This window comes from Cervus elaphus, chromosome X, assembly GCF_910594005.1.
Source record: "Cervus elaphus chromosome X, mCerEla1.1, whole genome shotgun sequence".
Taxonomy (NCBI): Eukaryota; Metazoa; Chordata; class Mammalia; order Artiodactyla; family Cervidae; genus Cervus; species Cervus elaphus.
This window is the reverse complement of record NC_057848.1, coordinates 166,738,276-166,803,705: the sequence shown is the minus strand read 5'-3', so window position 1 is coordinate 166,803,705 and position 65,430 is coordinate 166,738,276. Positions and strand designations below refer to the sequence as shown.

General features: G+C 43.8%; 3 pseudogenes; 1 reads left to right on the top strand and 2 right to left on the bottom strand.

Moving 5' to 3' along the window:
* Positions 1–829: 829 nt before the first annotated feature.
* Positions 830–3,738, bottom strand: LOC122690578 (annotated as a pseudogene).
* A 33,940-nt stretch (positions 3,739–37,678) lies between these two features.
* On the bottom strand, positions 37,679–42,884 carry LOC122690577 (annotated as a pseudogene).
* A 76-nt stretch (positions 42,885–42,960) lies between these two features.
* LOC122690576 lies at positions 42,961–47,237 on the top strand (annotated as a pseudogene).
* The last annotated feature ends 18,193 nt before the right edge of the window (positions 47,238–65,430 follow it).

Genomic DNA, 65,430 nt, shown 5'->3' with positions numbered 1-65,430 from the left:
GTGGATGCCTCGTGCCTCCTCTTCTGGTTACTCCACATCTCACGTTCTGTCGCCTTCACCTCTGTGTCTTCAGTGGGCCAGACACACGCACAAACACAGGCAACACAAGCATGCCTGTGTACACACACTCGTGAAAGATACAGGGACATAAACACAAAATAGGGAACACAGGTGTTTCAGTAGTTGAAGACGCCTGTCTCCAGCAATGTGGGAGATGATGTTAGTAGGCTCCATGTCCTGCCCTTTTGGGGTCCCTGTCCATTGCCTCCCCCAGCCCTTCAGTATTATCACCAGCCAGGCTAAAGCCATTTCCAGCTTTGACTGTGTGTTGGTGGTGAGAGGCCAAGCGGCGGATGTGGAAATACAGAGAAGACTCCAAAGTCAGCACACAAGTGCAATGTGACACCAGAGAGAAGCCCGTTGCAATTGGTGGGGCTTCCCAGGAGAAGGGGTGGGGGTAAAGGGCCCAGGGAATCTCAAACTCAATGAGCAGCAGGAGGCCTGTGGATGGCAGGACCCAGGGAAGGAAGATTCTGATGAAGGAGCTTGATTAACCCTGCCTCTATCAGAATCACATAGGACTCTCATGCTGTAAGCACAGCTGCTTCATTTGTGACTTGGACACGAAATGACTGGAGGATGACTTGAGGATGAGGTCCTCAATCATCCAGTCTATGTGCATGACACGAACCAAGGCTCCACATCCAGCCTGCATGAGCCTGAGATTCCCCATGTGGGAAAGGAGTGTCCTGGCCTCTACATGGCTGTGCCTTCAGGGCCCAGCTTCTGATCCCCTCACAACCCATGTTTCTCTCAGTTACCTCTCGTTTCAGAACCTTCTACCTGGGTAGTGCTGCAAGGGACTGATCAACAAGTCTTTGTCGATGATCTGCTGGCAACACGAACAAGGCCAGCACTGGGCTGGCCAGGCCCCAGACCATCCCAGGAGCAGCCAAGAACTCTAATAGCAATCACCAATTCTGCAGAGGCCCAGAGAGACTCCACCTCAGCAATCCTGTTTGATCCTGGGCAGTTGTGATCTGACAGCAAGTTGAGGAAGTTAAGGCTGCTGCTGTTCAGCCCATTGGCTGGGAGCTCCCCTTTCATAATCCCAGAGTTAGTGGCCTAGAGGCGAATGATGCACCCTGGAGGAATCCTGTATCCTGGGGAATACAGGGGAGACAGGGTCGGATCATGCAGGAGGAGCATGCACTCCCTCCCCCACCCACTCACACTGCACTGGGAGCTAAGTTGTGCCAGTGATGTCAAGGTAGTATTCCTTAATGATCACTGTCTTGCACAAGTAGGGGTTGTTCCAAAAGGAAAATATCAGCTTGCAGCGAGACTGGGGATGGCTCAGCTCCTGCACATTTCAGGACCAGGAAGAGGGAAAAGGTGCAAGCTTCTAGGGTCCTCAGCTTGCCTGCCAGGCGGGCATCAACAGCTTCTGCTACTCCTCTCCGAATGCTCACACCACATGCACAGGGATAACATGATTCCCCCTCATCCTTCCCCATTCAGCTCCCCTACACACCGGTCCTCTGAGTCTCCCTCTGCTGCTGCTGCTGCTGCTGCTAAGTCACTTCAGTCGTGTCCGACTCTTCCTGACCCCACGGACTGCAGCCTACCAGACTCCTCCATCCATGGGATTTTCCAGGCAAGAGTGCTGGAATGGGAGTCTCCCTCACTGAGCTTCCAATCCATCATGTCGTTCACCAAGTATTTGTCTTGGTTACTGATAATGATGGACACCTGGGGGTGGTTCATAATCTGCTTTACGTCAAGGAGCCAGTCATGTTACATGCCAGGCAAGGGAGTGCCATGAGCAACAGGGCTTGTCCAGGGCAGACAAGGACGCTGACACAGGCATCTGCAACGGCTCTGGGCACTCCTTCGTGCCCAGCCACCCCACCGCTGTCCCCAGCCCCTGCCATACCATCAGACATGCTCATGAGTCTCGGTCCCCCGTGGTCTTCTGCATCTGAGGCTATCTGCATCCGCCTAGGGAGAGTGTTTCTGACTGCTCCTGATTTCTGCCTGGCCTGTGTTTGTTGGGTAGTGCCATGTCACCGTTTAGAATGTCAGGAACGGAAGTCTCTGTGGCACATCGTGTCTGCAGGCAAGTATGTACATTGTGTGTGGGTACACTTGTGTGTGTGTGTGTGCGTTTAGCAAGAAAACCCTGGTCTCTGGTCTGCTACCTGTCTTCAAAAGGGATGGCAATGATGTGTCTGCAGTCATCTTTCATTCGTAGCATACAAGGACAGCAGTACCTTCCAGCTCCACAAGGGTGGACAGCCTCGTGCTTCTGCACTGCATTCGTGGGGAAACCTTCAGGGGCTCTGATGGACCAGGACAGGTTGTGAGCCGTCTGCTATCTCTACCACTTTCCAGGATTATCCACAATTGCGATGAAAGCTCTCTGGGAATGTTCCTCTGGGCTACTGTCACTGGTAACTCCTGACATAGCGTCCCCGCCAGGAGACTCCTGTGCATCTGTTCTTCAGATGCAGGGGTAAAAGAGGCACAAAAAGTCATGCCTCTGACACCCACAGCTGTGGTGGCCCTGCCCAGGCTCTCTCTCGAGGTGCCTTTGGAGACCGCCACTCCACCAGACCCTCTTCCCTCAGCCCCCTCACCTTGCCTGTGCCCTCTTCCCCAACCTTCCTCCTGTCCCCCCTCCATGTCTTCCTCCTGAGAAGCTGAACCCATGGAGTGGAGGTCAGGATACAGCTTTGGCCCAGAAGCCAGGGATGCCCTGGATGATGGCACCCCTTCCAGCCAAGTGAGCCTTCTTCCTGTGTTGGTTCTGCCACCTGATAGGAGTGCAGGTCCTGTGGTCTTTCTCATGCCGAGAGCTCATCTCCACAGGCAGGGCTGCCAGCACCTCTAGTCCCTCCAGTGCAGGCCATTCACTCGGCGCTCCTGGCCTTGAATGTTCCTGGCTCTACTCCTTTGGCTTCTCCTCACACACCTATGAGGACATCTGCTCCTTCTCCTTGTCAGTCACCACCTCCATCTCCTACATAATGTCTACCACCAGCAGCTGGAACCAGCAGCAGCACAATCCCCGCCAATTCTGCCCCATCCAGGTCCGTGACTTCCACACTGCCTCCACCCTGAAGAGAGCAACCTCCTCGCCTGGAACGTCCCCTGGTGCCTGCAATGTCCCTGATGACCCCATGGTGCTGGCAGGTCACAGAGGCCCTGCCCCCTGAACCTAGGATCAAAACTACAAAGTTCCACAGTCCTCCACAGCTCCAGCCTTCTTCTGGCTGTGTCTCACTCTCCACGTGGCCCTGGCCTTGACCCCGAGCTGGGGCAGCAGTTAAGGGGCTGGACATGACAGCTCAGCAGGTGGCATGCCCAGCCTGTCCACAGGCTGCAGTCACCCTCTGGAGATAGCTTCATCTTTCTGGGGGTGCTCTGAGACTGAAGAAAAGGGCGGGGAATGGCCTGGGGCATGGTGCACATTCCAGCCCCAATCACCCAGGCACTCGGGCCCCCTAGGCTGCTGGAGCTGTGAGTCACGCCCAGGTTGCTGGGCCAAAATCTCGACCAATCACAGAGAAGGTAGTGGGAGGCACCTTCCAGGGACACGCCCCTAGCCCAGAGGGAATTGCTCCAGGGGGTCCTGGGCTCCAGCGCCCACACGTGGCTGCCTTTGCTCCAGTCAACGTGCCTGTCCACATACTTTCCCTGCCTTGTATCTGGCACCTCCCGGGTGCCAACGGCCATTGACTTGGCCTCCGGAAATCTGAACCACGAGTTCCTTGCTTCCATATTGAAAAAGCACATTCCCCACAGGACCTTTAACCACTGAGAGCTCTCCCAATGTGTCCAATGAAAGGCAGGGGGTCAACGTGGCTGGATAGTTGCCCTCCATTGGACAGAGAGTCAGATGCTGTCTGGATGATAGTGGATCAGCTACAAACCCACCTGTTTGCTACATTTGAGCTCCACTGCTCAGGGCACCAGAGCCATAGGGCACAGAGCTCTCTCTGTGTCTGTCTCTGCTTCTGTTTTCCTGCCCATCTTTCCGTGTGTGTGGTAGGGGCTTTTGTCTGTTTGACTCTGTCTCTCTGACTGGTGTTGTTGCCCTCTGTCAATCTCTGGACAACAGAGCTTGGAAAAGACCCTTAACCTTGGCATGAAGCCAAAGCCCTCTCCTGTATGAGTTGCATCCAGGGAGAGGCGACTTTGTCAGTCCACACAGTTGAAGAATGCTTTCTCAAACTTGAGAGGCGAACACAGGCAATGTCTGCTGAACCACACCAAGGGACAGGCGTCCTTCCCTCCCTTGCATGATAGACATGAACACTGCACAGGACTAAGGCGACTTGGCCACACATTGGAGACAGGCAGAAACAGGGCATGCTCTTCCTGGCATGAAGGAACTCCCAGAACCCTGTTGCAATGCCAGTCAGTGAGATATTAAGGACAGCACTGCATTAAGGGCCATGATTCTTTGGTATTAGACGAACTGAAGTCTGCCCATTTACCACATAGAGGCCCTTTCCAAGTTGTTCTGTTCTCATCTAGCCTCCAGATAAGAACACTTCACAGCCTATCCTGTCTCCCCAGCCCCGTGGGGCTGGGAGCAGTGAGAGGATCAACCTAATCCATCCTTTGCATAGTCCTGATACCCAATGGTTCTGCGAAGAATACAAAGAATGACGTTTCAAACTGGCAAACTCTGCAGGTAGCAGCTGCTTATGCTGCAGCGCCTGTCTGTCTCCCAAAGCTTACAAAAAAGGCAAGGTGCGCTCATGTGCCTGGTCATGCTGGGGAATGTTCCTGCACTTGAGAAGGACAGAAAGGTCTCTGTAGCTGGGCATCCAAGGGCTGTATGCACTGCCTCGTCTGTGCCTGGGAATCCACCCGGTTCTGTTTTTCATACTCTATGCATCCTCACTGACCACCCCCAGTTGCTTTCTTCCAGCCTTTCCTTTCTGGCAGGGATCCAGGGTGCAGCAGCTTGATTCCACTTACAGCTTGCTTGCTTGGTGAGATCCTTGGGCTCATTTCCCTGGCTTCCATGATTCTCTGCCCCAAGGTCTAAGATCTTTACGCAAGTTCTTTCACGGTTTTGGTGTCCATTCTTCCATCTCCCAGCCCAGCCCGTTCTGATAGCTCACACACACACACACACACACACACACAACCTTAAAGGAGACTTGCACATATACAGAACTATAGGTCTACTTATCCAGAATAATGGAATTTGTAAGCACCACTCCTTTTTTGTCCTGGTCACTTTCTTTCATTCGCTCTTCAATCAAGTCAAAGTCCTCTTCGACCTCTATGACTTTCCCTGGAAGGTTATACAGTCCTTGGATTTGCTCGTGAGGGGAACCGACCTGTAAAGAGGTGGGCGGGTTTGGAAGTTCTCCGCATGGAGAGCTGAGTGATGTGCACCTGTGTTCTGTGTCCTCCCATCATGTTGGACAGGTTCACAGTGCCCATCACATTGGCATGCTTCCTTTCCCTGGGCTTTCCTTCCAGGAACCACACAGAGATGGCCAGGGATTTGCACTTGGCTGACTTCAGTTCACTTCAGTTCAGTCTCTCAGTCGTGTCCCACTCGTTGCGACCCCAAGGACTTGTAGCACTTCAGGCTTCCCTGAACATCACCAACTCCTGGAGCTTCCTGAAACTCATGTCCAATAGTCAGTGATGCCATCTAACCACCTCATCCTCTGTCATCTTTCCCCTTGTACCTTTGATCTTTCCCAGCATCAGGGTCTTTCCCAATGAGTCAGTTCTTCACGTCAGGTGGTCAGATACTGGGGTTTCAGCTTCAGCTTCAGTCCTACCATGGAATATTCAGGACTGATATCCTTTAGATTTGACTGATTTGATCTCCTTATAGTCCGAGGGACTCTCAAGAGTCTTCTCCAGCAACACAGTTGAAAAGCATCAATTCTTCAGCGCTCACCTTTGTTTATAGTCCAACTCTCATGTCTATACATGACTAATGGAAAAACCATAGCTTTGACTAGATGGACCTTTGTCAGCAAAGTAATATTTCTGCTTTTAAATATGCTGTCAAGGTTGCTCATAGCTTTTCTTCCAAGGATCAAGAGTCTTTTGATTTCATGGCTGCAGTCACCATCTGTAGTGATTTTGGAGCCCCCCAAAATAAAGTCTGTCATTGTTTCCATCGTTTCCCCATCTATTTGCCATGAAGTGATGGGACCAGATGCAGTGATCTTAGTTTTTGGAATGCTGATTTTTAAGCCAACTTTTTCACTTGCCTCTTTGACTTTTATCAAGAGACATTTCAGTTCTTCGCTTTCGGCCATAAGGTTGTGTCATCTGCATATCTGAGGTTGTTGATATTTCTACTATCTTGATTGTAGCTTGTGCTTCATCCAGCCTGGAATTTCGCATGATGTACCCTGCACATAATTTAAATAAGCAGGATGACAATATACAGCGTTGACACACTCCATTCCCAATTCAGAACCAAACAGTATGAAAAGGCAAAAAAGATGACACTGAAAAATGAACTCCCCGGGTCAGTAGGTGCCCAATATGCTACTGGAGAAGAGTGGAGAAATAGCTCCAGAAAGAATAAAGAGACAGAGCCAAAGCAAAATGTAACTGATGATAGAAGGGAAATCTGATGCTGTGAAGAACAATACTGCATAGGAACTTGGAATCTTAGGTCCCTGAATCAAGGTAATTTGGAAGTGGTCAAACAGGTGATGGCAAGAGTGATCAGTGACATTATAGGAATCAGTAAACTAAAATGGACTTGATTTGGTGGATTTAATTCAGATGACCACTATATCTACTACTATGAGCAAGAATCCCTTAGAAGAAATGGCATAGCCCTCATAATCAACAAAAGAGTCTGAAATGCAGCACTTGGGTGCAATCTCAAAAATGACAGAAAGAGCTCTGCACGTTTCCAAGGCAAACCATTCAATATCACAGTAATCCAAGTCTATGCCCCAACCAGTAATGCTGAAGAAGCTGAAGTTAAATGCTTCTATGAAGACCTACAAGACCTTTTAGAACTAACACCAAAAAAAAAAAGAAAAAAAAAAGATGTCTTTTACATCATAGGGGCTAGAATGCTAAAGTAGGACATCAAGAGATACCTGGAATAAAAGGCAAAATTTGGCCTGGGAGTACAAAATGAAGCAGGGCAAAGCCTAACAAAGTATTGCCAAGAGAACACACTGGTCATAGCATACACCCTCTTCCAACAACACAAGAGAAGACTCTACACATGGACATCACCAGTTGGTCAACATCAAAATCAGATTGACTATATTGTTTGCAGCCAAAGATAGAGAAGCTCTACAGAGTCAGCAAAAAGAAGACCAAGAGCTGACTGTGGCTCAGATAATGAACTCCTTACTGCAAAATTCAAATTTAAATTGAAGAAAGTAGGGAAAACCACCAGGCCATTCAGGTCTGACCTAAATGAAATCCCTTACGATTATACAGTGGAAGTGACAAATAGATTCAAGGGATTAGATCTGATAGACAAAGTGCCTGAAGAACTATGGATGGAGGTTCATGACATTATTCAGGAGGCAGTGATCAAGACCATCCCCAGAAAAATAAATGCAAAAAGGTAAAATGGTTGTCTGAGGAGGCCTTTCAAATAGCTGAGAATCTAAGAAAAGCTAAAGGCAAAGGAGAAAAGAAAAGCTATACACATTTGAATACAAATTTCCAAAGAATTAGCACAGAGATATAAGAAATCCTTCCTCAGTGATCAATGCAAAGAAATAGAGGAAAGCAATAGAATGGAAAAGACTAGAGATATCTTCAAGAAAGTTAGAGAAATGAAGGGAATATTTCATGCAAAGATGGGCACAATAAAGGGCAGAAATGGTATGGACCTAACAGAAGCAGAAGATATTAAGAAGAAGTGGCAAGAATACACAGAAGGACTATAAAAAAAAGATCATCATGACCTAGATAACCACAATAGTGTGATCACTCTCCTAGAGCCAGACATCCTGGAATGCGAAGTCAAGTGGGCCTTGGGAAGCATCGCTACTAACAAAGCTAGTGGAGCTGATGGAATTCCAACTGAGCTATTTCAAATCCTTAAAGATGATGTTGTGAAAGTGCTGCACTCAATATGCCAGCAAATTTGGAAACCTCAGCAGTGGCCACAGGACTGGAAAAGGTCAGTTTTCATTCCAATCCCAAAGAAAGGCCATGCCAAAGAATGTACAAACGACCACACAGTTACACTCATCTCACACACTAGGAAAGTAATGCTCAAAATTCTCGAAATCAGGCTTCAACAGTTTGTGAACCATGAAGTTCCAGATGTTCAGGCTAGATTAAGAAAATGTAGAGGAACCAGAGAAATAAAATTGCCAACATCAGTTGGATCATCAAAAAAGCAAGAGAGTACCCAGAAAACATCTAGATCTGCTTTATTGACTACTCCAAAGCCTTTGACTGTGTGGTTCACAGCAAAATGTGGAAACTTCTTAAAGAGGTGGGAATAGCAGACCACCTTACCTGTCTCCTGAGAAATCTGAGTGCAGGTGAAAAAGCACCAGTTTGAACCGGACTTGGAACAACAGACATGGAGCTGACTTAGAGCAACCTTTTCTCAGCATGCACATCCTAAGAATATTCCTTACCAATGCCGCGCTTGTTGCAGGCCCAGCACCCCCTGTCCAGGGCCAGCACCTTCTGACCGAGGTTCCCCTGCTCTTCCTAACTCTGTACTTTTCCGTTTGCAACTGTTTTCCTTTATACTCAGTTGCTATCTTCCTGTAGCAGGAAAAGGCCAAATAGATGCCCGGTCCCCCCAAAGGTCAAAGAGAATGTGACAGGCCTCTGACTCTGATACAGTGCCGTGAAGAAGGTGCACATGGATCCAGAGGGGCTCTGACAAAACGAGGCACTGAACCCACAGCTGAAATGGTAAGCTGGCCTCCCTTCCTGTCGGCTCTACAGTTGACTACTACCAGCAAACAGAGAGCCCCACACGAAAGCCACCCTGGCATGTCTGCCTGCCCTACGCCCACAGCTCTCCTCTCCCTTGTACAGGAAGCAGCATTCCTCTCCTAAATGCACGAAGAGGGGTTGCTTCTACCAGGCCTCACTGACTTGCTGAATGGCAAGGCTCTCTTTCTGCTGCCCTCGCTAGCCTGTGGTAGGTCTGCCTACAGCTCAGGCATTCCCTAACTCTTCTACACAGTGTGGGCCACCGAACCCAGCTAATGGTTGGGCCTGGGGGACATCCAAGACACTCACTTAGAATCCAGGGTCCCTGTGAGAGTCACGTGGTGCAGGTCTCCTTCAGGAACTCCATGAAGAAAGCAGAGGTTGTGTTCCCATGAGGCTTTCAGGACTCTCCTTCAGGTGCAGACTGACACCTTTAACCCTTTGCCCTCCATGGCCAAGGAGGAAACTGCCAAGAAAGGAGGAAATTAATGTCAAAACTTCTGGAGCAAGCAATGGGGCCTCTTTTGCAGGACTGCTATGCACGAACCCCTGGAGCCTGAAAACCAGCAGGCTCTGAACTGCCAACTGTCTCTCACTGCCCCAGGGTCCCTGCATACAAACGGCCCACAAACCATGCTTCATCGTTGTTCTCTCTCTCACAGACACACACCAGCACAGGGGCACACACATGCACCCCACACCATTGCTTTTCTTACCTTTCTGCACGGCCATTAACCAGGAAGTGCCCGGATGGAGGCCATACCCATGCCGTGCCTCTCCTGAGATGCCTGGGCTTGCGAACCGAGCGCTTACCTTAGCACGTCATTTGTCTCGCATGGTGCCAATGTGTGCCACCCTGGGGGTGGGAGGGTGCTGGCTGACAGGTTGATGCTAGGCAGCACTAGCCCAGGACCTCCAGCTATCTCTTTCTCACACGTGTGGGAGAAGTAGGTCTCCAGTGAAGCAGGCTCTCTTTCCTTGCCTCCTCCTCCCAGTCTCTACCCTTTTCTCAAGGACCTTGGTCTCTTCACAATCCTGGGTCCTGCAGCAGCCATACCTACCGTTCCCAAGGCAGCCAATGCCCCACAGATGGAGGGGTCCACAGGCAGTGGTTTTAAAGCCCCACACCACTTGACCTACTCTGGGTGACTCCTCAAACCCTCTACCCCTGCTTAACAACACAAACAGACAAAACAACACAGCAGAAATTGTGAGCTTGTTTATGTCTCTTTCTCTAATTGCAGATTTGTGGACCCACTGTCAGTAGCTGTCCCTGGCCATACTTCCTTCATTGCTGTCCTGGGCATGGGCACCACAGTGATTCGTGGACCAGTCTCCCCTAGGCTGTGGATGCCTTGGGCCTTGTCGTCTGATTGTTCAATGTCTCATATTCTGTCACCCTCATCTCTGCGTCTGCAGTGGGCCAGAACCATGCACCACCCACAAACACAGGTGACATGAACACCCGCCTGTACACGCACACGTGCTAGGCACAGGGACAGAACCATAACAGAGAACGCATGTTTCAGTACCTGAGAACCAGTAGTTCACACGAAATACAGAAATTTCCACAGTTCTTATGGGAAATTCCCCATTCTGATCTTCAAATGTGAGATACAGAGAAGCCCAACTTTATGAAAGAGTATTAGCACCCAGATTTTTATATAAGAGATACAGAGAATTCCATATCTCATGGCGGAAAATTGTCTTGCTGTATGTGTCAGAAATACAAAGAATTCCATATTTCATGAAGAAACAGTGATGCCCATGGTGGTAATGGCGACCTCATTCAAAAGGACTTATGCCAGAGTCCAAAAGTCTGTTCTGTACTTCTATGTCTCTTTTTCTGTTTTGCATATAGGGTTATCATTACCATCTTTCTAAATTCCATATATATGTGTTAGTATGCTGTAATGTTCTTTATCTTTCTGGCTTACTTCACTCGTATAATGGGCTCCAGTTTCATCCATCTCATTAGGACTGATTCAAATGAATTCTTTTTAACGGCTGAGCCCACTGAAATGTTGTGAAGTAATTAGCCTGCAACTAATAAAATAAAATAAAATAAAATAAAAATTATAAAAAAAAGGACTTATGCCAGGACTGTTACAGTCAGTGCTCCTGAAGCCATGGCAGGCCACTGTCAACACAGGCCTCCACTAGAGACTCCTGAACACTCACTGGCCTCTCTCATGGCCTCCCTGCTCCATGCTCCTGGGTCCTGGTGCACACAAAGTTGTCTGTGCCTTCCAAGCGTCTGTATCCCTTGTCCTGTGGAAGTTCTGTAACCAAACCCACTGGCCTCCAGAATCAAATACGCTGGGAGTTCTCAGTCCCTCTGCTGGATCCACAGGGTGGGAAATCTGTTTTGGGTCCTAGAACTTTCATAACAGTGGGAGGACTTCTTTGGGATAATTGTTCTCTAGTTTATGGGCTGTCTGCTTCCAAAACCTACGGGAATCAGTAAAAGCAGTGCTAAGAGGGAAGTTGATAGCAATACAAGCCTACCTCAACATACAAGAAAAACGTCAAATAGACAGCCTAACTCTACACCTAAAGCAGCTGGACAAATAAGTTAAAAAAATCCAAATCCTAAGTTAGTAGAAGGAAAGAAATAATAAAAATCAGAGCCAAAATAAATGAAAAAGAAAGGAATGTGGCAACAGTAAAGATTTACAAAGCTAAAAGTTGGTTCTTTGAGAAGGTAAACAAAATTGACAAATAATTAGCCAGACTTATCAAGAAAACAAAGGAGAAAAACCAAATCAAGGAAATTAGGAATGAAAAAGGAGAGTTTACCACAGACAACACAGACATACAAAGGATCATAAGAGACTATTATGAGCAACTGTATGCTAATAAAATGGAGAACCAGAGGATATGGACAGATTCTGAGAAAAGTTCAACCTTCCACGACTGAACCTGGAAGAAATAGAAATTATGAACAGGACTATTACAAAAACTGAAATCAAAACGTTTATCAAAAACACCCAAAAAACCACAGCTCAGGGACAGATAGCTTCACAGGTAAATTCTATCAAACATTTAGAGAAAAGCTAATACCTATCCTTCTGAAACTCTTCCCAAAATATGCAGAGGAAGGAACACTTCCAAACTCCTTCTATGACACCACAACCACCCTGATACCAAAGCCAGACAAAGATATAACAAAAAAAGAAAATAACAGGCCAATGGCACGGATGAACATAGATGCAAAAATCATCAACAAAATTCTAGGAAACAGAATGCAACATCACATTAAAAAGATCACAAGTATGATTAAGTCAGATGTATTCCAGGGATGCAAGGATTCTTCAATATATGCAAACTGATCAATGTGATAAACTATATTAACAAAGTGAAAGACAAAATCCAAGGGATAATCTCAATAGATACAGAAAAAGCTTTTGACAAATTTCAGCACCGTTTTATGATAAAAACTCTTCAAAAATAAGTATAGACATAACCTGACTCAACATAGTAAAGGTCATATATGATAAACCCACAGCAAACATTATTCTAAACAGTGAGAAACTGATTGCATTCCCTCTAAGATGAGGAACAAGAGAAGGGTGCCCACGCTAGCCACTATTATTCAAATACTTTTGGAAGTTCTAGCTACAGCAATCAGAGAAAAGAAAGAAATAAAAGCAATCCAGATTAGAAAGGAAGAGGTGAAACTCACACTATTTGCCGATGACATGATACTGTACATAGAAAACCCTAAAGATACCATCAGAAAATAACTAGAACTAATCAGTGAATTTAGTAGTTGCAGGATACAAAATCAATACACACAAATCACATGCATTCCTATATATTAACAATGAAAAAACAGAAGGCGAAATTAAGGAATCAATCCTATTTACCATTGCAACTAAAAGAATAAAATACCTAGGGATAAACCTACCAAAAGAGGCAATAAAACTGTATACAGAAAAGTATAAGACACTGATGAAAGATATCAAAGATGATATAAACAGACAGAAGGATATTCCATGCTCCTGGGTTGCAAGAATCAATATTGTGAAAATGACTGAACTACCAACTGCAATCCACAGATTCAATGCAATCCCTATCAAATTACCAATGGCATTTTTCATGGAGCTAGAATAAAAAAATTTCACAGTTCGTATGGAAACACAAAAGACCCTGAATAGGTAAAGTAACCTTGAGAAAGAAGAATGGAACTGGAGGAACAGACTCACCTGATCTCAGAGTATACTAAAAAGCTACAGTCATCAATACAGTATGTCACTGACACAAAAACAGAAGTATAGGACAGTGGAACAAGAGAGAAAGCCCAGAGAAAAACCCACACACATATGGGCACCTTATCTTTGACAGAGGAGGCAAGAATATGCAATGGAAACAACATGGCATCTTCAATAAGTCATGCTGGAAGAACTAGACAAGTAAGTGCACAAGAATGAAATTAGAAAACTTCCTAAAACCATACACAAAGGTAAACTCAAAATGGACTAGAGACCTAAATGTAAGACCAGAAACTATAAAACTTGGAAGAAAACATAGGCAGAACACTGAAAGACATAAATTATAGCAACATCCTCTATGGCAAACCTCCTAGAATAAAGGAAATAGAAACAAAAATAAATAAGTGGGAGCTAATTAAATCTAAAAGATTTGCATAGTGAAGGATACTATAAACAAGGTGAAAAAACCACCCATGGAATGGGAGAAAATAACAGCAAAGACAACAACTGACAAAGTATTAATTTCCAAAACATACAAGCAGCTCATACACATCACTACCAGAGAAACAAACAACCCAGTCAAAAAGTGGGCAAAAGTCCTAAACATATATTTCTCCAAAGAAGACATATGTATGGCTAATAAATACATGAAGATATGCTTGACATCACTCATTATTAATGAGTGTTAGTCACTCAGTCGTGTCCGACTCCTTGCAACCCCATGGACTGTAGCCTGTCAGGTTCTTCTGTCCAAGGAATTTTCCAGGCAAGAATACTGGAGTGGGTTGCCATTTCCTTCTCCAGGGGATATTTCCGACCAAGGGACTGAACCTGGGTCCCCCACACTGCAGGTAGACTCTCCACCCACTAAGGCATCAGGGAAGCTCATTATTAGAGAAATGCAAAGCAATACTACAATGTGATGTCATCTCACACCAGACAGAATGGGCATAATCAAAAAATCCAAACAACAAGTGCTGGAGAGGGTGTGGAGAAAAGGGAAGCCCCATGCACTGCTGGTCAGAATGTAAATTGATAGAGCCACTATGGAAGACAGTATGGCAATTCCTCAAAAAACTAGGAATAAAACCACCATATGATCCATCAACCCCACTATTAGGCATACATCCTTCAAAATCCAAAGCTAAAAAGACACACGCACCCCAGTGTTCACTGCAGCACTATTGACAACAGCCAAGACATGGAAGTAAGCTAGATGTCCATTGACAGAAAAATGGAGAAAGAAGCTTTGGTGTATATATACAATGAAATACTACTCAGCCATAGAAAAACAGGAATGCATTTGAGTCAGTTCTAAGAAAGTGGATGAACCCAGAGCCTATTATACAGAGTGAAGTAAGTTAGAACGAGACAAACAGATATATATTAATGGACATATGTGGAATCTATGGAAGGATGGTACTGATAAACCTGTTTGCAGAGCAACAATGGAGATGCAGATATAGAGAACAGACTTAGGCACAAAGGTGGGGTAGAAGAGGGAGAGGGTGAGATCAATGGAAAGAGAGTAGCATGGATGCATATACACTAACATATGTAAATAGAGAGCCAATGGGAATTTGCTGGATGGCTCAGGGAACTCAAATGGGGGCTCTGTAATAACCTAGAGGGGTGGGAATGATCAGGAAGTGGGAGGGATTCAAGAGGGAGGGGACATATGGACAACTACACCTATGGTTAATTCAGGTTGATGTATGACAGAAATCAAACCAATACTGTAAATAAGAATCAATCAATGAAAAAATATTTTTTCAAAAGCTAAAAAAATCATTATTTGGAAATTATTTAGAATGTCACAGTTGAGAGAAAGAAATAAAACTTAGTAAGTGGTCTATTGCCTTCCAGGTTCTGTTCTCTTCATTTTAAAAAAGTATGAGATAGGGGAGTTAATGTCTTCATGATACTGTCTCTGCTGTTCTGTTTATCATTATACAATGGTTATGCTACTTTCCATAATGATGAGGGTGCTCCACTAATGTTGGTCACAGGAAACACATGTTGAGGCCTTCATTTGGACCAGGAACTCTTCTCTGTGATGTGTGCATGTTGACATGAAACCCAAGGTCTTTCATGCACTTAGGGGACACTGTGTTCAATCCATACACAGATTCATACACAGTAAAGTTTCCTACAGATGGACATGTTGATCTGTCTTTTGATCCAGAGGACACTAGACACTGTACCGTATTCCAGATTGGGGGTCAGATACAACACGTCTCTGTTTCTCTCTGCCCTGGGCTCCGATCTGATTCAGCTCTTGCCAGGAAGGTGACTTTGGGCAAATTCATTCACCCGTTAACCGCTATGTGTTTCTGCTTCCCCAGCTGCTGAAAAGGATGGTAGCAGTAAAAGTGCTTAACCTCATCATGTTGCTCTGAGTACTCAAAGATTTTATTATACGTGTACACATGGAGAGCTAACCACGGTTCAGAAGGGTGAGCTTATCTCCTTGCCTCTCTTCACTTCCGTTTCTGCTTGTACTCACATTCCCTTGTCCCTGCCCCACCCTTTCCCCCTCCCAGCCAAACTCCACTCTCTCTCACCTGTGCCCCATCCTCAGACTCTACATCCAAAAACATGGCTGTAAATCTCATGATATACCTCAGAAAATATCCATACCATCACCCTTGGATTAAAAAAGTCATGAATATTAGCGGAAGAAATCAGAAACACACTAAAACTGCTTGTGTGAAAACTACACAAGAAATAAAAGCATTATTGGTGAAAGTTTGACTATGAACATTTTCATATCTTCATCAGATTCAGATTTTCAGAATTCGATACAGGAGGATTATACTTGATAGAAATAATGGCAAAAAATAAAAATAAAAAAACCATGCTATGAGGTTTCTTGGCCTTTAAATATCCCTCTACAAGGTTTTAAAAACTTTATATACTCATGTTCTATTACTGTCCCATGCCCACTTATTTCCTGTCATTATACAGATCACGTGAAGTGGTCATTAGACCTGTAACTTCATAGAGAATATGCACTAAACGTTTCCATACGAGCACACAATGAAACCTCAGTGTTGCATTTAGGCTTCACAATATCCCCATAAGAAGAGGTGAATACTCATTATGCTGAAAAAAAAAAAATCCTTCCCCTGTTCCCCCATGCCTAATACACTCTGTTCTTGAGGCCCTGAAGGGCTGAATTGACAGTGCTAGATGCATGCGGTGAGTCAAAGGTGCTGCTGACACTGCGTCCATGGAACAGGGAAATGTGGAACAGCAATAATATTAACAATAGTAATGACAGCAGCTAGAATTGACTGGAACATACCATATGTCAAATATTGTTCTGATGATTTCCCATGTCTTAACATGGTCAGTGTTCTATACTGCCCCATGAAGTAGTTAACTTTACTCCAAGCTAATGGGGCTAATGGAGGAATGAGGCACAGAGACGCTAAGTAACTTGCTCAGTGTCGCCCAGCAGTAAGGGAGCCACTGTTCTGGACGCATTGTGGAACATTGTGTGCTTGTATTTATTCAGTCAAGGGCAAGATCCAACGGCTATGGCAAAATATGTAGAATAACAGCTACCACATAACACACATATATTTCACATTATGGAAAGGCAGTAAATAGAAATCTGATTTCTTCAGAAGTCTTTCAGATATAGGCTTGGCAAGACTTGAATCAGGATGTTTTGTAGAAATGATGGTCTGAGAGCCTCCTGAAAACAGTAGACAGAAGGTCAGTGAATCTGCTAGACTGGAGGTCATGGGTTTGTGCACCAGAGAAGGCAGCAAACCCCTGTCACCTACACAAGCTCCCAGTGGAGACAGAACATGGAAGTAGGCAACATAAGACCATTCCTCTGCTCTGGTAGTGCCCAGACAAGTTGTCCTTGTCAATCAGAACTGAGGGATTCTAAAAAAGAAGAAAGAAAAAACTGCAGATTTCGTGATCTGCCTCAGTGAATCTCACTTAGTGCAGCTACAAGAGTGCCCTAGAATCTGTGAGTTTTCACTCGGCTTGTGAAACTCTCAGGGACTTTATTAAACCCCTTTAGTACTGAGACTGTCAGTAAAATAAGGGAAATAGTGATCAGAACCGATATTAGAAAAAAAAAAAAAAATAGAGACTATCGACAATACCCAAAGCTGGTTCTGTCAAAAGTTCAATACAAATCCATAAACTTCTACTCATATAGACCAAAAAAAGTAAGATAACTAAAGACAACACTTACAAATATTGGGAGTAAAATAGGTTTCAGATCCCACAGAGATTAAAAGGATTCTATGACTGATTCTACATAACTACATCTGGCAATTTTGGTGAAAGGAACTAGCTAACTACGTTGAGAAAAAAAGAAATTGATAATCTGTTTAAAAACCAAGCTTGTAGTTGAAAAATTTGCAGAAATCTCCAGGCCCATGTGGTACCCCTGGCACAAAAGAGAAAGGGAGGGAAAAAGTGGGTAGGGACAGAGAAAAGGTGAATATATTCGAATACAATCAGTCATTCAAGGTATTTGAGCCAAATCCAAGCAATGTGATGAAGCCATTGGCTTTTATTTGCTCATTGTCCTCCAGCTTCCCCGTCCTGCCTCCCTCCTTTGCCCCAGGTGCTTTCGCCTTCTTAAGTCCTGCCCTCCATCAAGACTAGCATGATTATGAGGCACGATTCCCACATTAAAATTGATATCCACTGGCTGACTGACATTCAGCATGGAGGCTGTCATCCCTGCAGCTGGTATACTCAAGCTCTCTGTCTCTCATCATACCAGAAGGTTTCACTCCTAATTTCAGGTATAGCTAGGAGAGACTGGGCAGAGCACATGTTGGAGCCTTGAGTCCTTCATCTGTGAAATCTGGATGACCACAAGTTGTCAGAGAAACATAGGCAGCATCACCAGACCCCTTTCAATGAGTGCTAAACCCATTGAAACATGCCAAAACCAGAGAATCACAGGACTCCTTAACATTCAGAAGCATGTCAGGTGGATTTCCCTGCCAGGACTGTGGCATTCATTGTTCCTTCTGCTTGGAATGCTCTTCCCTGAGGTAACACTATGGCCTGCTCCCTCACTTCCTCCAGATCTCTGCTTAATTGCCATCTTTCAGGGAGACTTTCCCTCATTATCTTGAGTAAAACAATGACATCATACCTACACACACCCTTTCCGTGATGTAGCAACTCATGTCCATTGAGTCTGTGATGCCATCCAACCATCTCATCCTCTGTCATCCCCTTCCACTCCGTCTTTGATGTGCATTTCTCTAATAATTAGTGATGTTGAGCAGTTTTTCATGTGTTTTTTTGGCCACTTGTATGTCTTCTTTGGAGAAATGTGTGCTTAGATCTGCCCATTTTTTATTGAGGTTTTTTTTTTTTTTTTTTTTTTTTGGATACTGGCCTACATAAGCCCTTTGTATAATTTGGAGAATAATGCCTTGACAACTAATGAGGTTTGTGACATTACACAGGAGGCAGTGATCAAGACCAAACCCAAGAAAAACAAATGCGAAAAGGCAAAATGGTTCTCTAGGGAGGCCTTACAAATAGCTGAGAAAAGAAAAGAAGTTAAAGTCAAAGGAGAAAAGGAAAGGTATACCCATTTGAATGCAGAATTCCAAAGAATAGCTGGGAGAGATAAGAAACCCTTCCTCAGCGATCAATGCAAAGAAATAGAGGAAAACAATAGAATGGGAAAGACTAGAGATCTTTTCAAGAAAATTCGAGATACCACGGGAGCATTTCATGCAAAGATGAGCACAATAAAAGACAGAAAAGGGATGGACTAACAGAAGCAGAAGATATTAAGAAGAGGCGGCAAGAATACACAGAAGAACGGCACAAGAAAGATCTTCATGACCCAGATAAACACAATGGTGTGATGACTCTCCTAGAGCCAGATATCCTGGACTGTGAAGTTCAAGTGGGCCTTAGGATGCATCACTACGAACAAAGTCAGTGGAGGTGATGGAATTCCAGTTGAGCTCTTTCAAATTCTAAAAGATGATGCTGTGGAAATGTTGCCCTCAATATGCCCGCATATCTGGGAAACTCAGCAGTGCCCACAGGAGGGGAAAAGGTCAGCTTTCATTCCAATCCCAAAGAAAGGCAATGCCAAAGACTGTTCAAGCTACCACACAATTGCACTCATCTCACACGCTAGCAAAATAATGCTCAAAATTCTCCAAGACACACTTCAACAGTACGAGAACTATGAACTTCCAGATGTTCAAGCATGATAATAAAAAAGCAGAGGAACCAGAGATCAAATTCCCAACAGCTGCTGTACCATGGAAAAAGTAAGAGTTCCAGGAAAACACCTACTTTTGTTTATTGACAACACCAAAGCCTTTGACTGTGTGCATCACAACAATCTGTATGTAGGTCAAAAAGCAACAGTTAGAGCGGGACATGGAACAACAGACTGGTTGCAAATTGGGAAAGGAGTACATCAAGGCTGTATATTGTCACCCTGCTTATTTAACTTATAATATATTCTTGAAAATAACCTCAGATGAATACCTCTATATATGGTTAAAAGGATACATGAATGTGTACAATTACAATAAGACCATTTGAGGCACTATGAATGGGGCAAAAGATGATTATATGAAGTGAACTGAGGCACACAGAGAAAGACAAATACCAAATGATATCACTTAAATGTGGAATCTAAGATGCGATATAAATGAACATATGTATGAAACAGAAACACACTCATGGACATAGAGAACAGACTTGTGGCTTCCAAGGCAGAGAGAATTGGTGGAGGGATGTAGTAAGAGACTGGGGACTATACATATAAACTAGAGTATATGGAATGGACAGATTAGTTCCTACTGTAGAGAATAGAGAACTATATTCAGTATCTGATGATAAATCATAAAGGAAAAGAATATATATAGGACGTCCCTGGTAGTCCAGTGGCTAAGACCCCACACTTCCACTGCAGGGGATGCAGGTTCAATTCCTGGTCAGGGAACTAATCCCATATGCTGCACATTGTAGCCATAAAAAAAAGAATAAATAAATGAATACATCCATGTATATATACACACAATCTAAATAAGACATATATGTGTATAAATGAATCACTTTGTTGTAAAGCAATAATTCACACAACACTGTAAATCAACTGTACTTCAAATAAAAACTAACAAGACTGGAAAAAAGATGGGGGTATTTCACTGTACATAAAGTTTGTATTTCAAAGAAAACTACTGTAAACAAACATAGCTCATTACTGAATGGCAGGCTTGCTAAAATACTTACAGAGATGCATACTGCTATCTGCAATTTATCACAAAATGCACCAGGGAATAAGAGGGATTCATGGATGGATAGAGGGATGGACACATGGATAATTACATGACAAAGGAAGTACCATAAAATGGTTACAGTAGAATCGAGGTGGGAAGTCCTTTTGTATTAGCTAGAAAAAATTTTCAACTTTGTGGAACGTTTGGAAATTTTTATAATAAAATATTCGGGAAAGTACAGAGCAAAGAACAATGAAAACCAAAGTGCACATGAAGTATAATTCCAACTTTAAAAATATGGGCTGAAACATAATGGGGAGGAAATGGGGTAGAATATGGACTGTGGTGAAAGGAATCATGGTTTTTGCTTACTTTTTCACACTGACCAAGTTCTTTTCCCAATAGCCACAGACTACATTTTCCATAATAAAAGTAGCATCACCTTCCCTCTGGCCCAAGGGAGACAGGCTAACTGGGCAGCATCATCGCCCTGCTTGTGCTTCCCTCCTCGTGACCTTGGCTCTGAGCACGTGCTGGGGCTCCTGAGTCCTCCAATCACAGCTCGAGAGACGCGTCCCTGTTGGCTTCACAGGGCTGACCAAGCCTACGGCTGACTCATCTGTTTGGAGTCCCAGGTGCAGCTCCACCCGTCCTGCCTTCATCTTGGCCCATCGTGGCACTACCCGCCTTTACTTACTTTTCTCTCTATGCATGTATATTTCAGTGCAAAGTAAATAGTTTATTGAAAAGTACATGTGGAAAGGCACACAGGTGAACTCAGAGTGAGCTGCCCGCCACCCCATAATTCTTTTAGTGTACACCCTCTAGCACCCTGGAGTTTTCTCAGTTACTTAAGTTTCTTAATTTAAGTGATCTTTGTCCAGAAGCTAAAAAGGGGAAATTTACACTGTGTAGTAAAATTCCTGTAAATAAATAATAAACAAGGAATTATAAAAAGAGAATTGAGAAATATTTGGAAGATATTGGACAGAGGGCTCATATACCTAATTTATGCAGAGTTAAAAAGTCAAAATAAGAAAAGAAGATGAAAAATCCAATAGGAGACAACCAGGAAGTAAACATTCAGTACAAGCAAATACAAATTACTCAAAAGAGGAAAAAAAAAAGAAAAATTAGCAAAAAACAGGAGGAAATGTTGAAACTAATTAGAAATAAAAGAAAGACAAGCCAAAACAATAATGGAATATGATTTCTCACCATGCAACTTGCCAAAGTTCAATGAGAAAGTTGAAAGGGCCCAAATGTTTCCTCCAAATTGAGGATGAGGGATTGGAAAATGAGTGCTCATGCAGTGTTGTGAAAGCATAGTGTGATGCAACTTTCTGAAGGATACTTTCACACTATCTAGTAAATTTATAAATACATGGAGCCACTTAGCAAGACCCTGTTTGGAATTTACACTGCAGAAATATTTATGCAATTTCACCAAGATTATATGATGCTCAGTGCAATTTTTTCTCAGCATCCTAGAAAAGCTCTTTGGTACCCTTGCCCACACTGCCCTTCCCACATGAAACCCCTCTTCTCAGTTCCATTAGTAGAGATTGCTTTTGCCTCATCTAGAACTTCCTATAAATGGAGCCTACAGTATGTACACATGCAGTTGCTTTACAATGTCCTGTTACTTTCTGCTGGACAGCAACCTAAATCAGCTGTGTGTTTGTGTGTGTATATATGCCCTATTTTTTAAATTTCCTTTGCATTTAGGTCACCACAGATCATTGAGGACACTTACCTGTGCTACAGAGGTAGTTCCCATTAGTTATCAAGGCAGTATTCTCCAAAACATAAAAACAGCTCATGTACCCAAGTATAAAAAAAAAAAAAAAACACTCAAAAAACAGGCAGATCTAAACAGACATTTTGCCAAAGAAGACATTCAGATTAAGATAAAACACATGAAAAGAGGCTCAACATCAGTAATTATTAGAGAAATGCAAATCAAAACTACAATGAGGTATTACTTCACACCAGTCTGAATAGCTATCATCAAAAATTCTACAAAGAATAAATCTAGGGAGAGTGGGGAGAAAAGGGAACCCTCTTGCACTGTCAGTGGGCATGTAAATTGGCACACCCAATATGGTGAACAGTATGGCAGCCCTTTCAAAGTTAAACGGAATTACCATATGACCTAGCATCCCCTCTCTTGTGCATATTCCTAGAGAAAACCTTTTTTCCAAAAGGTACATGCACGCCAATGTTCATCACAACGTTATTTTCCATAGCCACTACTTGCAACATTTTTTACTCATAGCAATAAGACACACACACACACAAAAAAAAAACCTCCTTGCAACAAAGAGTCTCTAAACAGGGGGTCAAATTACTAGGCATTTGTAAAAATAGAAGCTTAAAGATAAGTAAACAAAGCAAGAATCATGTATCAGAACCAAGTTCTACGTTAGCATTCAAATAGCAGAAAAGATGATTTTATACTAAAAGAACTAGTGCACTCTCATCTTTTTATCTCCCCTTCCCAGGAACTCAGAATTCTGAGGCAATGCTATATGAAATCATGGGTGATTTTTTTCTGTCTTTGTATTTTTCTAGCAATTTCACATTTTCTGTTATGAGCATGTATTAATTTTTATAAATGTTATACAGTATCATTTCCAACATGTAAAGAAAACATCTGATTTTTATAAATTGCATTCATAAGCACTCTTCTATTTCTCCACAAGAGGGCAGAATAAGCACAGTATATGTTTATTCATACCCACATGTACTTATGAGAGAACACATCTGGATTTTATACATTACATTTCAAAGCATTCTTCTATTACTCCATGAGACGTCAGCATAAGCACAGAAAATATGCATTCATACACACATATACATATGAGTGAATACCTTGGATTTTGTAAATTACATTCATTAGCATTTTTGTTTATCCTCAAGAGGGCATCATATGCACAGTAAATATTTATTCATACCCACATATACATATGTGAGAACATCCGGATTTTATTAACTGCATTCATAACCATTCTTCTATTTCTCCATGACAGGGCAGCAAAGGTACAGTAAATAATTATTCACACCCACATACTTTGGCCAGCTGATGTGAAGAGCTGACTCATTGCAAAAGTCCCTGATGTTGGGAAAGACTGAAGGCAGGAGGTGAAGTGGACGACAGAGAATGGGATGGTTGGGTGTCATCACCGACTTAATGGACATGAGTTTCAGTAAGCTCCAGGAGAGGTGATGGACAAGGAAGCCTGGCGTGCTGCAGTCCAAGGGGTCACAAAGAGTCAGACACACTGACCGACTGAACTGGACTCACATATACATTTGAGAGAACACATCTGGATTTTATAAATTACATTCATAAGCAATCTTCTCTTTCTCCACAAGAGGCCAGCATAAGCACAGTAAATGTTTATTCATACCCACATATGATCTGGGGACTCCCTTGGGCTGTAAGGAAATCAAACAAGTCAATCCTAAAGGAACTCAGTCCTGAATATTCATTGGAAGGACTGATGCTGAGCTGAAACTCCAATAATTTGGCCAACTGATGGGAAGAACTGACTCATTTGAAAACTCCCTAATGCTGGGAAAGATTGAAGGCAGAAGGTGAGGGGCACACCAGGGGATGAGAGGTTTGGATGGCATCACCCACTCGATGGACATGAGTTTGAGCAGGCCCCAGGAGTTGGTGATGGATAGGGAAGCCTGGTGTCCTACAGTGCATGTGCTCGCAAAGAGTCAGACACGACTGACCGACTGAACTGGACTGACAAAACGTATAAAATGCTAATACAGCTTCAAAATGGACATGCTATTCCACGAGTGGTGTACTACACAAGTTTTCATAATATATCCGGGAAAATAACCACAGATGAATACCTCTATGTGTGGTTAAAAGGGTACAAGAATCTGTACAGCTACAACAATAAGGCCATTTGAGTCAACAGGCATGGACCGAGAGATGATCATACTAGCTGAAGTGAGGCACACAGAGAAAGACAAACAACAAACGATATCGCTTAAATGTGGAATCTAAGATATAAAACAGAGTGAAGGAAGCCAGAAAGATAAACACCAATACAGTATACTAACGCATATAAATGGAATTTAGAAAGATGGTAACAATAACCCTACATGCAAGACAGAAAAAGAGACACAGATGTATACAACAGACTTTTGGACTCTATGAGAGAAGGCGAGGGTGGGATGATCTGAGAGAATAGCATTGAAGCATGTATATTATCAAGTGTGAAACAGATCGCCAGTCCAGGTTGGATGCATGAGACAAGTGCTCAGGGCTGGTGCACTGGGATGACCCAGAGGGATGGGATGGGGAGGGAGGTAGGAGGGATGTTCAAGATGGGAAACACATGTAAACCCATGGCTGATTCATGTCAATGTACGGCAAAAACCGCTACAATATTGTAAAGTATTTAGCCCCCAACTAATAAAAATAAACCAAAAAAAGAGATATAACACAAATGAGCACATGTATGAAACAGAAACACACTCGTGGACATAGAGAACAGACTTGTGGCTTCCAAGGCTGAGAGAATTGGGGGAGCAATGGAGTATGAGATTGGGGTTAAGAGATATAGACTAGAGTATACGGAATGGATTGACAAGTTCCTACTGTAGAGGACAGAGAACTATATTCAGTATCCTATGATAAATCATGATGGAAAAGAATATATATGGGACATCCCTGGCAGTTCAGTGGTTACGACTCCACACTTCCACTGTAGGGCATGCATGTTCAATTCCTGGTCAGGGAACTAAACCCACATGGTTAAAGTGTAGTCAAAAGAAATACAAAAATTAAAGATGAAATAAAAGAATGCATATATATATATATATATGTATGTATACACACACAATGTATATATACAATATATGTGTTTAACTGAATCACTTTGCTATAAAGAAGAAGGGAAATGGCAAACCACTTCAGTATTCTTGCATTGACAATCCCAGAAACAGTATGAAAAGGCAAAAACATAGGACACTGAAAGATGAACTCCCCAGGTCGGCAGGTGCCCAATATACTACTGGAGATCAGTGGAGAAATAACTCCAGAAAGAATGAACGGATGTAGCCAAAGCAAAAACAACACACAGGTGTGGATGCGACTGGTGATAGAAGCAAGGTTTGATGCTACAAACAGAAATATTGCATAGGAACCTGGTATGTTAGGTCCATGAATCAAGGCAAATTGGAAATGGTCAAATGAAATGGCAAGAGTGAACGTCGACACTCGAGGAATCAGCGAACACAGATGGACTGGAATGGATGAATTTAACTCAGGTGACCATTAAATCTACCACTGTGGGCAAGAATCCCTTAGAAGAAATGAAGTAGACATCATAGGCAACAAAAGACTCTGAAATTCAGTACTTGGATGCAATCTCAAAAATGACAGAATGATCTCTCTTTGTTTTCAAGGCAAACCATTCAACATCACAGTAATCCAAGTTTAAGCCCTGACAAGTAACACTGAAGAAGCTGAAGTTGAATGGTACTATGAAGACCTGCAAGACCTTTTAGAACTAACACCCCAAAGAGATGTCCTTTTCATGATAGGGGACTGGAATGCAACAGTAGGACATCAAGAAACACCTGGAGTAACAGGCAAATTTGGCCTTGGAGTACAGCATGAAGCAGGGCAAATGCTAATAGAATTTTGCCAAGAGAACGCATTGGTCATGCAAACACCCTCTTCCAACAACACAAGAGAAGACTCTACTCAAGGACATCACCATATGTTCAACACCAAAATCAGACTGATTGTGTTCTTTGCAGCCAAAGAGGGAGAAGATCTACACAATCAGCAAAAACATGACCGGATCACAGTCAATAATGTGATGAACAATAATGAACTCCTTACTGCCAAATTCAGACTTAAATTGAAGAAAGTGGGGAAAATCACTAGACCATTCAGGTATGACCTAAATCAAATCCTTTATGACTATACAGTGGAAATGAGAAATAGATTTAAGGGACTAGATCTGATAGACAGAGTGCCTGATGAACTATTGATGGAGGTTCATGACATTGTATAGGAGACAGGGAGCAAGACCATCCCCAAGAAAAAGATTTGCAAAAAAGCAAAAGGGCTGTCTGAGGAGGCCTTACAAATAGCTGTGAAAAGAAGAGAAGCTAAAAGCAAAGGAGAAAAGGAAAGATATATCCATTTGAATTCAGAGTTCCAAAGAATAGCAAGGAGCGATAACAAAGCCTTCCTCAGCAGTCAATGCAAAGAAATAGAAGAAAACAATAGAATGGGAAAGACTAGAGATTTTGTCAAGAAAATGAGAGATACCAAGGGAATATTTCATGCAAATTGGGGTCAATAAAGGACAGAAATGGTATGGACCTAACAGAAGCAGAAAATATTAAGAAGAGATGGCAAGAGTTAACAGAAGGACTCTTCAAAAAAGATCTTCACAACCCAGATAATCACAATGGTGTGATCACTCACCTAGAGCCAGGCATCCGGGAATCTGAAGTCGAGTGGGCCATAGGAAGCAGCACTAGGAACAAAGTTACAGGAGGCGATGGAATTCCAGTTGAGCTATTTCAAATGCTAAAAGATGATGCTGTGAAAGTGTTGCACTCAATATGTCAGCAAACTGAGAAAACTCAGCAGTGGCCAGAGGACTGGAAAAGGCCAGTTTTCACTCCAATCCCAAAGAAAGGCAATGCCAAAGAATGCTTAAACTACCACACAATTGCACGCATCTCACACACTAGTAAAGTAAAGCTCAAAATTCTCCAAGTCAGGATTCAGCAATACTTGAACTGTGAAATTCCATATGTCCAAGCTGGTTTTAGAAAAGGCAGAGGAACCAGAGATCAAATTGCCAATACCCACTGGATCCTCGAAAAATCAACAGGGTTCCAGAAAAACATCTATTTCTGCTTTACTGACTATGGCAAGGCCTTTGACTATGTGGATGTCAATAAAGTGTGGAAAATTCTGAAAGAGATGGGAATACCAGACCACCTGACCAGCCTCTTGAGAAACCTGTATGCATGTCAGGAAGCAACAGGTAGAACTGGACATGGAACAACAGACTGGTTCCAAATAGGGAAAAGAGTACATTAAGGCTGTATATTGTCACCTTGCTTATTTAACTTATATGCAGAGCACATCAGGAGAAACGCTAGGCTGGAATGAGCACAATCTGGAATCAAGACTGCCGGGAGAAATATCAATAAACCCAGATATGCAGATGACACCACCCTTATGGCAGAACGTGAAGAAGAGCTAAAGAGCCTCTTGATGAAACTGAAAGAGGAGTGAGTGAAAAGGTGGCTTAAAGTTCAACATTCAGAAAACTAAGATCAAGGCATCTGATCCCATCACTTCATGAAAAATAGATGGGGAAACAGTGGCTGACTTTACTTTTGGGGGCTCCAAAATCACTGCAGAGGGTCACTACAGCCATGACATTAAAAGACGCTTACTCCTTGGAAGAAAGGTTATGACCAACCTTGACAGCATATTAAAAAGCGGAGACATTACATTGTCAACAAAGGTTCATCTAGTCAAGGCTATGGTTTTTCCAGTAGTCACGTATGGATGTTAGATTTGGACTATAAAGAACGGTGAGCCCTGAAGAATTGGTGCTTTTAAACTGTGGTGTTGGAGAAGACTCTTGAGAGTCCCTTGGACTGCAAGGTGATCCAACCAGTCCATCCTAAGGGAGATCAGTCCTGGGTGTCCATTGGAAGGACTGATGTTGAAACTGAAACCCCAACACTTTGGCCACCTAATGCGAAGAGCTGACTCCTTTATAGAGACACTGATGCTCGGAAAGATTGAGTTCAGGAGAAGAAGCGGACGACACAGGATGAGACGGTTGGAAGGCATCACCAACACAATGGACCTGAGTTTGGGTAAACTCTGGGAGTTGGTGATAGACAGGGAGGCCTAGCATGCTGCGGTTCACTGGGCCGCAAAGAGTCAGTCATGAGTGAGCAACTGAACTGAACTGAGCTGAACACAACATTGTAAATCAACTATACTTCAATTAAAAAGAAGCATGACTGGAAAAAAAAAAAGATTGGGACATTTCATTGTATATAAAGCTTATATCCAAAGAAAATTGCTGTAAACAAACACGGCTCACTACTAAATGGCAGGCTTGCTGAAATACTTCCAGAGAGACATACTGATGTCTGCAATTTACCAGAAAACGCACCAAGGAAAAAGGTCAATTGATGACTGGACAGAGGCATCAGCAAATGGATAGCTACACGACAAAGGAAGTGTTGTAAAATCATTACAAAAGCAGACCCCTACACATGCTGTCTACAAGGGACCCACCTGATACCAAGGGACACAAACAGAGTGAACATAAACGTTTGCAAAAACGTATGTCATGCAAATGGAGACCAAAAGAAAGCAGGAGTATCAATACTCATATCAGAATAAAATAGACTTTGAAAGAAAGGTTGTGTAAAGAGACAAAGGACACTACATAAGAATCAAAGGATCAAACCCAGAATATATATACGTATCCAACATAGGAGAAGCTCAATATTCATAATGCAAATGCTAACAAACAGGAAAGGGGAAATTAACAGTAACACAATAAGAATAGAAGACTTTAATACACCATTCACACCTATGGATAGATCAACCAAACAGAAAGTTAGCAAAGAAACACAAATTTAAATGATACAATGGACCAGTTAGACCTAATTGATATCTATAGGACATTTCACCCCAAAACAATGAAATTCACCTTTCTCTCAAGTGCACATGGAACATTCTCCAGAATACATCACATTCTGGGCCATGAATCTAGCCTTGGTAAATTCAAAATAATCGAAATCATTTTGAGCATCTTTTCTGATCACAATGAGGTAAGATCAGATGTCAACATCAGGAAAAAAAACTATTAAAAATAAAAACATATGGAGGCTAAACAACGTGCTTCTGAATAACCAACAAATTACAGAAGAAATAAAAAAGAAATCAAAATATGATTAGAAACAAATGAAAATTAAAACACGAGAACCCAAATCTATGCCATTCAGTAAAGCAGTGCTAAGGGGAAAGTTGATAGCAATAAGAGCTTACCTCAAGAAACAAGAGAAACATCAAATAAATGACAACTTTACACCTAAAGCAACTAGAAAAAGAAGCAATGAAGAACCCCAGGGTTAGTAGAAGGAAAGAAATCATAAAAATCAGGGCAGAAAGAAGTGAAAAAAAAAAAAAGGAGACTATAGCAAAACTCAACAAAACTAAAAGCCGGTTCTCTGAGAAGATAAATAAAATAGACAAACCACTAGCCAGACCCATCAGGAAAAAAAGGGAGAAGAATCAAACCAGTCAACAAAATTAGAAATGGAAATGGAGAAATCACAACAGACAACACAGAAATACAAAGGATCACAAGAGACTACTATCAGCAGCAGGAAGAAATGGACGAATTCTTAGAAAGTATAACCTTCCAAAACTGAACCAGGAAGAAAGAGAAAATTTTACCAGACCCATCAAAAGCATGGAAATTGAAACTGTAATAAAAAATCTTCGGACAAACAAAAGCCCAGGACCAGTTGGCTTCACAGGTGAATTCCTCCAAACAATTAAAGAGCTAACACCTATCCTACTCAAACTCTTCTAAATTATTGCACAACATAAACCTCCAAACTCATTTTATGAGGCCCCCATCACCCTAATCCCAAAACCAGACAAAGATGCCACAAAAAAAGAAAACTACAGGCCAATATCACTGATGAACTTACAGGAAAAATCTTCAACAAATTCTAGCAAACAGAATCCAACAACATAGCCAAAAGGTCAGACATCATGACCAAGTGGGTTTATTCCAGGGATGCAAGGATTCTTCAATATTTGCAAATCAGTCAATGTGATAAATTGCATTAACAAACTGAAAGATAAAAACCACATGGTTATCTCCATAGATGCAGAGAAAGCCTCTGACAAAATTCATGCATTTATGATAGAAACACTCCAGAAAGCAGGCACAGAAAGAACACGAATCAACACAATAAAAGACATATATGATAAAATCATAGCAAACTTTATCCTCAAAGGTGAAAAATTGAAAGCATTTCCCCTAAAGTCAGGAACAAGACAAGAGTGCCCACTCTCACCACTACTATTCAACATAGTTTTGGAAGCTTTAGCCATAGCAATGAGAGAAGAAAAAAATTAAAGTGTATCCAGATTGGAAAAGAAGAAATAAAACTCTCACTGTTTGCATATAACATGATCCTCTACACAGAAAGCCCTAAAGACACCACCAGAAAATGACTAGAGCTAATCAATGAATACAGAAAAGTTGCAGGATACAACATTAATACACATAAATCCTTTGCATTTCGATACACTAACAATGAGAAAACAGAAAGTGAAATGAAGAAGCAATCCCTTTCAGCATTGCAGTGAAAAGAATGACATACTTAGGAATAAAACTACCTAAAGAAACGAAAGACCTAAATATAGAAAACGTTAAGACACTGATGAAAGAAATCAAAGATGACAGAAACAGATGGTGAAATATACCTTGTTCATGGATCTGAAGAGTCAACACAGTGATAATGAGTATACTACCCAAGGCACTCGTAGATTGAATGCAATCCCTATCAAGCTATCAATGGTATTTTTCACAGAACAAGAACACATAATTTTACAATGTGGATTGAAATACAGAAAACCTCGAAGGGCCAAAGCAATCTTGAGAAAGGAGAATGGAAGAGGAGGAATCAATCTGCCTGACTTCAGACTATACTACAAAGCTACAGCCATCAGGACTGTATGGTACTGGCACAAAGACAGAAATATAGATCAATGGAACAAAACAGAAAGCTCAGAGATAAATCCACGCACCCATGGACACCGTATGTTTAACAAAGGATGGAAAAAAAAACACAATGGAGAAAAGACAATCTCTTTAACAAGTGGTGATGGGAAAACTGGTCTAACAAATGTAAAAGAAGGGAACTAGAACACTTTCTAACACTGTACACAAAAATAAACTCAAAATTGACGAAAGATGCAGTACTAGACACTATAAAATTCCTAGAGGAGAACATATTCAAAACACTCCCTTACATAAATCACTGTAGGATCGTCTATGACACACCTCTCAGAGTAATGGAAATACAAGCAAAATTAAACAATCTGGACCTGAGTAAACTTAAAAGCTTGGGCACAACGAAGGGAAGTATGAGAAAGGTGAAAAGACAGCCTTCAGAATGGGAGAAAATAATAGCAAATGAAGCAACTGACAAAGAATTAATCTCAAAAATATACAAGCGGCTCCACACCAGAAAAATAAATGACCCAGTCAAAAAAAAACGGGACAAAGAACTAAAGAGACTTTTCTCCAAAGAAGATATACAAACAGCTAACAAACACATGAAAAGATGCTCAGCATCACTCATTATCAGAGAAATGCAAATCATAACCACATGAGGGATCATCTCTTGCTGGTCAGGATGGCTGCTATCAGGAAGTCTACAAACAATAAATGCTGCAGAGGGTGCAGAGTAAGGGAACCCTCTTACACCGCTGGTGGGAATGCAAACTAGAATGGCCCTATGGAGAACACTGTGGGGATTCCTTAAAAAACTGGAAACAGAATTGCCAAACAACCCTGAAATCCCACTGCTGGGCATACACACTGAGGAAACCAGCACTGAAAAGACATGAGTACCCTAATGCTCATCGCAGCACTGTTTACAATAGCTTGGATATGGAAGCAACCTAGATGTCCTTCAACATACAAATGGAAAAGAAAACCATGATACACATGACTCACCTATTAAAAAGAACGTCTGAATCACTTCTAATGAGGTGGATGAAACTGGAGCCTATTATAAAGAGTGAAGTATGTTAGAAGGAAAAAGACTCATAAAGTATATTAACACATATACATAGAAATTAGAAAGATGGTAATGATGACCACATATGCAAGGCAGTAAAAGAGACACAGATATAATGAAGAGACTTTTGGACACTGTTGGAGAAGGCCAGGGTGAGATGATTTGAGAGACTAGCAGCGAAACATGTATATTACGATATGTGAAATAGATCACCTGTCCCAACTTTGATGCATGACATAGGGCACTGAAAACCGCTGTACTGGGGAAACCCTGAGGGGTGGGATGGCGAGAGAAGTGGTAAGGGTTTCAGGATGGGGAAGACATGTACTCCCATGGCTGATTCAACTCAATATATGGCAAAAACCACCACAATACTGCAAAGTAAGGAGCCTCCAATTAAAATAAATACATTAATTTAAAAGAAAAAGACCCATGTACCTGCTGTCTATAAGAACCCCACTTCAGACCTAAAGACACATACAGACTGAAAGTGACAGGATGGAAACATATATGCCATGCAAATGGGAATCAAAAGAAAGATGGAATAGCAATCCTCATATCAGACCTTAAGCTAAAGAAGATTACAAGAGATAAGGAAGGACACTACATAGTGATGAAGGGATCAATACAAGATGAAGACATAGCAATTGTAAACATCTATGCCCCCAACAAAGGAGCACCTCAATACATAAGACAAACATTAGCAGACATTAAAAGAGAAATTGACAGTAAAAAAATCAGAGTTGACTTTAACACCCCACTCACACCAATGGACAGATCATCAAAACAGAAAATTAATGCAGAAACACATGTATTAAATGATACATGAGATGAGATGAATCTCATTGATATCTTCAGGACATGCCATCCAAATGGAGAAGAATACACCTTCTTCTCATGTGCACAGGGAACATTTTCCAGGAGAGACCACATCTTGGGTCCCAAATCAAACCTCAGTAAAATGAACAAAATTGAAGTTGTATCAAGCATCTTTTCTGACCACAACACTATGAGACTAGATATCAATTAGGAGAAAAAAAGAAAACTGTAAGAAACACAAACACATGGAGATGAAACAACACATTTCTAAATAACCAACAGGTTGCTGAAGAAGTCAAAATGGAAATCGAAAATTTTCTAGAAAAAAATGACAATGAAAACACAACAACTCAAAATCTATGGGATGCAGGAAAAGAAGTTCTAAGAGGGAAGTTTGTAGCAATACAATCCTAACTCAAGAAACAAGAAAAGCGTTGAATAGACAAGCTCAATTGACTCCTAAAACAACTGATAAAGAAAAACAAAACAAAAAAAATAGCCAAAATTAGTACATGGAAAGAAATCATAAAAATCTGAGCTGAAATAAATGAAAAATAAATGAAAGAAACAATAGCAAAGGTTAACAAACTAAAAGCTGGTTCTTTGAGAAGATAAACAAAATTGACAAACCTTTAGCCAGACTCATCAAGAAACAGAGAGAGAAGAATGAAATCAACAAACTTAGAAATGAAAAGGGAGAGATTACAACAGAAAATGCAGAAACACAAAGGATTATAAGAGACTATTATGAACAGCTCTATGGCAATAAAATAGATAACCTGGTAGAAATGGACAGATGCTTAGAAAAGCTCAATCTTCCAAGACTGAAACAGGAAGAAATAGAAATTATGAACCACCCAATTACAAGCTCCAAATCGAAGCTGTGACCAAGAAATTCCCAAAAGACAAAATCCCAGGACCAGATGACTTCACAGGTGAATTCTATCAAACATTCAGAGATGAGCAAATGCCTATCCGTCTAAAACTCTCTCAAAAATCTTTCAGAGGAAGGAACACTTCCAAACTCATTCTACAGGACTACCATCACCCTGATACCAAAACCAGGCAAAGACAAGACCAAATAAGAAAACTACAGGCCAATATCACTGATGAACATAGATGCAAAAAATCCTCAGCAAAATTTTAGCACACAGAATTCAACAACACATCAAAAACCATGATCAAGTTGGCTTTATTCCAGGGATGCAAGGATTCTTCAATATTTCCAAATCAATTAATGTGACACACCATATTAACCATAGGAAAGCTAAAAATCATATGATAACCTAAATAGATGCAGAAAAGGCCAGTAAATTTAAAATTTTACAATTATTAAATTAAAAAATAATTTTTAAAAAGAAATAAACTTAAAAAAGGAAAACAACATTGAAATAACTCAAATGACCATCAACTGGTGATCGAATAAATAAAACATGCAATACAAAATTATTTGGCCATCAAATGAATGGAGTTCTTATAAAAGCTATAACATGCTAGAGCTCTGAAATGATCATGTTAATTAAAAGAAGCTGGGAACAAAAGGCTGTGTATTGCATTATTCTGTTCATGTGAACACGTATGTCTCAGATTAGGTAATTCTCTGAAGACCGAAAATAGAGGAGTGAATGCAAGGACCCAGATGAAGGGGGAAATGGAAAATGTCTGCCAGCAAAAGAGTGTTTCCCAATTGGAGTGATGAAAATATTCTAGAATGAGGCTGTGGTTATGGTTATTCAACCTATGAATAAGTTACAAATCAATGAATTATACAGCTTAACTAGTAAATTCATGGTACAGGTACAACATTTCTATAAATCAAACATATTTTTTTTCTTTTAAACTACTGAAATTAACTTCTACATCCAGGAATATTATCCTTCAAAAACAAAGGAGAAGGAGATATTTTCATATGAACAAAACATTGAGGAATTCATTCTCAGCAGATACCTTGTCTGTAAGAAATGTTAAAAGAAGTTATTTACACAGAAGAAGATGATATTTAAGAGATATTTATTGATATTTAATATCAATAAGATGATATTTAAGAGAAACTATGAGTTAAGAAAGACTGTTATGTTGAAGTTTGACAGAAAACAACAAAATTCTGGAAAGTAATTATCCTTCAATGAAAATTTAATTGAAAAAATAAACGAATGCAAATTGAAATGAAGGTTTTTATTCTTATTATTAATTGGTTAAAGATAAATGCTTCTTTGGGCTTCTCCATCTTTGTTTTTCACTGATTATGAATCTTCATAATTAAAGTGGGTTTCACGTATACAAGATTCAGTTTCACTCAGTGGTAAAGAATCCGCCTGCAATGCAGGAGCTGTGGCAGATGCGAATTCCATCTCTGGGTCAGGAAGATCCCCTGCAGGAGAGCATGGCAACCCACTCCAGCATTCTTGCCTGGAGAATCCCCATGAACAGAAGAGACTGGTGGGCTCACAGTCCATGGGGTGGCAAAGAGTTGGACACGATGGTGCAAGTAAGCAACAGCAGACACACATTCCTATCAGAAACTCTGAAGATACTAAAAATAGATGAGAAAATTCTCAGCCTAAGCAAAGGAAAACAATCAAACAAATATCCTAGATTGTAGAGCTGAATTATAAAAGGTTTTAGGCAATAAAATATCTCCCAACACTAGTGTAAACAGTGTGTTCCACACAAGGGAGAGGAGTCATTTTTAATACTCACTCAATAGAAAAACATTCTAGTTACATTCATAAATTAAAGGAAATGAAAATGTCCAGAAAACATAGTATAAAATCTACTGATCATTTTATATCTAATTAAGATGTTAAAACTGTAAGGGAATTTTTAAGAAAAAAACGTCTGTGAAAATTTAAGCAGCACCCAATGAAAAGTGTTGGACACAATTGAGTGACTGAACTGAACTGAAGCAGTCCCAATGAATGTAAATTTATTTTCTTTTCTCCATAGGCTCAAAATAATTGACAATTAAGAATGAATTTCACTTTAACACATATTTTTCAATTTCACCAGGATGTTTTACATTCAAATATAAGATTTTTCAAGCTAAAAAGGTTTGTACCTTGCAGTGACTATTTTGTTTCACTGACTTAAAACATACATAAAATCACATCGTGTGTCTTTATCTTGACCATCGTTGTGGTATCACTGTGCATTTAGAATCAACTGTTTGAATGTGGGGTCTGTGAAGTTCTGGGGTCACATACTGTTGAAGCCTAGCTTGAAGGATCTTGAGCATTATTTTGCTAGCATGAAAAATGAGTGCTGCCATGTGGTAGTTTGAACATTGTTTGGCATTGCCCTTCTTTGGGACTGAAATGAAAACTGACCCTTTTCAGTCCTGAGGCCACTGCCAAGTTTTCCAAACTGGCTGGCCTATTGAGTGCACCACTTTAACAGAACCATCTTTTAGGATTTGAAAGCTCTCAGCTGGAATTTCATCACCTCCACTAGCTTTGTTTGTACTGCTGCTTCCTAAGGCCCACTTGACTTTGCACTCCCGGATGTCTGACTCTGGGTAATTGATCACACCATCGTGGTTATCCACGATAATATCTTTTTTTAAAATTTACAATTCCTCTGTGTATTCTTGCTACCTCTTAATCTCTTCTGTTTTAGTTAGGCCCATAACGTTTCTGTGCTTTATTGTGCCTGTCTTTGCATGAAATGTTCCCTTGGCATGTCTAATTTTCCTGAAGAGATCCCTAGTCTTTCCCATTCTACTGTGTCCCTGTGGTTCTTTGCTTTATTCAAATCCCTTGTGAGTACACATTGGAAGGGACAAATAGACTCAAGGGTTAGGCCTGGCACACACGGCACTGGAAGACCTATGGATGGAGGTTCCCAACATTGTACAGGAGGTGGTGATCAAAAGCATCCACAAGAAAAGAAACTGCAAACCGGCAAAGTGGTTGTCTGAGGAGGCCTTACAAATAGATAAGAAGAGAAGAGAAATGTAAAGCACACACGGAAAGGTATAGCCACTGCCATACTGCCTCCCCCGCCTCCCGATCTGGGGGTCACCATCTGCTGCTCTCAGTGCCAGGGGGAGGGGACAACCCAGACTCTCCTACGGGGAAGCCATGGACCGGGTGTGTCTCCCTGAGGATGTGATTGTATAAATCATGCACTCACCTTTAATCATCACCTCACACTCTGCATTCGCCAAGAGACACACGGAGGACCGAGGAGACCATGGACCCTGCTATCTGGCCACACCTCTGCAGTCACCATCGTTCAGTGGACGGGCGGACGGATGACCAGCCCCGCAGGACAGGGCTGAGAATAGCCTCCACAATGCCCAGCTCCTAAACGTGCCGTCCATCAGCACCAAGGCGGCTACCGGTTTAGGCCGGTGACGGCACAGGACGTGACTGAGACGCAGCCCCCGTGATGCCCAGCTCCACCCACGCGCCGTCCGGCGGCCTAGAAGCAGCTTCCAGTTCAGCCCAGTGACGTCACAGGATGTGAACCAGGAGTGGCCTCGCAATGCCCAGCCCCTCAGTGCGTCGTCCGTCAGCCCCGAGGTAGTTTCCGTTTCAGGCTGGTAACAGGAACGTGACTGAGACACAGCCTCCATGATGCCCATCTCCAGACACGTGCCATTTGTCAGCCCTGAAGCAGCTTCTGGTTCAACCTGATGACATCGCCAACAAACCCGACGGCCCAGATGAAGTCGCCTGAGATGGTGTTGGTATAGCTGGCAGCTGACCCCGGGCACTGGCCCCGCACCCATGCGCAAAGGTAATGGAGCCAGGGACCAGGCCGGGTGGATGAGGACAAGCTGCAGGTTCTCCGTGAGGTTGATGCCGGCCATGAACAGCCTTCCTGGGACAAGAGAGGGGCTGCAGTTCATGGTGCCAGCTGTGGGGTCAGCCGCCTACATGTGAAGTCACTAACCCAGAGTCTTGTGACAAACCAGACCATTTGGTCACCGACTCACATGGTCGGTCACCCGCCCACGGGGTCACTTCATAATGTGGTGATCCCTCCAAGTGGCCACCAACCCACGTGGTCACCCACCCATGGGGTCACTAACCTGCGAGGTCATGTGGTCAGCTGTCCACATGATTACCCCCTCACACCATCACCCGCCTATGTGGTCACCCACTCACCAGGTCAGCAACTCACATGGTAATCCACGCTGCTGTCAGGAGCTCAAACCAGTCACCCACCCACATGGTCACCCACCCACAGGGTCACCAACCCACACATCTCCTGCCCATGTGACAAATAACCCATGGGGTCACCAGCCCATGCAGTCACCAAGCTGTGCCATCGCCCCCCAGACTCTGGCCTCCTCCATGGTCAGAGATTCAGATGTCTGACAGAGACGCAAGTTCAGACAGCAGGGACTCACAGGGGTGTTGACTGATGAATTTCTCCTGTTACAGAGGGCAGGCGGGCTGGACAGTGACCCCAGAGATGTCCACGTCCTGACCCCGTGTAGTGGACACAATAATGTCCGCACGGATGTTCACATCCTGTCTACATCCTGACCCCCTGTGGTGGACACAGTAACATCCCCAAGAATGTCCATGCCCTGTTCGCCATGTGTTGAACAGCATAACATCCCCTAACATGTACTGTTCCATTTATCCACTTGAACCCAAACCCAGTCCCTTGCGCTAGGACATGCATGTGATCAGGTGTCCTGGTATGAAGGTGGCACTCACCTTGGTGGCTGCAGCTCTTCATGTGCTCCAGGTAGTGGATGAGGTCTAGGTGCTTCACCTGGTTCCCCCACCAGTAGGGGATACCGGGCCACAGTTCTGCATGCTGACTCATGGATGCCTCGTCCTTGTATGACAGGATGACCTGCTGGCCCCGGGACCACGGCTGGCACAGAGTTGGCACCTCCTGTGGGGAGAATCATCCAGGTGCCCATGAGACGTGTGCACAGGGGTTATTGGGGTGCCTTGTGACATGATGTATCAGGTATTGGGGGTGTCCCAGAAGCTACAGCAGTGTGTGGATTATTGGGGTGTCTATGAGAAGTGATGGAATGGTTATTGGGTTCTCTGTGAGAAGAGATAGTCATGGGTGGAATAATGACATGTCTGAGTAGAGACACTAGTGGGTAGATTACTGGGGTGTCTCAGTGGACAAGGTGATGAGTGAGTTATTGGGGTGTCTTGAGCAGTGATTGGTAGATTTTTGGGGTGTTTGAGTGGAGACAGTGGTGGGTAGATTACTTGGGTGTCTTGAGCAGTGATGGGTCAATTATTGGGGTACATACCTGAGTGGAAACAGAGGTGAGTGGATTATTGGGATTTCTGATAGGAAACGGCAGTGGATTACTGGGGCAACTTGAGGCGTGATTGATGGATTTTGGGAGTGCCTGAATAGAGACCGGGCAGGGTGGATTATTGGGCGTGCCTGTGACCAGTGATGGGCTGGTTACTGGGGTGTTTGAGTGGAGACAGTGGTGGGTGGATTACTTGGGTTCTGTGAGCGGCGTCACCTGGTATCTGAATCAGCCTCATGCAGCGAGCAGATAGTCAGATTACAGTGAAGCCTAGTACTCCCGCTGACAAGAGCATGGGGAGCCTGTGGCCCCTGTGCACCCCACGGAAACACAGCATGTTCCTAAAGATATTCTTGATGCAGCCCATCAGGTTCTCGTGCAGGTCCTCCATCATGCCCTCGAAGTTCCTGCATGCCAGGATAACCACCTGCTGGGGGTGGTTCTCCAGCCACTCCGAGATCTCTAGGAGGGCATTCTTGGAGGGGGTGGAGGAACGGGGCCTTGTATTGAGAGACAGAGGGGCGTGGGTGGGGACTTCCCCCAGCACAGCCCCTCTACAGACTGGTTGGGGGGCCCTGACTCACAAAGACATAAAGCATGGCGCCTGCTCCCAAGGGACCCAGCCTCTTCTGAGTGGCAGTGGGGAACTGTGGCATTGCTCTGGGGGGTTTGTGTATGTGTGTTTCTCTGTGTGTATGTACACGCTCCTGTAGGTACAGGTGCACATGCATGTGTGCATGTGTTCAGGGTCTGTGTGTGCACAGATATGCATGTGTGTGTGTGTGTGTGTGCACAGCAACAGAGAGCAGTGCTTATAATACTGTGAGAAGTCTGTACTCCAGGGAGCGTGGGAGGCCAGCAGGGTACATTCACAGTGAGGCCCAGGCCGGAACCTCCAAGGGTCATTAGGTTCTGTGGTGGGGGCACTGGGGGCCGAGGCCAGAGTGAAACATTAAGTGACTTGTCCAGCAGCCAAGAGAATGGACTGGGCACCCCAAAACGGGACACAGGAAAAGACGTGTCAGGAACCTGGTTTAGCCAAATTCTGGGAGACACCCCAGAGGCCAGGGCTAGAGGTGTGAGTTCAGAAATCCATGTTTGTCAGGAATTCTGAGTGCCTGATGCCAGAGGTCAGCCCTCTCCTGCCAGGAGGAGTGTATCCGTCCCGTTAGAGATCAGTGTCTTCTAACGGGAGTGGACCTGTGTTGTCCCCTTAAAGGTCAACCTCTCCTGCCTGGAGTGACTGTGTGTCCATCTGAGTGGACGTGTGTCCATCTGAGTGGGTGTGTGTTCATTCCCTTAGAGGTCAGCATCTTCTAACTGGAGTGGACCTGTGTTGTCCCCTTAGAGGTCTGCCTCTCCTGCCTGGAGTGACCAGATGTCCATCTGAGTGGACGTGTGCCCATCCCCTCCGAGGCCCTCCACGTCCTGCCTGGACCAAACGTGGGTGTCCCTGGCTGGTGGACCCCCGTCCATACCCCCTGCCCCCACCCTTATCTCCACGAGGGCCGTCACGTACACCATGTGGTAGAGTGCAGGTTCCCCTCGGTGCCCTCCTCTGTGTGCGCCATCCGCAGGTCCTCACGCCCAGCATCCAGCTGCTTCATGATGCTCAGCACCTGCACACAGAGGTCGGTCACCTGTGCTGGGCACAGAGGGCGGCCCCCCGCTCAGGGGCTGGGCATGCACTGAGGATGCCCAATGAGGGCCACATCGTCCACTGTGAAATCAACAGTGTTGGTGCTGCCAGGATTGAGGCCCTGCTTCTGGGAACAGGGTCTCCAGGGTCACTGGTCACATGGAGCACACAGCCCGGGTCCAGATTGTGGTCTTGGGGGGGTGTTCCTGCAGAGTCCAGCCTCATCCTCCTCTCAGGCAGTCCCTGGGTGGAAGTGCCCTGTGGGTTCAACAGCCCAGGCTCCAAACACCCAAGCTGGACCCTTGGACATGAGGACACACAAGACCCACAAAGGTCTGTGCCCACCCCCAGAAATACTACTAGGAAAGGCAAGAAGGAATCAAGCGGGGAGAACGAAAGGAAGAAACATCTGTCCACCACACAAATAAGACAGGAAAAAGCAAAAAATAACTAACATAAGTTGAAAAGTGAAAGTTGTTCAGTTGTTTCCAACTCTTTTCTATCCAGTGGACTGTAGCCCACCAGACCCCTCTGTCCATGGAATTATCCAGGCAAGATTACTGGAGTGGGTTGCCATTCCCTTCTCCAGGGGATCTTCCCAACCCAGGAATCGAACCCATGTCACCGGCATAGCAAGCAGATTCTTTACCAACTGAGCCACAGGGAAGCCCTAATATAAATTTGTAGCAGAAAATGTACTGTGTCCTCTACAAGGAGTCATAATGGAAAAACAAGAAAACATAAGGATAAAAAAAAAGGGGGAAAGAAAATAATAGATTCTCTCCATCCAAAATAAAAGAAAAAGCAAAAAACTAATATTAACATAAACTAGTAGCAGAAAATGGTACTGTGTTCTCTGTAGAGAGTCATGACGGACAAAAAAAATATGAGGATAAAACATGGGGAAAAAATGGGAAAGGAAGTCACAGCGCCCCCACCCAATCCAAATTAAAAGAAAAAGCAAAGACTCATATGAATATTGTCAGCTACACACAGGCACTTGCCATCCACCTCTACAAGGATTAAATTAGGTGCTGCTGCAGGAAAAGACCTTCAACACCCCTTGAAAGACCACCACCCGTGTCCCCCACCCCGCACACAGTCCACTTCTCCTTGGCAACCATACCACTTGAGACCACGGCACTGAGGCCCCCCAGGATGGAGGGACCCTGCCCTGGAGGGACATAGAACAGAGAGACCCTGGCACCAAGGGACCCTCAGAGCAGAGGGACCCCAGTCCTGCAGGACTCCCAGGTTCTGGTGGACGCCCTACTGCCTGCTCCCTCCTCTGGGTGTGAGCTCTTAAGGCCAGGCTGCAGGCACCTGATGCAAGCAGGAATGAGTTTGCCCACATTCCAGCCCTGGCTCTCTGCCCATCAGATCCCCTGAGAAGGATTCCAGCAGCCGGGTTTCTCCCAGGAGGAAGCAATTACACAAGGCAAGAGCTGTGCTTGACAGCCATCTGTCCCCTCCAGGTGGGCCCCGGCTCCTGGGGGCACCTGGGCCCAGGTGGGTTCTCTACCTCAGTGTACCGCATGAGGTCACACGGGGCCTCCTCCAGTGTCTCACTGTGGGCTGGCGGGGGCAGAACCTGACCTCACCAGCACGCACCCCACCTGCTCACCTGAGTGGGCTGAGAACTCAGAGGGTGCGGCAGACTCACAGGAGGAAGCGCCATCAGGGTGTGCAGGGGCACCCGGCTTGCTCCCTGGGGTGCTGTCCGAGGCCTCGCGGCTGGGTGGCGCTACTGCTGAGCACTCCTGAATCTGCACTGGGAAACCAGACAGCTGGGGTTCAGAGACAAGGAAGAGAGGACAGGTGACCCACACCTATGTGCCTGGGAGATGGGAGAGTGTCTTGCAAGTACAGGATTGGTGTCCACAGGCGATGGGACATTATTCCTCCCATCACAGTGAACCCACCACCATCTCAGGCCAGTGCAAATGGGAAGATGAAGCGCTTGTGACACCCTGACCCAGATTCTGATCGAACAGAGGTCCAGGGATGTGGAGACAGGACAACTCGAGAGTGGGCAGGTGACCTGTGCTAGGTGGAGAGTTGTGGAAAGGACACCCAGGAGGCAGGTGACCTGTATTATGGGGAGGTCTCCTCTGTGAGGGAAAGACAGACACACACCCTCAGGTGTCCCCAGGATGGTGACATAGACACACCAAAGGAGCCCTATGTGGCAGGGCACACACATCCACAGGGGTCCCCACAGTGCGTTGCTTGGTGTTCTGACATATGGATTTGCTGTGTGTTCTACTTGCATCTCGTTGACTATTTGAATTAGAGAAGAGACTTTTATTCTGAAAAGTTATTGTGAAGAGGAAAGGGGACTATTACAGGAGGATGAGCTCTTCAGGGAGAAGGACTATTATTCTAGAGAGGGGGTGATTACATAGAGGTAGGACTTTATTTGTACAAGGGGCAACATTACTGTAGAGAGCTGACTAATATGATAGAGGGGAGATACAACAATAAATAGGGCTATGACCATTTAGGGGGGATGTCACTGTGGAGAAAGTGAAAGTTGATCAGTCATGTCTGACTCTAGACAGGCCATGGAATTCTCTAGGCCAGAATACTGGAGTGCATAACCTTTCCCTTCTCCAGTGGATCGTCCCAACCCAGGGATTGAAGCCATGTCTCCCACAATGCAGGCAGAATCTTTACCAGCTGAGCCACCAGGGAAGCCCTACTGTGGAGAGGGGATTCATAATCAAGGAGGACCCTTACTGTAGTGGGGGACTATTACTGTGGAGGGGGGAAAGTTATAATAGGATGACTCTGATACCATGGGTCTTGTGTGTCCTCATGTCCAAGGGTCCACCTTGGGTATTTGGAGCCTGGGCTGGTGAACCCACAGGGCGCTTCCAACCAGGGACTGCCTGAGAGGAGGGTGAGGCTGGACTCTGCAAGAACACTGCCCCCAAGACCACAATCTGGACCCGGGCTGTGTGCTCCATGTGACCAGTGACCCTGGAGACCCTGTTCCCAGAAGCAGGGCCTCAACCCTGTTCCCAGAAGCAGGGCCTCAACCCTGTTCCCAGAAGCAGGGCAGCACCAACACTGTTGATTTCACAGTGGACGATGTGGCCCTCATTGGGCATCCTCAGTGCATGCCCAGCCCCTGAGCAGGGGGCCGCCCTCTGTGCCCAGCACAGGTGACAGACCTTTGTGTGCAGGTGCTGAGCATCATGAAGCAGCTGGATGCTGGGCGTGAGGACCTGCGGATGGCGCACACAGAGGAGGGCACTGAGGGGAAACTGCACTCTGGCCACATGGTGTACACGACAGCACTCGTGGAGGTGGGGGCGGGGGCAGAGGGTATGGACGGGGGTCCGCCAGCCAGGGACACCCACGTCTGGTCCAGGCAAGACGTGGAGGGCCTCGGAGGGGATGGGCTCACGTCTACTCAGAGGGACATCTGGTCACTCCAGGCAGGAGAGGCAGACCTCTAAGGGGACAACACAGATCCACTCCAGTTAGAAGATGCTGACCTCTAAGGGAATGGACACACATCTACTCAGATGGACACACGGTCACTTCAGGCAGGAGAGGCTGACCTTTAATGGGACAACACAGGTCCACTCCCATTAGAAGACACTGATCTCTAAGGGTACAGACAGACGTCCACTTCTGGCAGGAGAGGGCTGACCTCTGGCATCAGGCACTCAGAATTCCTGACCAACATGCATTTCTGAACCCACAGCTGTACCCCAGGACTTTGGGGTGTCTCCCAGAATTTGGCTAAACCAGGTCCCTGACATATCTTTTCCTGTGTCTACCAGTTTTGGGGTGCCCAGTCCATTCTCTCGGCTGCTGGACAAGTCACTTAATGTTTCACTCTGGCTGCTGGCCTCCCACGCTCCCTGGAGTACAGACCTCACACAGTATTATAAGCACTGCTCTCTGCTGCTGTGCACACACACACAAACATGCATATCCGTGCACACACAGACCCTGAACACATGCACACATGTGTGTGCACCTGTACCTACCAGAGCATCTACATACACACACAGAAACACACACACATGCACACACACACACACATACCCAGAGCAATGCCACAGCTCCCCACTGCCACTCAGAAGAGTCTGGGTCCCTTGGGAGCAGGCACCATGCTTTATGTCTTTGTGTGTGAAGACCCCCAACCCGTCTTTAGAGGGGCTGTGCGGGGAGAAGTCCCCACCCACGCCCCTCTGTCTCTCACTACAAGGCCCCTCTCCTCCACCCCCACCCAGAACGCCCTCACGGAGATCTCAGAGTGGCTGGAGAAGCATCCCCAGGAGGTGGTCATCCTGGCATGCAGGAACTCTGAGGGCATGATGGAGGACCTGCACGAGTACCTGATGGGCTGCATCAAGAACATCTTTGGGGACATGCTGTGTTTCCGTGGGGTGCGCAGGGGCCACAGGCTCCCCATGCTCCTGGCAGTGGGAGCACTAGGTTTCACTGTAATCCAACTATCTGCTCGCTGCATGAGGCTGATTCAGATACCAGGTGATGCCGCTCACAGAACCCAAGTAATCCACCCACCACTGTCTCCACTCAAACACCCCAGTAACCAGCCCATCACTGGTCACAGGCACCCCCAATAATCCACCCTGCCCAGTCTCTATTCAGACACTCCCAAAATCCATCAATCACGCCTCAAGTTGCCCCAGTAATCCACCGCCGTTTCCTATCAGAAATCCCAATAATCCACCCACCTCTGTTTCCACTCAGGTATGTACCCCAATAATTGACCCATCACTGCTCAAGACACCCAAGTAATCTACCCACCACTGTCTCCACTCAAACACCCCAAAGATTTACCAATCACTGCTCAAGACACCCCAATAACCCACCCACCACCTTCTCCACTCAGACACCCCAGTAATCTACCCACTAGTGTCTCTACCCAGACATGCCATTATTCCACCCTTGACTGTTTCTTCTCACAGAGAACCCAATAACCAGCCTATCACTGCTCATAGACACCCCAATAATCCACACAATGCTGTAGCTTCTGGGACACCCCCAATACCTGACACATCGTGTCACAAGGCACCCCAATAACCCCTGTGCACACATCTCATGGGCACCTGGATGATTCTCCCCACAGGAGGTGCCAACTCTGCACCAGCCGTGGTCCCGGGGCCAGCAGGTCATCCTGTTATACAAGGACGAGGCATCCATGAGTCAGCATGCAGAACTGTGGCCCGGTATCCCCTACTGGTGGGGGAACCAGGTGAAGCACCTAGACCTCATCCACTACCTGGAGCACATGAAGAGCTGCAGCCACCAAGGTGAGTGCCACCTTCATACCAGGACACCTGTTCACACGCATGTCCTAGCAAATGGGGCTGGGTTTGTATTCAAGAGGAGAAATGGAACAGGACATACTGGGGGATGTTATTCTGTTCACCACCTGGGGACCATGGCATGGACATTCTTGGGGATGTTACTGTGTCCACCACAGGGGGTCAGGATGTAGACAGGACGTGAACATCCGTGCGGACATTATTGTGTCCACCACACGAGGTCAGGACGTGGACATCTCTGGGGTCACTGTCCAGCCCGCCTGCCCTCTGTAACAGGAGAAATTCATCAGTCAACACCCCTGTGAGTCCCTGCTGTCTGAACTTGGGTCTCTGTAGGACATCTGAATCTCTGACCATGGAGGAGGCCAGAGTCTGGGTGGGTGATGGCACAGCTTGGTGACTGTGTGGGCAGGTGACCCAAGGGTTATTTGTCACATGGGCAGGAGATGTGTGAGTTGGTGACCGCGTGGGTGGGTAAGTGTGTGGGTGGGTGACCGGTTTGAGATCCTGCCTGCAGGGTGGGTTACCATGTGAGTTGCTGACCCGGTGAGTGGGTGACCTCGTGGGTGGGTGATGGTGTGAGGGGTAATCATGTGGACAGGTGACCGCATGACCTCGCAGGTTAGTGACCCCATGGGTGGGTGACCAATCATGTGAGTCAGTGACCACATGGTTTGGTTGGCCACATGACTCCATGGGTTAGTGACTGCACACGTGGGCACCGGACCCCATATCTCGCACCATGAACTGCAGCCCCTCTTTTGTTCATGGCCGACATCAACCTCACCGAGAACCTGCACTTTGTCCTCATCCACCCGGCCTGGTCCCTGGCTCCACTACCTTTGCACATGGGTGTGGGGCCCGGGGTCAGCTGCCGGCTATACCAACACCATCGCAGGCGACTTCATCTGGGCTGTCGGGCTTGTTGGCGATGTCATCAAGTTGAACCGGAAGCTGCTCTGGGGCTGATGGACGGCGCGTGTGTGGAGCTTGGCAGCGCTGAGGCTGCGTCTCAGTCACGTTCTGTGATGTGACCAGCCTGAACTGGAAGCCGCCTCGGGGCTGACGGACGGCGCACTGAGGGGCTGGGCATTGCGGAGGCCACTCCTTGTTCACATCCTGTGACGTCACTGGGCTGAACTGGAAGCTGCTTCTAGGCCGCCGGACGGCGCGTGGGTGGAGCTGGGCATCACGGGGGCTGCGTCTCAGTCACGTCCTGTGCCGTCACCAGCCTAAACCGGAAGCCGCCTTGGGGCTGATGAATGGCGCATTTAGGAGCTGGGTATTGCGGAGGCTGTTCTCAGCCCTGTCCTGCGGGGCTGGTCGTCCGTCCGCCCGTCCACTGAATGTTGGAGACTGCAGACGTGTGGCCAGATAGCAGGGTCCATGGTCTCCTCGGTCCTCCGTGTGTCTCTTGGCGAATGCAGAGTGTGAGGTGATGATTAAAGGTGAGTGCATGATTTATACAATCACATCCTCAGGGAGACACACCCGGTCCGTGGCTTCCCCGTAGGAGAGTCTGGGTTGTCCCCTCCCCCTGGCACCGAGAGCAGCAGACGGTGACCCCCAGATCGGGAGGCGGGGGAGGCAGTATGGCAGTGGCTATACCTTTCCGTGTGTGCTTTACGTTTCTCTTCTCTTCTTATCTATTTGTAAGGCCTCCTCAGACAACCACTTTGCCGGTTTGCAATTTCTTTTCTTGTGGATGCTTTTGATCACCACCTCCTGCACAATGTTGGGAACCTCCATCCATAGGTCTTCCAGTGCCGTGTGTGCCAGGCCTAACCCTTGAGTCTATTTGTCCCTTCCAATGTGTACTCACAAGGGATTTGAATAAAGCAAAGAACCACAGGGACACAGTAGAATGGGAAAGACTAGGGATCTCTTCAGGAAAATTAGACATGCCAAGGGAACATTTCATGCAAAGACAGGCACAATAAAGCACAGAAACGTTATGGGCCTAACTAAAACAGAAGAGATTAAGAAGAGGTAGCAGGAATACACAGAGGAACTGTAAATTTTAAAAAAGATCTTATTATCCTGGATAACCACGATGGTGTGATGTCTCACCTAGAGCCAGACATCCGGGAGTGCAAAGTCAAGTGGGCCTTAGGAAGCAGCAGTACAAACAAAGCTAGTGGAGGTGATGAAATTCCAGCTGAGAGCTTTCAAATCCTAAAAGATGGTTCTGTTAAAGTGGTGCACTCAATAGGCCAGCCAGTTTGGAAAACTTGGCAGTGGCCTCAGGACTGAAAAGGGTCAGTTTTCATTTCAGTCCCAAAGAAGGGCAATGCCAAACAATGTTCAAACTACCGCATGGCAGCATTCATTTTACATGCTAGTAAGATAATGCTCAAGATCCTTCAAGCTAGGCTTCAACAGTATGTGACCCGAGAACTTCACAGACCCCACATTCAAACAGTTGATTCTAAATGCATAGTGATACCACAAAGATGGTTACAATGTGTCTTTATGTCTAAGTCAGTGAAACAAAATAGTCACTGCAAGGTACAAACCTTTTTAGCTTGAAAAATCTTATATTTGTAAATAAAACATCCTGGTGAAATTGAAAAATATGTGTTAAAGTGAAATTCATTCTTAATTGTCAATTACTTTGAGCCTATGGAGAAAAGAAAATAAATTTACATTCATTGGGACTGCTTCAGTTCAGTTCAGTCACTCAGTCGTGTCCAACTCTTTTCATTGGAGGCTACTTAAATTTTCACAGACGTTTTTTCTTAAAAATTCCCTTAATGGTTGTTTTCTTAAATTTATTTTTATTAGTTGGAGGCTAAAATTAGATACAAAATGATGAGTAGATTTTATACAATGTTTTCTGGATATTTTCATTTCTTTTAATTTATGAATGTAACTAGAATGTTTTTCTATTGAGTGAGTATTAAAAATGACTCCTCTCCCTTGTGTGGAACACACTGTTTACACTAGTGTTGGGAGATATTTTATTGCCTAAAACCTTTTATAATTCAGCTCTACAATCTAGGATTTTTGTTTGTTTGTTTTCCTTTGTTTAGGCTGAGAATTTTCTCATCTATTGTTAGTATCTTAAGAGTTTCTGTTAGGAATATGTGTCTGCTGTTGTTTACTTGCACAGTCGTGTCCAGCTCTTTGCCACCCCATGGACTGTAAGCCCACCAGTCTCTTCTGTTCACGGGGATTCTCCAGGCAAGAATGCTGGAGTGGGTTGCCATGCTCTCCTGCAGGGGATCTTCCTGACCCAGAGATGGAATTCGCATCTGCCACAGCTCCTGCATTGCAGGCGGATTCTTTACCACTGAGTGAAACTGGATCTTGTATACGTGAAACCCACTTTAACCATGAAGATTCATAATCAGTGAAAAACAGAGAAACCCAAAGAAGCATTTATCTTTAACCAATTAATAATAAGAAGAAAACCTTCATTTCAATTTGCCTTTGTTTATTTTTTCAATTAAATTTTCGTTGAAGAATAATTACCTTCCAGAATTTTGTTGTTTTCTGTCAAACTTCAACATAACAGTCTTTCTGAACTCATAGTTTCTCTTCAATATCATCTTCTTCTGTGTAAATAACCTCTTTTAACATTTCTTACAGACAAGGTATCTGCTGAAAATTAATTCCCCAATTTTGTGTTCCTGTGAGAATATCTCCTTCTCCTTTGTTTTTGAAGGGTAATATTCCTGGACGTAGAAGTTAATTTCAGTAGTTAAAAAAAAAGTTTTATTCATTGACATGATGTACTTGTACCATGAATTTACTAGTTAAGCTGTATAATTCATTGATTTGTAACTTATTCATAGGTTGAATAACCATAACCACAGCCTCATTCTAGAATATTTTCATCACTCCAATGGGAAACACTCTCCAGTTGGCAGTCATTTTCCATTTCCCCCTTCATCTGGGCCCTTGCATTCACTCCTCTATTTTCGGTCTTTAGAGAATTACCTAATCTGAGACACACGTGTTCACACGAACAGAATATGCAATACACAGCCTTTTGTTCCTGGCTTCTTTTAATTAACATTATCTTTTCAGAGCTCTAGCATGTTATAGCTTTTATAAGAACTCCATTCTTTTCATGGCCAAATAATTTTGTATTGCCTGTTTTATTTATTCATGTTGATGGACATTTGAGTTATTTCAACGTTTTTTCCTTTTTTTAGTTTATTTCTTTTTAAAGTTTATTTATTTTTAATTTAATAATTGAAAAATTTTAAATTTAATGGCTTTTTCTGCATCTATTTAGGTTATCATATGATTTTTAGCTTTCCTATGGTTAATATGGTGTGTCACATTAATTGATTTGTGAATATTGAAGAATCCTTGCATCCCTGGAATAAAGCCAACTTGATCATGGTTTTTGATGTGTTGTTGAATTCTGTGTGCTAAACTTTTGCTGAGAAATTTTGCATCTATGTTCTTCAGTGATATTGGCCTGTAGTTTTCTTATTTGGCCTTGTCTTTGTCTGGTTTTGGTATCAGGGTGATGGTAGTCCTGTAGAATGAGTTTGGAAGTGTTCCTTTCTCTGCAGTTTTTTTGAGAGAGTTTTAGAAGTACAGGCATTTGCTCATCTCTGAATGTTTGATAGAATTCACCTGTGAAGCCTGGTCCTGAGCTTTTGCCTTTTGGGAATTTGTTGATCACAGCTTCGATTTGGAGCTTTTAATTGGGTCGTTCATAATTTCTATTTCTTCCTGTTTCAGTCTTGGAAGATTGAGCTTTTCTAAGCATCTGTCCATTTCTTCCAGGTTATCCATTTTATTGCCATAGAGTTGTTCATAATAGTCTCTTACAAGCCTTTGTGTTTCTGCATTTTCTGTTGTAACCTCTCCTTTTTCATTTCTAAGTTTGTTGATTTCATTCTTCTATTTTTCTCGGTGGATCTGGCTAAAGGTTTGTCAATATTATCTTCTCAAAGAACCAGCTTTTAGCTTATTAATCTTTGCTTTTGTTTCTTTCAATTATTTTTCATTTATTTCAGCTCAGATCTTTATGATTTTTTTCCATGTACTAATTATGGCTGTTTTTTTCTTGCTGTTGTTATTGTTCTTCATTATCAGTTGTTTTAGGAGTCAATTGAGGTTGTCTATTTGATGCTTTTCTTGTTTCTTGAGTTAGGATTGTATTGCTATAAACTTCCCTCTTAGAACTTGTTTTCCTGCCTCCCATAGATTGTGAGTTGCCGTGTTTTCTTTGTCCTTGTTTTCTAGAAAATTTTCGATTTCCGTTTTGACTTCTTCAGCAACCTGTTGGTTATTTAGAAACGTGTTGTTTCATCTCCATGTGTTTGTGTTTCTTACAGATTTCTTTTTTTCTCCTAATTGATGTCTAGTCTCAGTGTTGTGGTCAGAGAAGATGCTTGATACAATTTCAGTTTTGTTCATTTTACTGAGGTTTGATTTGGGACCCAAGATGTGGTCTCTCCTGGAAAATGTTCCCTGTGCACATGAGAAGAAGGTGTATTCTTCTCCATTTGGATGGCATGTCCTGAAGATATCAATGAGATTCATCTCATCTCATGTATCATTTAAGACATGTGTTTCTGCATTAATTTTCTGTTTTGATGATCTGTCCATTGGTGTGAGTGGGGTGTTAAAGTTGACTATGATTGTTTTACTCTCAGTTTCTCTTTTAATGTCTGTTAGTGTCTGTCTTATGTATTGAGGTGCTCCTGTGTTGGGAGCAGAGATGTTTACATTTGTTATGTCTTCATCTTGTATTGATCCCTTCATCACTATGTAGTGTCCTTCCTTATCTATTGTAATCTTCTTTGGTTTAAGGTCTGATATGAGGATTGCTATTCCATCTTTCTTTTGATTCCCATTTGCATGGCATATATGTTTCCATCCTGTCACTTTCAGTCTGTATGTGTCTTTAGGTCTGAAGTGGGTTTCTTGTAGACAACATGCACATGGGTCTTTTTCTATTAAATTAATGTATTTATTTTAATTGGAGGCTCCTTACTTTGCAGTATTGTGGTGGTTTTTGCCATATAAGGACTTGAATCAGCCATGGGAGTACATGTCTTGCCCATCCTGAAACCCCTACCACTTCTCTCCCCATCCCATCCCTCAAGGTTTCCCCAGTACCGCAGTTTTGAGTGCCCTGTGTCATGCATCAAAGTTGGACGGGTGATCTATTTCACATATCATAACATACATGTTTGGATGCTAGTCACTCAAATCATCTCACCCTGGCCTTCTCCCACAGAGTCCAAAAGTCTCTTCTTTATATCTGTGTCTCTATTGCTGCCTCGTGTATGCAGTCATCATTATTATATTTCAAGTTTCCATAGATATGTGTTCATATACTCTATGGGTGTTTCTCCTTCTGACATACTTCACTCTGTATAATAGGCTCCAGTTTTACACGTTCTCGTATTGCATTTGATTCTTTCATCCATTTTGAGTTTATTTTTCTGTATGGTGTTAGAAAGCGTTCTAGTTTCCTTCTTTTACATTTGGTAGACCAGTTTTCCCATCACCACTTGTTAAAGAGATTGTCTTTTCTCCATTGTATTTTTTTCCATCCTTTGTTAAAGATACGGTGTCTATGGGTGCATGGGTTTATCTCTGAACTTTCTCTTCTGTTCCAATGATCTATATTTCTTTCTTTGTGCCAGTACCATACTGTCTTGATGGCTGTAGCTTTGTAGTATAGTCTGAAGTCAGGCAGATTGATTCCTCCTCTTCCATTCTTCTTTCTCAAGATAGCTTTGGCTCTTCGAGGTTTTCTGTATTTCAGTCCACATTGTAAAATTATGTGTTCTTGTTCTGTGAAAAATACCATTGATAGCTTGATAGGGATTGCATTCAATCTACGAGTGCCTTGGGTAGTATACTCATTATCACTATGTTGACTCTTCAGATCCATGAACAAGGTATGTTTCACCATCTATTTCTGTCATCTTTGATTTCTTTCATCAGTGTCTTAACGTTTTCTATATATAGGTCTTTTGTTTCTTTAGGTAGTTTTATTCCTAAGTATGTCATTCTTTTCACGGCAGTGCTGAAAGGGATTGCTTCTTCATTTCACTTTCTGTTTTCTCATTGTTAGTGTATCAAAATGCAAAGGATTTATGTGTATTAATGTTATATCCTGCAACTTTTCTGTATTCATTGATTAGCTCTAGTCATTTTCTGGTGGTGTCTTTAGGGCTTTCTGTGTAGAGGATCATGTTATCTGCAAACAGAGTTTTATTTCTTCTTTTCCAATCTGGATACCCTTTAATTTTTTTCTTCTCTCATTGCTATGGCTAAAGCTTCCAAAACTATGTTGAATAGTAGTGGTGAGAGTGGGCACTCTTGTCTTGTTCCTGACTTTAGGGGAAATGCTTTCAATTTTTCACCTTTGAGGATAAAGTTTGCTATGATTTTATCGTATGTGACTTTTATTATGTTGATTCGTGTTCTTTCTGTGCCTGCTTTCTGGAGTGTTTCTATCATAAATGCATGAATTTTGTCAGAGGCTTTCTCTGCATCTATGGAGATAACCATGTGGTTTTTATCTTTCAGTTTGTTAATGCAATTTATCACATTGACTGATTGCAAATATTGAAGAATCCTTGCATCCCTGGAATAAACCCACTTGGTCATGATGTCTGACCTTTTGGATATGTTGTTGGATTCTGTTTGCTAGAATTTGTTGAAGATTTTTCCTGTATGTTCATCAGTGATATTGGCCTGTAGTTTTCTTTTTTTGTGGCATCTTTGTCTGGTTTTGGGATTAGGGTGATGGGGGCCTCATAAAATGAGTTTGGGGGTTTACATTGTGCAATAATTTAGAAGAGTTTGAGTAGGATAGGTGTTAGCTCTTTAATTGTTTGGAGGAATTCACCTGTGAAGCCAACTGGTCCTGGGCTTTTGTTTGTCCGAAGATTTTTTTATTACAGTTTCAATTTCCATGCTTTTGATGGGTCTGGTAAAATTTTCTCTTTCTTCCTGGTTCAGTTTTGGAAGGTTATACTTTCTAAGAATTCGTCCATTTCTTCCTGCTGCTGATAGTAGTCTCTTGTGATCCTTTGTATTTCTGTGTTGTCTGTTGTGATTTCTCCATTTCCATTTCTAATTTTTTTGACTGGTTTGATTCTTCTCCCTTTTTTTTCCTGATCGGTCTGGCTAGTGGTTTGTCTATTTTATTTATCTTCTCAGAGAACCGGCTTTTAGTTTTGTTGAGTTTTGCTATAGTCTCCTTTTTTTTTTTTTTCCCCACTTCTTTCTGCCCTGATTTTTATGATTTCTTTCCTTCTACTAACCCTGGGGTTCTTCATTGCTTCTTTTTCTAGTTGCTTTAGGTGTAAAGTTAGGTCATTTATTTGATGTTTCTCTTGTTTCTTGAGGTAAGCTCTTATTGCTATCAACTTTCCCCTTAGCACTGCTTTACTGAATGGCATAGATTTGGGTTCTCGTGTTTTAATTTTCATTTGTTTCTATGCATATTTTGATTTCTTTTTTATTTCTTCTGTAATTTGTTGGTTATTCAGAAGCACGTTGTTTAGCCTCTATATGTTTTTATTTTTAATAGTTTTTTTTCCTGATGTTGACATCTGATCTTACCTCATTGTGATCAGAAAAGATGCTCAAAATGATTTCGATTATTTTGAATTTACCAAGGCTAGATTCATGGCCCAGAATGTGATGTATTCTGGAGAATGTTCCATGTGCACTTGAGAGAAAGGTGAATTTCATTGTTTTGGGGTGAAATGTCCTATAGATATCAATTAGGTCTAACTGGTCCATTGTATCATTTAAATTTGTGTTTCTTTGCTAATTTTCTGTTTGGTTGATCTATCCATAGGTGTGAATGGTGTATTAAAGTCTTCTATTCTTATTGTGTTACTGTTAATTTCCCCTTTCCTGTTTGTTAGCATTTGCATTATGAATATTGAGCTTCTCCTATGTTGGGTACCTATATATATTCTGGGTTTGATCCTTTGATTCTGATCACACCATTTTGTTTATCTGGGTCATGAAGATCTTTCTTGTGTACCTCTTCTGTGTATTCTTGCCGCCTCTTCTTAATATCTTGTGTTTCTGTTAGTCCATCCCCTTTCTGTCTTTTATTGTGTCCATCTACAAAACATCCTGATTCCAGTCTTGCCAAGCCTATATCTGAAAGATTTCTGAAGAAATCAGATTTCTATTTAGTGTGCCTTTCCATAATGTGATATATATTTGTGTTATGTGGTAGCTGTTATTCTGCATATTTTGCCATAGCTGTTGGATCTTACCCTTGACTGAATAAATACAAGCACAGAATGTTCCACAATGCTCAAGAACAGTGGCTCCCTTACTGCTGGGTGACACTGAGCAAGTTACTTAGCGTCTCTGTGCCTCATTCCTCCATTAGCCCCATGGAAACACTAGCTTGGAGTAAAGTTAACTACTTCATGGGGCAGTATAGAACACTGACCATGTTAAGACATGGGAAATCATCAGAACAGTATTTGTCATATGGTACGTTCCAGTCAATTCTAGCTGCTGTCATTACTATTTTTAATATTATTGCTGTTCCACATTTCCCTGTTCCATGGACGCAGTGTCAGCAGCACCTTTGACTCACTGCATGCATCTAGCACTGTCAATTCAGCCCTTCAGGGCCTCAAGAACAGAGTGTATTAGGCATGGGGGAACAGGGGAAGGATTTTTTTTTTCAGCATAATGAGTATTCGCCTCTTCTTATGGGGATATTGTGAAGCCTAAATGCAACACTGAGGTTTCATTGTGTGCTCGTATGGAAACATTTAGTGCATATTCTCTATGAAGTTACAGGTCTAATGACCCCTTCACATGATCTGTATAATGATAGGAAATAAGTGGGCATGGGACAGTAATAGAACATGAGTATATAAACTTTTTAAAACCTTGTAGGGGGATATTTCAAGGCCAAGAAACCTCATAACATGGTTTTTTATTTTTATTTTTTGCCATTATTTCTATCAAGTATAATTCTCCTGTATCGAATTCTGAAAATCTGAATCTGATGAAGATATGAAAATGTTCATAGTCAAACTTTCACCAATAATGCTTTATTTCTTGTGTAGTTTTCACACAAGCAGTTTTAGTGTGTTTCTGATTTCTTCCGCTAATATTCATGATTTTTTTTAATCCAAGGGTGATGGTATGGATATTTTCTGAGGTAAATCATGAGATTTACAGCCATGTTTTTGGATGTAGAGTCTGAGGATGGGGCACAGGTGAGAGAGAGTGGAGTTTGGCTGGGAGGGGGAAAGGGTGGGGCAGGGACAAGGGAATGTGAGTACAAGCAGAAACGGAAGTGAAGAGAGGCAAGGAGATAAGCTCACCCTTCTGAACCGTGGTTAGCTCTCCATGTGTACACGTATAATAAAATCTTTGAGTACTCAGAGCAACATGATGAGGTTAAGCACTTTTACTGCTACCATCCTTTTCAGCAGCTGGGGAAGCAGAAACAGAGCGGTTAACGGGTGAATGAATTTGCCCAAAGTCACCTTCCTGGCAAGAGCTGAATCAGATCGGAGCCCAGGGCAGAGAGAAACAGAGACGTGTTGTATCTGACCCCCAATCTGGAATACAGTGCGGTGTCTAGTGTCCTCTGGATCAAAAGACAGATCAACATGTCCATCTGTAGGAAACTTTACTGTGTATGAATCTGTGTATGGATTGAACACAGTGTCCCCTAAGTGCATGAAAGACCTTGGGTTTCATGTCAACATGCACACATCACAGAGAAGAGTTCCTGGTCCAAATGAAGGCCTCAACATGTGTTTCCTGTGACCAACATTAGTGGAGCACCCTCATTATTATGGAAAGTAGCATAACCATTGTATAATGATAAACAGAACAGCAGAGACAGTATCATGAAGACATTAACTCCCCTATCTCATACTTTTTTAAAATGAAGAGAACAGAACCTGGAAGGCAATAGACCACTTACTAAGTTTTATTTCTTTCTCTCAACTGTGACATTCTAAATAATTTCCAAATAATGATTTTTTTAGCTTTTGAAAAAATATTTTTTCATTGATTGATTCTTATTTACAGTATTGGTTTGATTTCTGTCATACATCAACCTGAATTAACCATAGGTGTAGTTGTCCATATGTCCCCTCCCTCTTGAATCCCTCCCACTTCCTGATCATTCCCACCCGTCTAGGTTATTACAGAGCCCCCATTTGAGTTCCCTGAGCCATCCAGCAAATTCCCATTGGCTCTCTATTTACATATGTTAGTGTATATGCATCCATGCTACTCTCCTTCCATTGATCTCACCCACTCCCTCTGCTCCCCCACCTTTGTGCCTAAGTCTGTTCTCTATATCTGCATCTCCATTGTTGCTCTGCAAACAGGTTTATCAGTACCATCCTTCCACAGATTCCACATATGTGTGTTAATGTATATTTGTTTTTCTCGTTCTGACTTACTTCACTCTGTATAATAGGCTCTGGGTTCATCCACTTTCTTAGAACTGACTCAGATGCATTCCTGTTTTTCTATGGCTGAGTAGTATTTCATTGTATATATACACCAAAGCTTCTTTCTCCATTCCTCTGTCAATGGACATCTAGCTTACTTCCATGTCTTGGCTGTTGTCAATAGTGCTGCCGTGAAACTGAGGTGCGTGTGTCTTTTTAGCTTTGGATTTTGAAGGATGTATGCCTAATAGTGGGATTGATGGGTCAAAAAGTGGTTTTATTCCTAGTTTTTTGAGGAATTGCCATAGTGTCTTCCATAGTGGCTCTATCAGTTTACATTCGACCAGCAGTGCATGGGGCTTCCCTTTTCTCCACACCCTCTCCAGCACTTGTTGTTTGGATTTTTTGATTATGCCCATTCTGTCTGGTGTGAGGTGATACCACATTGTAGTTTTGCTTTGCATTTCTCTAATAATGAGCTTCCCTGATGCCTTAGGGGGTTGAGAGTCTACCTGCAGTGTGGGGGACCCGGGTTCAGTCCCTTGGTTGGGAAGATCCCCTGGAGAAGGAAATGGCAACCCATTCCAGTATTCTTGCCTGGAAAATTCCTTGGACAGAAGAACCTGACAGGCTACAGTTCATGGGGTTGCAAGGAGTTGGACACGACTGAGCGACTAACACTCATTAATAATGAGTGATGTCAAGCATCTCTTCATGTGTTTATTAGCCATCCATATGTCTTCTTTGGAGAAATATCTGTTTAGGACTTTTGCCCACTTTTCGACTGGGTTGTTTGTTTCTCTGGTAGTGATGTGTATGAGCTGTTGTATGTTTTGGAAATTAATAATTTGTCAGCTGTTGCCTTTGCTGTTGTTTTCTCCCATTCCATGGGTGGTCTTTTCATCTTGTTTATAGTATCCTTTGCTATGCAAATCTTTTAAATTAAATTAGCTCCCACTTATTTATTTTTGCTTTTATTTCCTTTATTCTAGGAGGTTTGTCATAGAGGATGTTGCTATGATTTATGTCCTTCAGAGTTCTACCTATATTTTCTTCCAAGTTTTATAGTTTCTGGTCTTACATTTAGGTCTCTAGTCCATTTTGAGTTTACCTTTGTGTATGGTTTTAGGAAGTTTTCTAATTTCATTCTTTTGCACTTACTTGTCCAGTTCTTCCAGCACGATTTCTTGAAGATGCTGTGTTGTTCCCATTGCATATTCTTGCCTCCTTTGTCAAAGATAAGATGCACATATGTGTGTGGGTTTTTCTCTGGGCTTTCTCTCTTGTTCCACTGGCCAATACTTTTGTTTTTGTGTCAGTGACATACTGTCTTGATGACTGTAGCTTTGTAGTATAGTCTGAGATCAAGTGAGTTGATTCCTCCAGTTCCATTCTTCTTTCTCAAGATTACTTTACCTATTCAGGGTCTTTTGTGTTTCCATACGAACTGTGAAATTTTTTATTCTAGCTCCATGAAATATGCCGTTGGTAATTTGATAGGGATTGCATTGAATCTGTAGATTGCAGTTGGTAGTACAGTCATTTTCACAGTATTGATTCTTGCAACCCAGGAGCATGGAATATCCTTCTATCTGTTTATATCATCTTTGATATCTTTCATCAGTGTCTTATACTTTTCTGTATACAGTTTTATTGCCTCTTTTGGTAGGTTTATCCCTAGGTATTTTATTCTTTTATTTGCAATGGTAAATGGGATTGATTCCTTAATTTCTCTTTTTTTTTTCATTGTTAATATATATGAATTCATGTGATTTGTGTGTATTGATTTTGTATCCTGCAACTACTAAATTCACTGATTAGTTCTAGTAATTTTCTGATGGTATCTTTAGGGTTTTCTATGTACAGTATCATGCCATCTGCAAATAGTGGCAGTTTTCCCTCTTCCTTTCTAATCTGGATTCCTTTTATTTCTTTCTTTTTTCTGATTGCCTTACTAGGACTTCCAAAAGTATGTTGAATAATAGTGGCTAGCGTGGGCACCCTTCTCTTGTTCCTGATCTCAGAGGGAATTCTTTCATTTTCTCACTATTTAGAATAATGTTTGCTGTGGGTTTATCATATATGACCTTTACTATGTTGAGTCAGGTTACATCTATTCTCATTTTTGACGAGTTGTTATCATAAAAGGGTGATGAAATCTGTCAAAAGCTTTTCTGCATCTATTGAGATTATCCCTTGGATTTTGTCTTTCAGTTTGTTAATATAGTTTATCACATTGATCAATTTGCATATATTGAAGAATCCTTGCATCCCTTGGACACATCTGACTTGATCATACTTGTCATCTTTTTATTGTGATGTTGCATTCTGTTTGCTAGAGTTTTGTTGATGATTTTTGCATCTATGTTCATCCGTGCCATTGGCCTGTTATTTTCTTTTTTTGTTATATCTTTGTCTGGCTTTGGTATCAGGGTGGTTGTGGTGTCATAGAAGGAGTTTGGAAGTGTTCCTTCCTCTGCATATTTTGGGAAGAGTTTCAGAAGGATAGGTATTAGCTTTTCTCTAAATGTTTGATAGAATTTACCTGTGAAGCTATCTGTCCCTGAGCTGTGGTTTTTGGGGTGTTTTTGATCAACGTTTTGATTTCAGTTTTTGTAATAGTCCTGTTCATAATTTCTATTTCTTCCAGGTTCAGTCGTGGAAGGTTGAACTTTTCTCAGAATCTGTCCATATCCTCTGGTTCTCCATTTTATTAGCATACAGTTGCTCATAATAGTCTCTTATGATCCTTTGTATGTCTGTGTTGTCTGTGGTAAACTCTCCTTTTTCATTCCTAATTTCCTTGATTTGGTTTTTCTCCTTTGTTTTCTTGATAAGTCTGGCTAATTATTTGTCAATTTTGTTTACCTTCTCAAAGAACCAACTTTTAGCTTTGTAAATCTTTACTGTTGCCACATTCCTTTCTTTTTCATTTATTTTGGCTCTGATTTTTATTATTTCTTTCCTTCTACTAACTTAGGATTTGGATTTTTTTAACTTATTTGTCCAACTGCTTTAGGTGTAGAGTTAGGCTGTCTATTTGACGTTTTTCTTGTATGTTGAGGTAGGCTTGTATTGCTATCAACTTCCCTCTTAGCACTGCTTTTACTGATTCCTGTAGGTTTTGGAAGCAGACAGCCCATAAACTAGAGAACAATTATCCCAAAGAAGTCCTCCCACTGTTATGAAAGTTCTAGGACCCAAAACAGATTTCCCACCCTGTGGATCCAGCAGAGGGACTGAGAACTCCCAGCGTATTTGATTCTGGAGGCCAGTGGGTTTGGTTACAGAACTTCCACAGGACAAGGGAAACAGACACTTGGAAGGCACAGACACAACCTTGTGTGCACCAGGACCCAGGAGCAAGGAGCATTGAGGCCACGAGAGAGGCCAGTGAATGTTCAGGAGTCTCTGGTGGAGGCCTGGTGGACAGTGGCCTGCCATGGCTTCAGGAGCACTGACTGTAACAGTCCTGGCATAAGTCCTTTTGAATGAGGTCGCCATGACCACCATGGGCATCACTGTTTCTTCATGAAATATGGAATTCTTTGTATTTCTCACACATATACCAAGACAGTTTTCCGCCCAGGAGCAAGGAGCATTTAGGCCACGAGAGAGGCCAGTGAATGTTCAGGAGTCTCTGGTGGAGGCCTGTGTCGACAGTGGCCTGGCATGGCTTCAGGAGCACTGACTGTAACAGTCCTGGCATAAGTCCTTTTGAATGAGGTCGCCATGACCACCATGGGCATCACTGTTTCTTCATGAAATATGGAATTCTTTGTATTTCTCACACATATACCAAGACAGTTTTCCGCCATGAGATATGGAATTCTCTGTATCTCTTATATAAAAATCTGGGTGCTAATACTCTTTCATAAAGTTGGGCTTCTCTGTGTCTCACATTTGAAGATCAGAATGGGGAATTTCCCATAAGAACTATGGAAATCTCTGTATTTCGTGTGAACCACTGGTTCTCAGGCACTGAAACATGTGTTCTCTGTTATGGTTCTGTCCCTGTGCCTCGCACATGTGCGTGTACAGACGTGTGTTCATGTCGCCTGTGTTTGTGGATGGTGCATGGTTCTGGCCCACTGCAGATGCAGAGATGAGGGTGACAGAACATGAGACGTGGAAAAACCAGAAGAGGAGGCCCAAGGCATCCACAGCCTAGGGGAGACTGGTCCATGCATCTGTGTGTTGCCCATGCCCAGGACAGCAACGAAGCAAGGATGGCCAGGGACAGCTCCTGACAGTGAGTCCACAACTCTGCAATTAGAGAAAGAGACATAAACAAGCTCACAATTTCTGCTGTGTTGTTTTGTCTGTTTGTGTTGTTAAGCAGGGGTAGAGGGTTTGAGGAGTCACCCAGAGTAGATCAAGTGGTGTGGGGCTTTAAAACCACTGCCTGTGGACCCCTCCGTCTGTGGGGCATTGGCTGCCTTGGGAATGGTAGGTATGGCTGCTGCAGGACCCAGGATTGTGAAGAGACCAAGGTCCTTGAGAAAAGGGTAGAGACTGGGAGGAGGAGGCAAGGAAAGAGAGCCTGCTTCACTGGAGACTTACTTCTCCCACACGTGTGAGAAGGAGATAGCTGGAGGTCTTGGGCTAGTGCTGCCTAGCATCAGCCTGTCAGCCAGCACCCTCCCACCCCCAGGGTGGCACACATTGGCACCATGCAAGACAAATGACGTGCTAAGGTAAGCGCTCGGTTCGCAAGCCCAGGCATCCCAGGAGAGACACGGCATGGGTATGGCCTCCATCTGGGCACTTCCTGGTTATAGGCTGCGCAAAAAGGTGAGAAAAGCAATGGTGTGGGGTGCATGTGTGTGCCCCTGTGCTGGTGTGTGTCTGTGAGAGAGAGAACAGTGATGAAGCATGGTTTGTGGGCCGTTTGTATGCAGGGACCCTGGGGCAGTGAGAGACAGTTGGCAGTTCAGAGCCTGCTGGTTTTCAGGCTCCAGGGGTTCGTGCATAGCAGTCCTGCAAAAGAGGCCCCATTGCTTGCTCCAGAAGTTTTGACATTAATTTCCTCCTTTCTTGGCAGTTTCCTCCTTGGCCATGGAGGGCAAAGGGTTAAAGGTGTCAGTCTGCACCTGAAGGAGAGTCCTGAAAGCCTCATGGGAACACAACCTCTGCTTTCTTCATGGAGTTCCTGAAGGAGACCTGCACCACGTGACTCTCACAGGGACCCTGGATTCTAAGTGAGTGTCTTGGATGTCCCCCGGCCCAACCATTAGCTGGGTTCGGTGGCCCACTCTGTGTAGAAGAGTTAGGGAATGCCTGAGCTGTAGGCAGACCTACCACAGCCGAGCGAGGGCAGCAGAAAGAGAGAAAGAGATGGAAGAATGGACAGCAAAACCGTGAAAGAACTTGTGTAAGGTACACAGACCATGGGATAGCAGAAGCATGGAAGCCAGGGAAATGAGCCCAACGATCTCACCAAGCAAACAAGCTGTAATTGGAAACAAGCTGCTGCACCCTGGATCCCTGCCAGAAAGGAAAGGCTGGAAGAAAGCAACTGGGGGTGGTCAGTGAGAATGCACAGAATATGAAAAAGAGAATGGGGTAGATTCCCAGGCACAGAAGAGGCATGGCCTACAGCCCTTGGACGCCTAGCTACAGACAACTTTCTGTCCTTCACAAGTGTAGGAACATTCCCTGGCATGACCAGGCACATGAGCACACCTTGCCTTTTTTGTAAGCTTTGGGAGACAGACAGGCACTGCAGCATAAGCCGCTGCTACCTGCAGAGTTTGCCAGTTTGAAACATCATTCTTTGTATTCTTCGCAGAACCCTTGGGTATCAGGACTATGCAAAGCATGGATTAGGTTGATTCTCTCACTGCTCCCATCCCCACAGGGCTGGGGAGACAGGGTAGGCTGTGATGTGTTCTCATGTGGAGGCTAGATGAGAACAGAACAACTTGCAAGGGGCCTCTATATGGTAAATGGGCAGACTTCAATTCCTCTAGTACCAAAGAATCATGGCCCTTAATGCAGTGCTGTCCTTAATATCTCACTGACTGCCATTCCAACAGGGTTCTGGGAGTTCCTTCATGCCAGGAAGAGCATGCCCTGTTTCTGCCTCTCTCCAAAGTGTGGCCAAGTCACCTTAGTCCTGTGCAGTGTTCATGTCTGTCATGCAAGGGACGGAAGGACGCCTGTTCCCTGCTGTGGTTCAGCAGAGATTGCCTGTGTTGGCCTCTCAGGTTTGAGAAAGCATCGTCCGACTGTGTGGACTGACAAAGTCGGATCTCCCCTGGATGCACCTGACACATTGCCCCCCTGCCTTTCATTGGACACATTGGGAGAGCTCCCAATGGTTGAACGTCCTCTGGGACACAGGAATGTGCTTTTTCGATATGCAAGCAAGGAACTCGTGGTTCGGATTTCCGGAGGCCAAGTCAATGGCAGTTGGCACATGGGAGGTGCCAGATACAAGACAGAGAATGTATGTGGACAGGCACGTTGACTGGAGCAAAGGCAGTGTGGGCGCTGGAGCCCAGGACCCCCTGGAGCAATTCCCTCTGGGCTAGGGGCATGTCCCTGGAAGGTGCCTCCCACTACCTTCTCTGTGATTGGTGGAGATTGCCCAGTAACCTGGGCATGACACACAGCTCCAGCAGCCTGGGGGACCGAGTGCCTGGGTGATTCAGGCTGGAATGTGCACCATGCCCCAGGCCATTCCCCACCATTTTCTTCAGTCTCAGAACACCCCCAGAATAATCAAGCCATCTCCAGAGGGTGATGGCAGCCTGTGGGCAGGCTGTGCATGCCACCTGCTATGCTGTCATGTCCAGCCCCTTAACTGATGCCCCAGTTCGGGGTGAAGGCCAGGGCCATGTGGAGAGTGAGACAGCCAAAAGGCCGGAGCCGTGGAGGACTGTGGAACTCTGTAGTTGTGATCCCGGGTTCAGGGGTCAGGGCCCCTGCAGCCTGCCAGCACTGTGGGGTCATCAGGGACGTTGCAGGCACCAGGGGACGTTCCAGGTGAGGAGGTTGCTCTATTCAGGGTGGAGGCAGTGTGGAAGTCGCAGACCTGGAGGGGGCAGAATTGGTGGGGATTGTGCTGCTGCTGGTTCCAGCTGCTGGTGGTAGACATTATGTAGGAGATGGAGGTGGTGACTGACAAGGAGAAGGAGCAGGTGTCCTCGTAGGTGTGTGAGGAGAAGCCAAAGGAGTAGAGCCAGGAACATTCAAGGCCAGGAGCCCCAAGTGACTGGCCTGCGCTGGAGGGACTAGAGGTGCTAGCAGCCCTGCAGGTGGAGACGAGCTCTCGGCATGAGAAAGACCACAGGACCTGCACTCCTATCAGGTGGCAGAACCGAAAGAGGAAGAAGGCTCACTTGGCTGGAAGAAGTGCCATCATCCAGGGCATCCCTGGCTTCTGGGCCAAAGCTGTATCCTGACCTCCACTCCATGGGTTCAGCTTCTCAGGAGGAAGACATGGAGGGGTGGCAGGAGGAAGTTTTGGGAAGAGGGCACAGGCAAGGTGAGGGGGCTGAGGGAAGAGGGTCTGGTGGAGTGGCGGTCTCCAAAGGCACCTCGAGAGAGAGCCTGGGCAGGGCCACCACAGCTGTGGGTGTCAGAGGCATGACTCTTGGTGCCTCTTTTACCCCTGCATCTGAGGAGCAGATGCACAGGAGTCTCCTGGCGGGGACACTATGTCAGGAGTTACCAGTGATAGTAGCCCAGAGGAACATTCCCAGAGAGCTTTCATCGCAAATGTGGATAATCCTGGAAAGTGGTAGAGACAGCAGAAGTCTCAGAAC